Source organism: Haliotis cracherodii, unplaced genomic scaffold (genome assembly GCF_022045235.1).
Source record: "Haliotis cracherodii isolate W230 unplaced genomic scaffold, xgHalCrac1.p SCAF_9, whole genome shotgun sequence".
Lineage (NCBI taxonomy): Eukaryota > Metazoa > Mollusca > Gastropoda > Lepetellida > Haliotidae > Haliotis > Haliotis cracherodii.
The window spans coordinates 57,056,230-57,110,585 of NW_027266343.1; the positions used below are offsets into that span (position 1 = coordinate 57,056,230).

The window sequence follows — 54,356 nt, forward strand, 5'->3', positions numbered from 1 at the left end:
ACTATTATTAGCTGATATAACAACACTAAACAGTATTGAAAAATGTTCAATACATTGTATATTTATATACTTATCCTATCTCACTCTATGCATTTCTTCTTTCTTCTTTTGATCCCATGGAGAAACGTGCAGGAACAAAGTTTCCAGCTTCTAAAACCAATTCACCCGAACACACCCAGCATCACCATAGTCACTACCCAAACAAATGGGTCATGCATGTACGCCTTGTATAGCCACCTCCATGACCTCATCACGTGCTTATTCCCGCTACATCATTTTTTTCCTAATCGCCACTGGGAGGTGACATGCTTTTCAGTGAGAGTAATTAGTTGTTATTTTTTTTGCATCCAACACTCTTCCGAAGCAGGTTTCCTAATAGAACCAAAAGAAGTAATGCATAGTGTGAGATAGGATAAGCATACATTTTTTTACTAGACTAGGGCTTAATACCAGTGGCCAAAGACAGTCTGTTAGTGAGTGAGTTGAGCTTTACTCCTATTCAAACCATATTTCAGTTATATGATGGCGTGTCATCTTAATGTGGGAGAAAGGCTGAATATATCAGAATCCGAAATGCAAATATGAGGCGGAATTGGGGTAAATCCATTATCAGCAAATATGTGCACAGCCAAGACTTCTTCACCGGGAATTACGTCACCTGAACAACAAGGTCGAGCCACCAAGCTCAAGGATTGGTCACAATAAGGTTTCTCTAATTTCTAGTTTATAATAAGACCCTGAAGGTTTACACACCAAAGATAAGAGCACCTGCAGGAATCGTGATACATATCGGATCCTGAGTAAGGTATCGTGATACGTATCTGATCCTGAGTAAGGTATCGTGATACGTATCTGATCGCACAGTTGGCGTATCGTCCCAGCCCTAGTAGTGGTTCTGCAGAACCTGCTTACATTTAGACCAAGCTAGTCATAATTAATATTTACCGTATTCGACGTAATAAGCGCCCCGCTCTAATAAGCGCCCACAGCGATATTTGCTAATATATTGGCTAGAGAACAAACCCAATCAGCACCCCTTCCGATTGATCAATGTCCACAAGACTTTTTTATTCGTGTATAATACGCACTCGTGTGTTATATCACCCTTAATTATGGGCAATTAAATTCTTGAAAAATATATCCGTCGCATGTAAACATTTCAGGCTGTTAGCATAAACCACGAAATTTACGATCTTTCAACTCAAAATAATATTCTAATAAGCGCCCCCTATTTCTAATTTTGAGAACGCCCTGGGCGCTTATTACGTTGAATACGGTATTGCATGATCATAGAGAGACATATAGCAAAGAAGAGTCAATGTTAGTTAATGTAATCAGACTCTTGGAAACAAATTTGTATTACTAGGGGGATTATAGACAGACAATGTAATAGTCAAGGTGTGGGTGGATGCATGGATTATTGGCAGAGCATGTCTAAAGTACACAATTTATGGATAACAAGTTTTTTAACTACTTTAAAGGCTTTACAGTAATCAAAGAAGATGTTATCCCTAAATTGTGTCCACTGTGTCATCCTTCTAAGAAATGCCTATCAAACAATTCATTTTTAATGTCCCTGATCCAAGACGAACAACATTTTCGGGTAAAAGAATCAATCTTTAGATTTATGCTTTTTCAGGACAACCAGTGAACATATCTTTATTTTAGCACAATGAAAGGCAAACAATTCCCAGAATATCAATTATTAAGTTGCCAGTCAAAAGACAATAATCTCTATAACTACCCGTACACATGGATGTGCATATACTCTCTCCTACAATTTGTCCTTCTTATTCTATCACACTCAAGGCACAAGCAGTACTGCCTTTATTCAGATGCCATGTTATTAACTTTAACTGGCTTCAGTCGTCATAATAATTATAGAACAATGGTTATTGTAACTCTCATATGTCCTCATAGATTTACTACAACTGGAGTGAGTGAGTGAGTATGGTTTTACGCCACTTTTAGCAATATTCCAGCAATATCACAGCGGGGGGATACCAGAAATGGGCTTTACACATTGTACCCATGTTGGGAATAGAACCCAGGTCTTTGGCATGATGAATGAACGCTTTAACCACTAGGCTACCCGACTGCCCCTATAACTGGAGTGCAACGGTTACTCTGTGAAAATGGCCCCTTGTACTAGCGACATGATGAAGACACTCACCTAGAGATTGTTGATATTGATTTCTAAAATTCAGCTACTCTTGCTTCTCAAAGTCTCAATCTGCAGAATGGCATCCACTATCTGATTCTAAATCCAACCTAGCAACACGAACATTATCCAAATCACTTTTCCAGGCCACACCAACCACTTCTCGAGTTACGGATTAGCCTCAATTAGTTTGAAAAAGGAAATTGACTTCAACTCCAATTTTCTTCTGCCTCTCCGGCTTTACATTTTGGACAAAAAAAACTGATAAAACAGGAACTTATCTTGTCAGGCATTTGCAAGAAATATGGACAGATTTACAATCTGACAGATGTAACATCTTAAGGTACTGTTAATTGAAGGCAGTCGTGGTACTTTGATTGTCCATCATGTTCCCTGATTCAAACTGTAAAGGTATAGTAAAATACATGGACTCACAGTAGTTCATCAGTCAGTGGATTTACAAACGACAACACACGGGGCAAGGACACAGACTAATGTTTTCAAGAGACGTTTAATGTTTTTTGATCAATTGAAAACTGTTATGGCAAAACTATGATTTGCTTTAAACAAGGGAAGCTGTAATGCATGCAGCATACCTTGTTACCAAGCAAACATGAATATCACAACCATCCTTGAAGGAGCACCTGCCAGTTATGTTATTAAACAAATATACTACTCAACAGTTGCTAAGGGCCACATCCTAGACTAACATATAGTCTCTGAAATGAACATATCATACATAAAAAAAGTTGTTCAGTTATCTTAATAAAAATATAATAAAAAGGAGCCCAGTGACTCTCTTCATTTTCAGATACTGCAGTGATCTAGACTTGCCAAACATTATAGACTTGCATGGGCTGTATTTGATATATATTTGTATCAGGGTCTGTAAGACAGACAAGGCAATATCCCTGACTATAGACAATTATGGTCCTAGCAAGTGTTGAGTAGTATGAGAACATTTCTAAAGAAATACTAAGTTATCAAAGAGATTTAAATTTAATTGAGAGAACTAAATCATTCTTCTTTTTTTTACGTTGAAAACAAGTAGACGGAAGATTGCCTATTGATTTGTTCATGTGATAGAAGCCTTTCTATCCTCCATTACTTATGACAAGAGTCTGTAACTTAAAGAGTGAGTGAGTGAGTGAGTGAGTGAGTGAGTGAGTGAGTTGGGTTTAACGCTGTCCAGTACTCCAGTTATATCACGGCGTGTCAGTATCCTGAGGGAGGAAAGCACGACATGATGCATACCTTAGACAACAGGGCCGCCCGTGCCCCTCAGTAACTTAACGCACATGAAAACAGTATTTTTATAGCATATATATGGTCATATACACTTGTCATAACAGCTTGAGCAACTTGTGTAAACAAACTGAATCCCTTAGACATAGAAATTGGCGAGGAGCACTGTCTAAATCTAACGGTCAGTGTCATTGTTTATTGTGAGATTTGTTATATGTCCTGTTTCCGACCATGTACAGTGAAACTGGTATGACAACATACTCCAATATGTCCAGATAAAAATGCAGCACATATATAATGCGCGCAAGGGCTCTGACATTTTTCGCATTACTCTTATCATGCTTATGCCAGTATTAATTTCACGATTTACAGAATTCATGTTACATGTAGCGCACACCCTGAAAACATGCATTTAAAGTGAGTGAGTAAGTTGGGTTTAAAGCCAATAACAAACATTATTCCAGTTATATCATGGCGTGTCAGCTAACTGTGGGAGCCTGAAGTGATGTCTGTCTAGATTATGTTGACATGTTGACAGTGTCGGGCCTTTTCTGTGATTGGTATGCTGATTCTGTAAACCATAACAAACAAATGGGGGACAAGAATAAAACATGAAAAACTATGAATGAAATGAAACATAAAAATCACTATCTTATTTTAATCTGCCAAATGCAAAATTCCGTGTGTGCTTTTGGGGGGGACTACAGGAAGTCTTACAGTAAGTTACACCAACGAGACAACCTCAACTTTCACTGTTCACATGGCAAAATGGTCACAGAACTATTAATCTTTTTTATTTTTATCTAAATCTGAAAAATTTTGTTCCCACCTAATGCAAGTACTGATATGTATATCTGATATAAAGATTCATAAAAAAAAAGAAAAAAAAAGTCTAGCCGAGACAAACAGCACCCTGGTGACAACCATGAGGTCTCAGATAATCAGCTCCCTCTGTTGTTTGAGACAAAATATTTTATACCCCAAACATATCATTTATCAGAACATCCTGTGAATGGACCTGAGAAAAAAGTATGTTTTTCTTGCACTTTTTGTGAGGCTGTTTTTCAAAGCAATCCAGGCCCACATGATATCAACACATGGTAAGTACTAGGGCTGGGACGGGTAATCTGGTACCCGGGTAGGGTGGGTACTGAGGAGGACCTGGGTACCCACAGGACTACCCGGACCCGTGGTTAGTCACATGATATATTGTTTAAGACAAAAAATATATTTAAAACTCTATCGTTACCCTACAAGTCACTAATGTTCCGATTTCTTTCTGACTATGCACCCATTCCTTCTGACACAAATGTTTGAATAAAGATGAAATTTCAGTCAACTTCAGTGTATGCATGACCAAATCCTTTTATATGTGTACCTAAATACATTTTAATAGGGTTATGGTCAAACTTTTCCCATTCGGACAGTTCGTACCTGTCTCTTGAGACCTACAACGGGTACCTGGGTAGGGTTGGAAAATGGGGGGTAGGTACCAGGGTAGTAAATTTGGACTTGTCCCAGCCCTAGTAAGTACCTTAGTCAGGTAGGGGCAGATAGGAGACTAGATATTCTTAGCCTTAAATAAATCAGAGCTCAATAATCAGCAGTTTTTAACCTGTGGCTGAGTGTGGGTGGCATCACAATGCCTTTAGCAATATTGGAGTAAAATCAAGGGACATCAAAACTGTGTTTTACACACTGTACCCAGTGTAGAATTGAAAGGAGCTTTCAGCTACAAATCCACAAGAAAATCAAATCTACAATTAAGATTTGACAATGATTCTTGTGACATAAATTACTCAAATGAAGTTAAATAACACCTGATTCTTACATATTACTACAGTTAAACGGCCAAAAGTGTTCTTTAATTTCTTTTGAGTAGTATATCATTTGCTTCTTACCACAGAGCAACAAAGACCATTGAGAGTCAACATTCACACAGAAACAACAAAACAAGACTAAGATTAAATAATAACAGCCCCTGGTGAGGATTAAGGCACCTCTCTTCATCACAGATCCACAACAAGTTTCGCCTGTCATACTTCAACTACCGTACTTCTTCAGCCATGACCATCTGACTGCAAAAATATTCTCTCGTAAAACACAAAATCCAACAATGTCAGTACATCAACATGCAGTGATCACACGTCAAGAGTTCAAACACTGATTATAAACAACTGACATATGACCGCGGTGTGTGATTCTCATCATGAAAGTATCAAAAGTCTGTAACTCCATAAAATGTCCATAATATCTTCCAAAAGAAATTTGCACTGATTATTCTCCTGCAAAAGTCAGGGTGAACATCCAAAAATCCTCAAGTTATTCAGAACTAATCTGCGTGATGTATTAACAACTCTGTCTTCTGGTGAGTTTCAACACATTCCAAGATGATTATAACCTTGACACAGCTGATGCTCACTTCTGATGCTCACAGATCATATACACATTCGTCACCACTCGCCCCTTTCCGTAACCTGCAAGAAGACTCGTCCCCCTATCGATGAGTGTAATTTGTGGAAATACGACAAACCAATCAGAATGCGCGTATGACTTATTTCCGCCAAAGAATACCTCAGGAATAATGTTTGATTTTACATGCCTTGCATTTAAAAATATACCCAAGCTACATTTAAATGTGTTCAACCAATCTGTATGAGTATGTAAGTCCCGATGTGTCTTCAATGGCATCTGGAATATATATGATACATGGGGGAACTATACGGGAATCATTACGCGACGAGTTGACAATTCTTTTACATATGCCCGTTTGCGCTTAGACGGAACCCAGTCGCAAAGATGGCTACGTGAGGGGCACGAGTCGCTATTCGGCTTGTCCCGGAATAACACGAGTTGGTCACGAATGATCATATACACAGCTGACAGTCACAACTGACGACACAGGGTATGCACAGTTCATCAACATCTGGTTAACCACAATTCCATCGTCACTCACTTCAGGAAGAATCTGTGTTTGTGAATTGTAAATCCTGTGGCACATATGACAAGAGGTTCCCCCGAGAGTGAACCTCAACTGAGTCAGGTTCAAGAGTATTTCCATGGATTAGGGTCTGGTTTACAACAACACTGATGACTCCATAACCTTATTCCTTGAAGGATGAAATGAACAGATCCCACCCTGGTGCATCTAGACAGTTGACGCCGAATCTTGGCAAGATTGCTCTATTCGTCCTTCCGCTCACTTAAGGTTGAGCACCTCCAACATAAGTGGTTCTATTTCCAGAGGATTCACCTGCAGGAGGACTTTGGCATGCCCATCACTTATTCCCTTGAGCTCATTCAGTTTCTGGGTAATAGCCACGAGGTACTCTTTAGCGTATGTGAACGAAAACACAGACTCCAGATAGTGCTTCAGCAGCACCAGATACTTGTCCTGAATATCGGAAAGAAGCTGATGATCTTTTACATTCGGACCATCAGGATTGAAAATAACGATAATTAGCGCCAGTCCAAACAAAGAAAAGTCATTCTTCATGATCGTTTTAAGAGCACGACAGTATTTTATGTGAGAGTCATGCAATTCGACAAAGCCTGTCGCTTTTTTCAGTATCACTGTAGACACTTCTCCTTTTGTAGTCAGCCATGAATCCCTTTCAACAATGTAAAATGATGCTGATCGCAGAAGGAGGGTACTGAGTACTGCACCTTTTAACGAGGATATTTGGTCCTCCTGGCTAAGGCGTCGAAAATCTTCCAAACGTTTTACGAACTTGATAAGACGTCGAACTGCGACTTCTGAATGGTTGATGAGGTCATTGACAGAGTGATAATTATCTTCCTGCAATGCTGCATTGCTGTTGTGCATGCTCCCAACAGTGGTCTGGTAGGCAATTCCCACCTCAGTCACAAGGGTCTGTTCATTCTCACTGAGCTGCCTATACATAGTTTCATCGGAAGGAAGATCGGAACTGTCCACGGGAACATTAATTTTATCAAAGGTAATGTATTCACTCTTTGAGCATGGAATGTCTGAACTTGAAGGACCCTCCATAGAAGGTGTGGGTGGGGAGTAGATGTTTGAAGACCCAACAGCGCTGGCTTCAAAGTCTGGATCAATTGGCTCGTCCTTTACTATTGTGTGTTGTTGCGTTACCTGCCGTTTTATTCTGTTTTCTGCCACTTTCTCCATCCGAGCCTTCCGCTCTTTGTCATCTGTTAAACACAACAAACTTAACATTAGAGGTGTTTGCATTTACTTACAAAAGGACAAGGAGCCCTATCACCACCTTTACCTGAGCTGAGGTGAGATGAAAGGTTTTACGTTGAATCAAAGGCCATGACATACCGTATTCGACGTAATTAGCGCCCAGGGCGCTCTCAAAATAAGAAATAGGGGGCTCTTATTAGAATATTATTTTGGTAAAAAAAAAAAAGAGTTAAGAGGTAAATTTCGTTGTTAATGCTGTCAGCCTGAAATGTTTATGTAGGACAGATAAATTTTTCAAAATTAAATGCCCATAATTAAGGGTGCATATAACACACAAGTGCGTATCATACGCGAATAAATAAGTCTTGTGTATATTCATCAATCGGAAGGGGTGCTAATTGGGATTGTTCAGTAGCCTATATCTTAGCAAATGTCGCCATGGGCGCTTATTAGAGCGGGACGCTTATTACGTCGAATACGGTATATAGCGGCGTGTGTGCGTGCTCTTGTACTAGTCTGGACTGATACCGATTTATAGTGCTACCCCACTGGGATGCTATGCCGCAGTTTAACATGAATACCCTACTCAGACACAGTATACTGACTCCGAGCTGACCAGTCCTTGTTTTAGCCCCTTAATGCCGAGTGCCGACAGGGTAAGAACAAGTACCATCTTTTTACATCTTTTGGTATGATCGAATCCCGGACCTTCCGCTCTCCGGGCAGACGCTCTACCACTAGACCACAGAGGCGCTGTCCTTTACCACCAGATACTCACAGTCCAAATACATTACTTCCAGACCTTGACCTTAATCAAGACAACTTAAGATCCTACAATTACCCAAGTCTCAGGATAAGATGTGGTAGGTTTTGTACAGATACATGAAAACATAAAGTGTAACGCCTGTAGAGACTTTACCATGTCTCAGAAACTGACAATGATACAAGTATGTCTTACAATAAGCTGAATGTTGATCTTGACCTTGGTCTTATTGTGCCCCAAACCTCTAAACAGTGTCCCATCCTTGAGAAGGTAAATACCAAGTTTAATGACATGCACAAATATGTTTTGAGAATTTTTGATTGGGATTTTTCTATTTCATGACCTTGACCTTGACCATCTCTCTGCACATGCCACAAATTCTTCAGGTCTGTGTGGAATAAGACCAGTGTACGATATATTCTAAAGTATATAATCTTTGCACAATGTTCACAAGAAAATATGACACTACTCTTGACAATCTTTCTCAAAGGTGACCTTGATCTTTGACATAAATGCATTTGACATTTGTTGTGATAGGATGTTTGAAGAAACATATAAAAATAAAGTTCCATGCCTGTAGATGCTACCATGAATACGAGCGAGCGAGTGAGTGAGTTAGTGAATGAGTGAGGGAGGGAGTTGTGTTTAACGCCGCTTTTAACAGTATTCCAGTTACAACACAGCGTGTAAGCTTAATGTGGGAGGAAAACCCGAAGTGATGCAGGTATAAGACGTTTACCACTTCGGTGAAACCCACGAGCACAGGTATGGTGCTGACAAACCGGATTCGAACCAACAATCATAGGTTTAAGGGACGCAATTCAGCATATCGAATTGCGGCGCCTTAAACAACTGGGCCACCCATGCCTTCGAAACTGGCAATGCAAATGGATGATTACTGACCTTTGACTAATCTTCACCAAAACCTTTTCAAAGCAGGGAGGCCCATGAAGATCTGGGGTAGAATAGGTCTTCAGAAAGCTGTGCTTGCCATAAAAGGCTCGCTGACTTGGTTGATGCATGTCATCGATTCCAATTGAGTGGATCGATGGTCATGTTGTCAATCACTAGATTGTCTGGTCCAGACTCGATTACTACCAGACCGCCTTCATACAGCTGGAATATTGCTGAGTGCGGAGTTGATTGAGTGAGTGAGTGAGTGGGTATGATTTTATGCTGTTTTCAGCAGGGGCACCAGAAATGGGTTTGTTGTCCCCATGTGGGGAACTGAATCTGGCATGATGAGCGTGACAGCCAACTTCAGGCTGGTAGTGAACTGTTTTGGCATTGACTGCATGTCTAATTGATATACACCATTATGACATAAATAATTGGCCAATATGAACATTGTCATGACACATGTATGACCATTATTTACTGAAATGACACACAGGAATGACTGATACACCTTGTAATTACACACACAAGTATCATCAGTTATATTGATGTAACCTGATGGTATACTCTAAGCACAGTAATTGCAGGTCACAACGACCTTCTTGGTATACTCAGGCAGGCAGGCAGACGTGGAGAGAGACAGTCAGAGGGACGGACGGACAGGCAGGCAGTCAGAGAGACAAATGTGCGTGCAGGCGGACAGGCAGGGAGGCAGGAGACAGACAGGTGGGTGGACAGACGGAAGGGCGTGCGGGCAGGCAGGCAGGCAGACGTGGAGGGAGACAGTCAGAGGGACAAACGTGCGTGCAGGCGGGCAGGCAGGGAGGCAGGAGACAGACAGGTGGGTGGACAGACAGGCAGACGGAAGGGTGTGCGGGCAGGCAGGCAAGCAGGTGTGCGGACATACAGACAGACAGGAAGGGAGAGAGGCAGACAGATGGAAGGGTGGGCGGACGGACGAAAGGGCGTGCAGATAGACAGACATGCGGGCAGACAGTCAGACAGACAGACACATATTCTAACAAATGACAATATATTCATTATGACAACTGGGACATGATAACAGTAATGTTGGCCACTTCGGCTATAGTCAGCCAGGTCACGTGATCACCCTAGGTTCTTATCATGTGCACATACTGTCACAGTCTTCCTAAACATGACAAGTAGGTCAGTCCGATACTGTGCTGTTATATCTTTCTAAATGTAAGCCAGCAATAGCTGTGTCAACTTGACCTTCTTCCCCGTGTTGCTGTAATTGTTTCACAATCTTCTCACCAGGCATTTTGTTCTCCATGCTAGAATCAATAGCCTCACGTTTCTCAACATCGTTGGCAACATTGTAACAATCAACAAAACTTTAATGAAGTTGCCTCATATTATCATGTTTATATCCTACATGGAACCTTTGAACTTAAAAGAATGTACAGGAAATTGATCTTTCGTGGTTTTTATGCGAAATGGTTTCTGTGTTTATGATGCCATAAACATGATAAAGAATATCGCCCGCAGTTTAACCATGATGCAACACGAGATGTAGGCTTGGAATACTTCAATGTTTCTTGTCTGTTTCTTGTGCAGATATTGGTCTTTGATGTGTTTGTTTGTTTAACGCCGCACTCAGCAATATTCTAGCCATATGACGGCAGTCTGTAAATAATCGAGTCTGGACCAGACAATCCAGTGATTGAAATCATGAGCAACGATCCATGCAATTGGGATACGATGACATGCTTCAACCAATTTAGTGAACCTGACCACCCGATCCCGTTAGTTGCCTTTTACGACAAGCACAGTCGCCTTTTACAGCAAGCATGGGTTGCTGAAGACCTTGTCTACCCCGGACCTTCACAGGTGTGAACATTTAATGATGTGTCCAGTGTTTTCACAGTCTATTCCTAAGAATCTGTTTTTGTGATAACTCTGCCAGGGATTGATATTTTCTTTGACTTTTATTTCTCCAATTTCTTTGTCGGGTCATTTCTTTCCATAATCATACCAGTCCCACCAAGTGTCTTCCTTACCTAATATCATGTCACTCTTCATTCCTATGTCAAAGCACTTTTTTAATCGACAGTATGGACAGAACCGTCTTGTCCTCACATCAATGGCACAGTCTCCTTGAAAAAGGCACTTCACTTTCTGAAACGATAAAAAATAAGATGTGACTGAAAGCACTGTGAATATTTCCTAACATGAAAGGCACGATTAGTTTTCTGTGAATGTACTTTTATCACTGCAGTCTGTCTGTAGAAGTACAAAACGGAGTGGCCTTGGCATTATCAGCAAAGAGGATATTCACAGTTTCCAGCTGACTCTCTTGTTGACCTGATTGAGCGAAAAAGAAAACTGGAAAGTTTATATTAATCAGAAGTAATACGCCTGTTTGCCAGCAATGTATGGGTACCGGGTAGGATGAGATGGTCATGTGACTGTTCACCTTCTTGAACCTCACAGGCAGCTTGGGTGGTACTCCTATTCAACTGAAAACATTCATCTCTGAATTTGAGTGAGTGAGTGTCTGTTTGTTTGTTTAACGCCACACTCAGCAATATTCCAGCTATATGACGGCGGGTCTGTAAAAAATCGACCGGACAATCCAGTGAGTGACATCATGAGCATCAATCCACACAATTGGGATACGAAGACATGCATCAACCAAGTCACCTAGCCTGACCACCTGATCCCGTTAGTCGCCTCCTGCGACAAGCATAGTCTCCTTTTACGGCCTTTTAAGACCTATTCTAGCCCGAGTGAGTGAGGTTTTATGCCCCTTTTATCAATATTCCAACGTCAGGGTGGAGGAAACCAGAAATGAGCTTCACACATTGTACACAATTGAACCTGGGCCTTCAGCAAGACGAGCAAACACTTTAACCACTATCCTATAACACATAAAGAATACACAGAATAACCTACTCATAACCCACAATTACGGATTAATATAAATGCTGTAATTCTCTTGCCAAAGGCTCATGATTTAACACCATTCATTCTCTTGGGTCTGAGAATTCATAATTCCTCATGGCTCTTTGATCCCTGTGTAGCAGTACTTCCTGTATGGGATAACAATAAGAAGCTGTCTCATCAGCATCTGCTTACATAATCAGTAACATCACACCATGCTTGTGTGGTCCACACCTGCACCTTGTCTACAGGCTGCTGTGATAATTCTGGAAAACATTGGCCTACTTCATCAAATAGCAATTGTGTATCATTGTTACGTGGGAGCTTCTGTCACATGCAGTGATGATAAGGGCTGTTACCATGGTTAAGATTCACTTTCATATTCGGTGAATCAAACTGTATCCCTTAATGAATTAAATTCATTATTCGTGGTCACTTGAATCAAATATTTACTAAAAAATATTTAAAATTGCAACCATGAATATGCAGTCATGTGCAATTACATATGCTGTACTTAAAGATATCCATAAAAATCGAACAATAGTTTTTCATTGTTAATAATTCTAAGAATACTACCGCTATTACATATCTGCCATAAATCCTGTATTCACACAATCACACAATTAGTTAACGCCAAGTAGTCTCGTAACTACCCAAGCCAAGACGTCATAATGGCAGTAACCTCACTTTTTTCCCTCATCTACTACTAGAGGTAGATGAATTGGGGAGATGGGAGGGAGTAATTCGTATGTAATAGAGGTAGTATTCTTAGAATTATTCACAATGATAAACTATTGTTTGATAATTCCGTTATATTTGCTGATCTTGATCGTAATAACCTGAATTTGTGACTTCTAATACCGATGATTATGTAACTTCTGGTCACTTCCAGAATGTCACTTCCACTTTTTGGTAATGACGTCTCTCTAGGTCTATTTTTACCCCAAAGACGTCATTTCCTGGACCCTGTTCTGCTATTTCCGGTGCTGATGTCACATCCAGTTATTCCGGTAATGACATCACTTCCGGTCTAAAGGTGAAAGTTGATTTTTAAGGTGCTGGTCGGCTGGCTGGCCGGCTGGCTGGCCGGCTGGCTGGTGGTCGCTTGTAGAATTGTCTACAGACGTGGAGAAAATCGGATAGTCTTTGCCAGAGCTACCTCCTTGATCTTCCTATCTCAGTTTCCATTGCTGAGAGCTTCATCTCAAGCATGCCCTTAACCATCTCCTGCTGTTGTTGGAACAGTTTGTGGATCAGACATCATGGAGATGGTAGGTTGGCTGAAGAGGGAGGCGCTGCGGTGGAAACTGGCCTCGGACATCATGGAGAAGATCTTCTCGGATGTGTTACTGCATTGCACACATTTCTTCTCCTTGCTGCAGATCATGTCTCTGCACTTGGTGCAGTTTTCATGAGAACTCCCGTGACCATGAATCAGCCACACTTCTTGCACCAGGGGGTAGAGGGAGACAACATGACGACCTCACAAAATCACCAAACACCAGCTATACTTACGTGCTTGTGTTTGTCACTCCAGCAGCACTATAAACTTATACTTATGAGTCTGTTATTATAGAAAACTTATCAGAATAATCTTAGGTCAATGTGACTTACTTCGAAGTGCTAGATTGTTACTACTATTATAGTAGGCGTTAACTCTACCACACAGAAAATGTGTAATGACCGTCATTATTACATCATTGCTTGGGTAGTTACGAGACTACTTGGCGACAACAAATTGTGTGATTGACAGTAAAGAGGACGTCTGTTGAAAATCTAAAAAAAATTAGTAAGCGTGATTGAAGCCAAAATAGAAAAATTATGGGAGATTTTTAACAGAGGTAGAGGTTTCGTAAGAATTACTTATTATATGCATAGATTTCTTAATTTGACAATAATGTGGTCACTGGTCATTGTTAGCTGGATAAGTGCAGTATATGAATGAATGTAATTAACACTGTCAACATGATCAAACTATGTACAAAATAATTATTTTGTTATTGTTTCAATGAATATAACAAACAATATATCAACTGCTGTCTTGTTATTGTATTCGTGAATTAATACTGACACAGCTATGAAATTAAGCATAAAAATAACAGCATGAATTGTGTACTGGATTTCATGAACTGAATGGGCTTGTATATCATGAGACCGGGCAATGTCATTAAAATCAGATATTAGTTCTCCCTACAGCTAAACAAAGATCTGAGGACATCCCATTGCTGGTCATGTCAGAACGACATGAGAAACTCAAGACATGTGTTAAAAGATGCATTGCTATTTGGTCACGTAATACTATACAACCGGTACTCAATAATCACTGGGTAATCTGAATTTCAAGATGGGAACTGAATTCACTGTGACTTTGTCGTGCAAATAGTATCTAAAATTAGCATGAAATTTATGCACAGTATCTCAAGTTGCTTTTATTTGAGAAATGTTTGTTTGTGTGTTGTTTAACACCACACTCAGAAGTATTCCAGCAACATGATGATAGGCCTGTAAATAACCTAGTCTGTGCCAGACAATCTAGTGATCAATATTGTGAGCAACGATCCACACCAGTGCGGCACAATGCAATCAACTAAGTCGCCGAATCAGATCACCCAATCCATTAAGTCGTCTCTTACAACCAACATAGGTTGCAGGGGACCCAAAGGGGGGTTTGAGAATTGTAACATCCTATACCGTATTTGACGTAATAAGCGCCCACGGTGATATTTGCTAATATATTGGCACGTGAACAATCCCAATTAGCGCCCCTTCTGATTGATCAATGTAAACAAGATTTATTCATTCGTGTATAATATGCACTCCTGTGTTATATGCACCATTAATTATGGGCAATTAAAATCTGGAAAAATATATCTGCCGTACATAAACATTTCAGGCTGTCAGCATAAACCACAAAATTTATCTTTCAACTCTGTTTTTTTTTCACTAAAATAATATTCAAATAAGAGCCCCCTATTTCTAATTTTGAGAGCGCCCTGGGCGCTTATTACGTCAAATACGGTATGTGTGTATTCCTAACTACAGTTGAATACAATACAACCCCTCTGCTGTGTCTCATTCTCGCCTGAGTGACCACATACAAGGAAGAGGACCAAGGGTCAGGTGCTTCAAAAATGGGGAGGGATGATGTGTCATCCGAGTTTAAAACTGGATCCTGGAGGACGCAGCTCACCAGATGTTCACATATTTGAGTAAGATAAACATTGTGTTTCAGCATAATCAAACACAGACAAAAGGAGTGGTTTAATACTTTATAAAGGGTAAATTTCATAAAACATTATACATTTATAAACTTTTCCTATCTCACACTATGCATTTCTTCTTCACAGCCCGATCCTTCAGTGGAAACGATGCTTGAACCCGTTTCCAAGGTTCAAAAACACCTCATCCAAATCCATCCTATCCGTAACCATGGTTACTAATATCATCACTAGCTGTTGCAACGCATGGACCTTCTGCTGCTTGACTTGCTCTTCGAAACTCATTCTCTTGCGAAAAGCATTAACAAGCTTGCGTAACTGATGAGGGGATGGTTGGATGATTAGTTTTCAGTGCAAGATCGTATATAAATATTCAATTGATGACTAAATTTACAAACTTTCAAACATATGCATATACAATTTATTATCCCACGGGTTTAAGGTTGGGTGCACATACCCAAGCCTGAAACAGACCTGAACCATCACACGCACACAAGGAAGCTTGTCCTAGAACTCAGATCCAATCAAAGATCATCACGTCACCTAGGCCCACACAAGACAAACCACTGGCCCACCCTTGTCCTTCTGTAACTGAGCATGAATCAATGTTAGAGAGAGAGGACTCATATTCAACTCAAGGTCCAGAAGATGAAACCAAAACAGCCAGGACACACGCTGCTAACACCTGTCCATGAATATCCCACAAAAAAGTAATTTTTTATTATTCCAAATGTTGTCCCAGTGCACTTTTCTTCAAACAAATGAACATAAACTCAGTTCGTCTTCCTCAGGTGTCTGAACCCACTACTGAACCCATCATTGAGTCCACCTGGTCTACTTCCTGACCAGCCTAACCTTGTTCCCTGTCCATAAAACATAGCCAAGTAGTTTATTTGTTTCTGAAAGCTTTGTTATCTACTAGGGCACATGAAATGTCCAACATTAAACGTTAAACCACCACAAAGACTTCATATCTTTTAATGCCATAGTAATAGAATGGCATCGATGTTACACACACAGCTTGCTGGGCCTATGGAAGAAACCTACATGGGGTATGTAGCTATGGACACACAGGTTACCCCCCGGTATATATTTTTCTTCATTTTTTCAAAATTAATTTTAGGATCCGTCATCAAATAATAAAAAGAGACCACACTCACATGAATTGGATTGGATAAAAACGTGTTGCCATTTTAACTGTTCTTTAGTTATATGTGCCTGACATTGTTGTACCGATTTTAAGTGTGTTGGATCAAGCCATATTTTCATTCAATTTACAAGAATATACAATGGTTGTTGTTTTTTTTGTCAATATGCCAGTTTATTTCATTCAAAGTTTTAAACACACAAAGATAAGTCCAGTAATAAAAATAATGTTATTTTTATTTTCCCAGTTGCATATCCATAGACTTAAAACAATTAAAATTCCTTAATGTATTGGGTGGTACTTATGTAACGACATGGATTTATTCTTAATAAATGTTTCACCAAACACTAATTACAAGTGAACATGAGTAATGAAAACGTAAATATTTTCATCCATTGTGCCAGGTATTTGGCCATCCTGTCTATGAAAAAGATGGCGTATGCACCAGAGATAAGAGCACATGCAAGTAACGTGATATGTATTGGATTTTATAACAACGCCTAGCATGACAGGAGTACAATTAAAATAGTAAATCATCATATCCAGTGACACGATTGAAGTCACAAATTTCTCACAAGCTTGTTATCTCTTGTTTGTTCACCTGAAGCGACATGACTTAGTTCTTGCCCCGGCACAATACACGAAATGGCAATTCTACTCAAGTGCACACTATGCACAAGAAAACAGATATTACCCAACCTACATTCCATATTAAGAGTAATGCAGGTGTCTGATAACGAGCAGGTGTCTGATAATGCTGGTGTGTCATCCATGGACCCCCGACCCACCTTATAGTGAGGGATGACTATATGAGGTCAACTAATATCGTCTAATACATGCTCGACGAATATTACATAATAAAGACAAACAGATAGCTTATTTGCACAGACGCCATCCAATCTAAAGTACAAATACATTTCAAACATAATGTAATTTAGAGTTACAATGTTTAAAGGGGTATCTGCGGTAGGAACTACCGCACTCTGAGTGGGTGGAGCTTTAACGAGTGATCTGACAGGTCATTATGACATCATGATAACACTTCATTGCTTAATCCGTAAACGGACGATGTCATGTGAATACCCACCCAGGTGGGCCGTTTGACAACAAGGATGCATGTTTTAATGGTAATAAATATCCATCAAACGATTCCAAGACTTTACAACAAATGTGTAGGTCTTTGGTTTCAAAACATACCTGCCATGTCTCTACATCTTTATGAAATGATACTGCGGAATGTCTGCGATTTATCCAACACAGTCCAACACACAGACTATAGTTCTGCGCTATTCTCTGGACGAGAACAAAATACATTTGTCATGATGAATAAGAGCAGTGCAATCGAATAAATAGAGAATCTCAACCGAGTGTCTTTTGATATCATATATATCAATACAAGTTGATGAAAGTGGAAAAGTTCCAAGGCTTGCCGAGGATTTTTGCCACTTTTATCAATGAGTGTTGATATATTTGATATAAAAACACACTCGGGTGAGTTTTTATTTATCATCCAACATCATTCTATCATGGTTAACATTTATACTAAGTTATCTTATAATAATTAGATCTACATCAAGTGCTTTTATGAGTTATCATGGTGTAATATTTATACACCATTTCATATAATTATTACTTGCTAAACTATAATTATATGAATTTCACGTCGGAATGGAGATAAAACACGGACAGCCTCACATACTTCGAAATGATGTTCAGATAAATATTTGTTTACATTAATTCTGTCATGTGTGTGAAGATGGATTTCAACAATATTTTCATCAAGATTATTCCGGTCACTGGCCACACAGATCATCCTCTATTGTCAACTTTGTCATGAACATGTTTGGTCTCGAAGCTCAAAGCAACAATGTTTCTCTCAGATGCATTTTTCCTCCAACCATGTATAGCATCTGTCATAATGTCAATGCCTCCACAATCTTCCTGGTCATTTGATTTCAACAATGTAATACACACAGCCTCATTCATGGCTTCATCATACGATTCCTTCCAAATACCCACCCACGTGATCAGGGTTACAACCTTGGTATGAATTAATAATTTGCAAGTTTTTTAAAAGAAATGTTTTTGTGAATACTATTATCAAAAAACATCCTGTTCATGGTACTTTGGGATTGCACTGCAGAGTGAGTGAGTGAGTGAGTGAGTGAGTGTTGTTGGTTTGTTGTTTTACACCGCTCTCAGCAATATTCAAGCTATATGATGGCGGCCTGTAAATAATCAAGTCTGGACCAGACAATCCAGTGATTGACATCATGAACATCGATCCACGCAATTGGGATCGATGACATGCATCAACCAAGTCAGCGAGCCTGACGACCCGATCCAGTTAGTCGCCTTTTACGACAAGCATAGTCGCCTTTTACGGCAAGCATGGGTTGCTGATGACCTATTCTACCCCGGATCTTCATAGGTCGAGAGAGTGAGTGAGTGAGTGAGTGAGTGAGTGAGAGAGATAATGAATTTCAAACATTTTGATTCATAATTTCATCACCCAGTTACCGAAAATGTTGGATTAAAAAAAGTCAAAGTACATTTCTATATATTTTGGCTCCTAATCCTAGCATTATTAGTCTAATGTATGGTCAATATAAATACCTGCACACCACAGTGTATGGTCAATATAAATACCTGCACACCACAGTGTATGGTCAATATAAATACCTGCACACCACAGTGTATGGTCAATATAAATACCTGCACACTACAGTGTATGGTCAATATAAATACCTGCACACCACAGTGTATGGTCAATATAAATACCTGCACACCACAGTGTATGGTCAATATATACACCTGCACACCACAGTGTATGGTCACAATTGCACAATTAACCATTGCTACCTCACGTCCCATTATAATAAGAGCGAAATACGGCAGTCATAAGTATCTTTTTCTATGGTCAGATGGTAATCTGTCATTTTGTGTCTCCATCAGGGATCAAATCTCAAATCTTTTCGTTATCTGATCGACCAGGTCATCTGCTATGGTAGTTATCTTTGGGAAGCCATTCGAAATAAGAACAGCTTTCTGATTTGACATCCTGTTTTCATCACAAGGGACACAGCTCGTGTTCTACAAGGGGCGGCACCATGATCGAGCCAAGAAAAGTAGGCATGAAATGTGGATACTATAGTTCTCCTTGAATACGAAAATGCCCTTTATGCTTTCGGAATGACTTTATGGCAACCATCTTGGTTTGCTTCAGGCTGGCAGTTGGATGCAGGTTTACTCCGCACTCAGCAATATTCCAGCTATATGATGGGGGTCTGTAAATAATCAAGTCTGGAGCAAACAATCCAGTGATTGACATCATGAGTCCACAAAGTTCGGATCAGACGAGATGCATGAACCAAGTCAGCGAGTCTGATCACCCGATCCCATTAGTCGCCTCTTACGACAAGCATAGTCGCCTTTTACAGCAAGAATGGGTTTTTCTAACCCGGATCTTCACAGGTTGAATCTTTGGAGTAATCAGTGGGTTAAGAAAAGAGACATTTCATTTGAAAAAGAGTAATTTCTCAGTTCTCTGATGCTGGTGTTTGCTTCAATATTTTCGTTAGGACCAGACGTGAGTGAAACATGGCCAAAGCTCCACGCATGAATAAGAATCATCATGTGACACTAAGTAAATGTTTTTCAGAAAGGTGAGGTGAAATGGGGTTAAACGTCGCGTCCAAGATTATTGCACTTATATAGCGACGTGCATGAGCGTGTGTGTGTGTGTGTGGCTGCTTGTACCAGTCCGACTGATGCAGATTTATAGTGCAGCACACGGAGATACCATGCCGCAGTTTAACATGAATACCCCACTCAGACACAGTATACTGACTCCGAGCCGACCAGTCCTTGTTTTAGCCCCTTAATGCCGAGCGCCAGAAAGGGTAACAAGTACCATCTTTTAACGTCTTTTGGTATGACGCGGCCTTTTTTCAGAAAGACGATATGAGGCTTTGGTTGTTCCGAAATAATATTGGTGTACATGCAGTTAGCTCCGGGTTTGCACCCACAAAGATGGATCGATACATGATTTGAGTGTATGTTAACAAACAATCAGGGATCTTGCATCACTGCATAATTGATACATTAACACTATAGCCTTGTGAATTGAAACGTGTCGCAGGTGCATTAACAAATTCCTCTGGATGACTTTTTAGGCATGTATATAATATAATAATTGAAAATAAGGACAAATACAGTAATTTCAAAGAGGACAAGTAGAATTGCAAAACTTAATAAAAATAGCAAGCGTACTATCGGCACATCATACACGACATTAAAAACACCTGTTTCAGTCAACGCAAACTAGATAGATAAAGATGGGTTGGTGGGTAGTGATTGGTTTGGGCTCTATTCATCCATTCAATAATACTTTTACCCAATCGCAAAGGACATGGTGATATGGGTTGGGTGGGGGTGGGGTGGGGTGGGTGGTGGGGGGGGGGGGGGGGGGGTAGTGTGTGTGTGTGTGTGTGTGTGTGTGTGTGTGTGTGTGTGTGTATTCATACACATTTAACAATATCCTACTCAGGGTTAGAAACTAACAGTTTTTGTCCACTAGTCCTTATAATGATAACATATAGCAAAACCCTTAAAATGGGCCAATTTCTACTAGTCCTTAGGATACCTTTACTATTGGGCAGTTTCGTAAGGACTACAAGACTAGTGCCAATTTCTAACGCTGCTACTCAAAAGAAGTCAAGGATCACACGATTATCTCATGACAGGTAAAGTAATATGAAAGAATTTGGGGGTCCTTCACTTCTTCTGAAAGAAAAAACATCCACGTACATGAAAATCAAAATTAAACCTGCAAAATCTTTTTAGTCATTCGAAGCTATTTGTCAGTGACATACATATTGGATTGCCCAAAGCTTCTTTTACTGTGGCCGTTGATACAAACTATGATCTGCTTTTCCTGCTATTGCAACGATTGATCAGATATTGAAGTGATTCCTGAAAGCATCATTAACCAATATCCTCAGCCAGGCTATACTTAATCAACTTGCTGTAGGCCTTCCTGATCACCGTAATATCATCAGAGGAAGTGTTGCTTTCACATGACCACAGGAACTCATGTATGGCTTCTCATGATCTTATCATTCACCATCTTCCCAAGGCAAAAGAGTTAACTGACTTTAAAAGTCCAGTTTCCACTCTTGCCGAACTAGGCGGGAATTACTGGGCTCGATCGTAGTGCCACCAGTGGCTATTACCAGTTATGTCCCTTCTAAGCCTCTCCTATGGACTATAATATTCCACCTCTCGTATCACATGCGTTTGCTTCACACAAAATGGTGGCGCCCAGTCAGGACGATCTGATCGATAATCAAGATCTATATTGTGATAAAACGGATCTTACATCGCGCAATGCATCAAATCACGTGAGCACCTTGATTGAAAACATGAAAAGATTTGGAATAATATCTGTTGACAACGAGTTCGCGGTGCACATGCTTTGCAAATATAGCAGTCGATCGAAATCTGCACGACAAAATGTAACTCCATAATACCGGCCTAGCTCGGCAAGGGTGGAAACTGGACTTCTACAGTCAGTTAACTCCTTTGCCTCGGGAAGATGATCATTCACTGGAAAATTGTATGTTATTTTTAGTTTACATGTGTATACTGTATGAACCAGTGAATTTAGATGTACTTTGGATAAAAACCAATATAACCATCCTAAACATTAATTTGAAGTTAGTTGAAGACGATTAAGGGCAATGTAAAATATCAATCTGTAGGCAGTTCCTTGTTTCGATACACTAGCAGTGATAGATGTACTCGTTTCAAGAGTACCACAGAGCACTCATGGATTTAAGTGTGCCAACAAGAATTCTTTTAATAAAACAATTAATAAAGCCAATGTCCATGTGTCAGCGTTAGAAATTGGCACTAGTCCTGTTGTCCTTGCCAAACTGCCCAATAGTTAAGGTAACATAAGGACTAGTAGAAATTTGCCATTTTAAAGGGTTTTGCTATATGTTGTGATTACAAGAACTAGTGGACTACCTGGTACTCCTGTTAGTTTCTACTGCTGTGTGTGAGTTAAACTGGTCCAGGTCACTTGACAAAGGGGCAGTCGGGTAGTCTAGTGGTTAAAGTGTTCGCTCATCACGCCGAAGACCTGAGTTCAATAACCCACATGGGCACAATGTGTGAAGCCCATTTCTGGTGTCCCCGGCCGTGATATTGCTTGAATATTGCTAAAAGCGCCGTAAAAACATACTCGCTCACTCACCCACTTGACAAATGTACACTCATAATAGTAATGGCTTCATATAATCAACATAATCACAAGCTACTCTTATCAAACAAAGTTATTTCTAAGTTGCCCTTAGTCGACCTTTTTTTAATTACTTACTGGCTAAATACAATGTTTATTCCTAATGCAGGACATTTATCCTTCCCCATACACACTCGCATGATAACCTCTATTTATTGGGAAATACGTGATGACAGATATTATTTGTAATTACATAAACAATGAAACTAAAAAAGAAATAGGTAAGTCGATTTTATAAAATCTTATATTTGCCGAAAATCAATAAATTTTCACTTCCTCTGTCCTTAATCATGTTAATCTTGACATTATGAATGTTTTAGCTTACAATATTTTAATTTAAAACGAACTTAATTAAGTTGTAAATGAATTATTTAAATAATGTGATAATCATAACTTTCACATTTATAATAGGATTAATTATACCTTTTAAAGGGTGTTTTGTGCAGTGACAACAAAAACAATTGAGTACGATGAAATGTTTAATATATACAATACTTGGCATAAGATTCGGGAGCTGACTCGGTGTTGGAAAGGTAACTTACGCTGCGGGTAAGTAGTATAAAAAGGCAGCCCTGCGGGTTGCATAAGTAAATTTGAAATATATATGAAAATGACTTAGAACCATGCGGATAGATCTAAAAAGATAAAATAAAAATATGTAGAAAGGGTGATACCCTACGGGTATGAGTGAAAATGAAAATACTTTGTGGGCTGCAAGCCATATAATGATAGTTTACAGAATGATTGGCTTGCAAAGCTCAAAACAAGGTAAAAAACCGAGAGCCCCCAAAGTGATAAGAAAGTATAAATTGAGTGATGAGTGATGAGTGATGATAATGTTAAATATATACATACATGTATGAGAATTAAAAACTGAATTCAATGAGTTATATCATCCAAGTAATGTCACAGAACTAGATTGAACAGTGTCAGGAAGCACTAATGAGTGTTATTAGCACCGATAGGAATAACAGTTCAGTCATGTGGGTTGAGGCATTTTGATTAGAAGCAGAATAATGTTAGTCACAACACACACGTTGGTCAAGCCTCTAATGGAGTGAGTGAGTGAGTGAGTTGGGTTTAACGCTGCTTTTAACTAAGGGTGAAACGTTACACCGATATTCCGATGCATCGCGATACTTGACCCACGAAATGATATACGATAAACGTAGGTCCATTTATCATGTTTATCGATACGCCACGATACGGAACGCAAATCTCAAGTACAGCATTTCCTCGCTATTGTACATAAGCCTTTCAATAAATCACTAACTTGGTTATAGCGCGCGGTAACGCATAGCTCCCAAAAACGTACTTACATTTTAAATAAGCTCAGGTTTTACACCGACAGATGTTTTTCCCCATCTCAAAAAATATTATCAGCTGATCCCCGCAAGCACATAACAATGGAAATACCTGTCAGCAAATCCGAACTGAAGTAGGCAATTCAATACCATTATCATACTATCTTGTTATTAAAACGTGTTTATTGTATATCTGGACTTGTGTTTGTAATATCATGAATATATTTTAATAGATTTTTTCAAAATTTCATTTTATATTGTTTTCATTAAGTTATGTGAAATCGTGTGAGAAGAGATACAGCAACCACGGTCAGATTACCGCTTTTGACGCATTGAAGCGAACTTTAGTTGCTAGAGAAAGGATACATATATTAAAAATGCCATACTTTGACTCGTTAAAAGTCATATTTATGGCAATTTGGCTAATATATGTCAACATAACGTTTTCCCAATCGAAATACATGTAGCACGGGAAGTCCCTAGGGTGACTGGTCAAATTGTACCATGCGTAAAAATATCCTGCAACAGCAATCACCAGTACCAAAATGCTACACTTGTGGTCCTTATAATTTTAAATACATATATAGTAAAAGCTGCAACTAAGGTAACACAATATTGGAATATATTATTCCTGATAAAAGAATAATTTCAGATACAATTTCTTCGACCATTGCATCAAAATCCTTTGACGTTGTATCACTGGTGGAGCACATTAATTATTTTCTGGTGTTTGAACTTTGAATTGTTTTTAAGGAAAGATAGAGAAAGTTCCACTTTGAAGTTGAACAACTTCAGTAGTATTGTTATTATAAAATAATTATGACTGTTCCAAAATCATGAAAGGTTCAATCTTGACATGCTTTAAGTCTTGTTTTTTTATCATTGCGTATCGAGATACGTATCGTATTGTGACCAGAATATCGAGATGCGTATCGTATCGTGACCTTCCTGTATCGTTGCAGCCCTACTTTTAACAGTATTACAGTTATATCGCGGCCCTCTAATGGAAGAAAGAGTCACTCATAGAATAATGCTTGTTGGGCTCCCTTAATGTCTCTTCTGGTGTTCTGATGTATCTGGTGAAACAGTCTGACTTCCACCTGCCCAATGTTAATCCATTGATCTCCCACACTGGTGCTACCAGCTGTAGTTGCTGCACCAATGTGGAATGAATGTCCAGAATAAGCACTGGATTCTAACCTGCCCTAGTGAGCGCAATGTTCAGCCGGGACAAGAAGACAGTTCTAAAGTACTCACGGAAATGAAAAAAAACTGTTTTTTCGACCTCAGATCTTTAATCATTGCAGTTAATATACGAAATATGTAAATATTCAAACAACTAAATTAGTACTAATTGGGCCGTGGCACAAATACAGCGTATCAAATGTTTTTATGCCTTTTTACACGTAAAAGTGTGTAAAAATGTGAATAAAACAGACTATTGTGAAACAGGGCATAACCTGGTGTAAGTAGATCAAGGTGACCTGACACCATGACGACAGGTGAGAACAGGTACATAATGCCTATAGTCTGTTTCTGCTATGTCAATTTGGACTTTATTTTTGAATGTTGAAAGTGCCGACAAATTACCTCCTGTAAAGTACTTTTTGTATTGTTCACTGAGATTAAACTAGCAAATCCAGACTAGTACTTTTCGAGTTGTTTTGTTATTTCGTATTTACAGCTACGTAACACTTTGTGTTGATTTTTAAATTGAGAAAAACAGGTTTTTTTCATTTCCGTGAGTACTTTAGTAGCAGCTCTAGAGTTGATTCCACGAAAGAGGATCACTGGAGTCTTGCTTGGTTCAACTTCCTAACTTGAAGCCATGTCATAAGGGTCATGTAAGGACACACAGTCTTAGATGTAGCAAACAACGCTAGTTGCACACCCTTTGAAGGGATCTGTTTGGAAGCTTTTAAGGTTAGGATGCACTTATCATGCTTATGTTGTGTCTGTTCAAATTACACAGCGCTCACTGTTAGATGTACATCTGGATCAAACGATGAGGCACAAGTAAATTCTCCACGACGGAGAAATCCAAAATGGGCAGTTATGCACATACATTGCATAGACAGATGGTTGAAATATCCAAACACATCTGCTCGTAACTGAGCCACAAGTTTACATAAACGTTGTAAGGAATATGCAAGCGCTGCTTTGTAGATGTTGACTGAATTTTCTTGTAACCTCTTAATAAAGTCTGTTGCCTGTGTACAGCTCCTGAAGATACATCATCAAAAAGGGTCTTGATACCAGCTTGGAGGTACATGAACTCGACACCGGCCAGATAAATCCACTGTGTGCACCACTCTGCGGAATTCACCATGTGGAACGGAGATAGAGAATCAGCAAGTTCATTGTGTATTCCAGGCACATGTTGAGCTAACAGAACAAAATTATTCTAGCTGCCATCCAAGTCAGTGTTTCATCAAAGCCATAATCTTCCTGTATTGTTGATCGACCTTCTTAATAATAAACACAGTGGCCTGGTTGTAGCAATGAAATAGCGCTCATCTCTGTGCCAACTAATGTCCACAAAGTTTAGCAGCAACCATGATAGGATACAGCTCCATAAATGCCCTGGATTCGTACTCCAGGAATTGTAACGTCTGATGGCCATTTCTCTGCAAACCAGGCCCCATTGAATATGTTGAAGTATCCACCATGGCCAACCGTCAGTATATCGGTTCAAGTATGAGGCGGATGTCACTTCAACGTCATGAAATACTGCTATGCCATTCCACTGTGAGAGGAAAGTGTTCCACATGCACAAGTCGATTCGACGGTCTTGAGACAGCTGAATATGATGATGCAGTTGGCTACTTTGGTTGATAAGTCAGTAAGGTAGGACACAAAAGATCTCGGGGGGATCACACGACAAGCAAATTTTAGGTGTACCCTGCGGGTATGGAATTGGAAACTGGTGCGTTGCGCCGGACCTGGGCCGTGCCGACCTGCAAGAATAGGGATACCCTGCGTGTAGAGAGACAGATTATATTAAATTGAGGATAGGTGTACCCTGTGGGTATGGAATTGGAAACTGGTGGCTGCGCCGGACCAGGGCCATGCAGGCCTGCGAGAATAGGGATACCCTGCGGGTATGGGGGTGTAAAGGGAGCAGATTATATTAAATTTAAGGATAGGTGTACCCTGCGGGTATGGAATTGGAAACTGGTGGCTGCGCCGGACCAGGGCTGTGCCGGCCTGCGAGAACAGGGATACCCTGCGGGTATAGGGGTGTACAGGGATCAGATTATTATGGAAGTACCCTGCAGGTATGGAATTTGAAACTGGTGCCTGCGCCAGACCAGGGCCGTGTCGGCCTACGAGAATAAGGATACCCTGCGGGTACAGGGGTGAAAAGGGGACAGATTATTACGGAATTGAAGGATAGGTGTACCCTGTGGGTATGGAATTGGAAATTGGTGGCTGCGCCAGACTAGGGCCTTGCCAGCCTGCAAGAATGTGGATACCCTGCGGGTATAGGTTGAAAAGGGGACAGATTATTACGGAGTTTAAGGATAGGTGTACCCTGCGGGTATCGAATTGGAAACTGGTGGCTGCGCCGGACCAGGGCCGTGTCGGCCTACGAGAAGGGCATACCCTGCGGGTACAGAGGTGTAAAGGGATCAGATTAATACGGCGTTGAAGGATAGGTGTACCCTGCGGGTATGGAATTGGAGACTGGTGGCTGCGTCATTGGAGACTGGTAGCTGCGCCGGCCTGCGAGAATAGGGATACCCTGCAGGTATGGAATTGGAAACTGTTGGCTGAGCTGTACCAGATAAGTAAGGAAGGGACTGACTCGCTGTCATGAGGTGCTGATTGAATATTCCCTTCAGCGACACCTAGAGGACTGACTCTATACATGCTGTATGGTGGCATCCCGACGGGTCCAATCACTAACCCTTGTGACATATGTTTTACTGCTTAGTGACGACACCTGGGGCCTTGCACGCTGACAGGTTGTTCCTAAATTCAACAGTGTCTTGGGAAGAGAATGTAGCATGGGGGAAATCATCCCTTGTCCATAGTCTCTGATCAGGTATATCCCACCTAATGCCTTCCTCAGAAAAGGCTGTTCATCCATAAGTTGAAAGTCTGTCCATCAAATCTGACACTGTGTCTAAATTTCCTGATTTGGCAGAAGAAGCAAGGCTAGATTGACATATTACCTTGTATCTCTTTTAAGAGTTGATGAAATTTGTGTATGTGTGGCCGTGAATCCCATGGCACATCCCTGTTTAGCTGTCTGGGAAATCTCTACTTGCTCTGTGGCTTGTCTTGACTCCTCTGTCACTGGTGGTGGTAAATGTACTTGTATGAGGTTGTAATTGTTGTCCCAAGTTGATGACGATAGACTGCAATCGGAGATCTCCCTTTGTAATGAAAACACTGTCACTGTGTTTTCTGTAACACCAGCAGAATTAACAGAGCAAAATCCTGTGAATTGTCTCTCTGTAGCGGCACGTCACTGCCTTGATCTTGACTGACTGAGCGGGTTGAGAGATCATAGTGGTGGCGACCGTGCTGTTGGTGCCTGTCATCACCCTTATATTTCAATGTAGAGCTGCATTAATGTCCGTCTGGACCAGAAGGTAGGCACACTGACACCCATGTCTGGCAGCCGTTGTCGAATATCAGCAGCTGTAAAAATGAGAGCTTCTGTTAACATTCCTGTGAGAGGACAACCACGACCACGACCGTTGCCATTGTTGTTTTCATGCAGGTCAGAGGTCGTATCCTGGTTAACCCTTCGTGTTGATTGCGATCTGGCTTTAAATGTTGTCTGTCAGCCATTGTTACGATAGCAACGAACAGTTGTACTGCATAACACAACAGGATGGCAAAGGATTGTGTAGATTTCCTTGAATGACCGTGATTCGTAATGACAGCTGAGAAAACAATGGAGACAAGCTGAACGACATTCAGGCTCTTGTTGTTAATATAGAAAAACAAAATGACGTCACATCCGTAGTACTGCGCATGCCCGGAGAAAAATATATTGCATTCTGGGATAGAAAATAGTAACTTGTTACAGAGAAGAAATGTGATTGTTCACAGACGATTCTGAATGATAAATGACAACTGGAAATAAATGGAAAAGCCTTACGTAGGTGACAAATATATACATCTGTTGTGTAGACATCAATGTTAATAATAGGTGAAAGGCTATGTTGATCACTGTACATACAAAAATATAAAATTAACATATAGCCAAAAATGTAATAGCAAAGATTTTTTACAAGCAGATAATTTCCTTAATAAATGTTGGCTTCATCTATCACACAAGAGTCTCAGTGTCACAGCAGTAATCTTCTGGTTGGCTGGTGTTGAAAGAGTTAATCGTTGCCCATGATGCCAAAAAAGCAGCGTCTTTCATGCATTTCCATCCATGACATGAATATTGTTATATTGCTATTTGTGCACAAGCTGAGTGCCAGGGATAATTCAAATGTTCTTGAAAGATTTAGTTGTTTTACTTTTGTTACTCCAGAATAGTTTTTTTTATACCTACCTAACTTTTTGGACAAAATTCAATTAAAAAATTCTAAGAGGCTTTTTTTTCTTTCTTTTATTTGAATTGGCCTACCTCACTTTTGAAATGAGTTTGAAATCCATAAACCAAGAAATAAGAACGTGTCGCCTTATGGGACCTGTACATATTTAAATAATGGAGTTATGACAGAGCTACAGACCACCAAGCAAACCCGAGAAAAATTCCTGGAAGTGGTAGACATTAATCCTTGTGAAGAAACCAACATGCAAATGTAGAGTGAGTGAGTGTGGTATTACCCATCTACCACGATATGAAATACTAACGAATACGTATCACAAATGCTTGGAAAATACTGGTGTATTGCATTTTTCAAAATCATCCACATTTTCATCTTTTCTGCAAAGTTTACAAGTCGAATCCAAATTATTATAGACAGAAATTAGCACCTGATAATTGCAAAATGAAAATCAGGCCATAACCTATCAGGTCACTAAAACAAAACAGACATTTTCGGCACAGTCGACACCAGGAGTTACATCCAACTAGCCCACATCTCACTGAACAGGAATTCTGGGCGAACAGCCTTTGAAATTCACACTAGTCTCTGATAACTAAATCGTCACGATATGGCTGAAATATCGCCAATGTGACATAGAGCATTAACTCACTCACTCTGATAACTAAATTGTGTTGAGGACAAGTAAAAATCTGGTCATGGTAGTTCACAGACTAGTAGCATTTGAGGGCAATAATTCTGAACCAGTTCTCAATGCTTCAATTGTGCTACAAATTGGAACTGAATAAAACTGACACAAAATGTAAACATAGTAAACATATTTGTCTTGATTAAGAAGAACTTGCTACAAACTCTGAGGACAAGTGAAATAAAGTATCCACATGTCCTGTGGACGAGTCTTAAAGAAAATAAAATCCTAAGGCTGGGACAACACAACACGTCCATCCTTATTTGTCTGGCACAAGCTGACTTGTAACGCTGTTTGATTCAAGTCTACTCCTGCTTCAGTGACCTTACCTTGTCTTTCAGAGCATTTCTCCTGAAAAATGCTTTACAAGACTCGCAGGTGATGGCATTGAAGTTGTAGCCAAGCGCCTTGTCCCCACAAACTCCACACAGCTTGTCGTCTTTCAGTTTCATTCGCTTCCTGCAAGACGGACCGTCATCTTGGTAGGCCAACTCATAGCTGCTTCCATTTGGGTTGTCCATGGAACTCTCACTTGGAGTCTGTAATGTGAATTAGAAAGACACTGCTATTAAAAAATAGGAAGAAAAAGACACTGCCAGCGTTCCCGCTGTCCTTGTGGACTGGCAACGCTAAATATTACCAGTCCCCACTAATTTTTGTCAGTCACAACTGGCCCAGTCAACAAATAAAAAAATGTATGAAAATTATTTGGTTTTAATTCTTTCAACACCATTTTGAGTGCAAAGATGTCATCTCTGAAGTAACTTTGTTAGATCTATACATCATTCACACAAACTTCAGTCACAAAAGACGAAGTCGCTACAAATGGACAAGCTGACTTTGTTGAAAAAATGTACAATATGAATATCACTGATGTTTTGTTCAACAACAACGATTTATAAGGTACTTTATTTGCCAGTCCACATGGACTGGAAGTCACATGATTACCGGCCCAAGCCTAGTTTTACCGGTAAAAAACTGGTAATTACCAGTAAACGGGAACGCTGACTGCTGTCATCATGATTATAACCTGTCACCATTGGGGATGCCCCGATTCACCAATACATTGGTGCATAGGTAATATTCTCAGACGATACGATACGATACGATACGCGGTACACACTTTATCTATTGAATCAAATGCATCGATTCATATTTGAATCCTGTAACAATTCATTTTTAATCCTGTTTCGTTTCACACATGGACCCACTCATTCATATTTAATTCATTTCATTTTATGGGCACATCTAACGTATTTCGCGAACAGGGAAGTTGCTATTTTTGGCATCTTAAAGTTAAATGTTTGATTTTGCATGTGTTTGTGACGGGTGCCACCGGTGGAGCAGGATATGCTCACCTATTCGTGAACACCTGGTATCATTACTTTTTGATAGTGATTCATTAACACATGCTCATGATATAGTTGGAATTGTACAATAGACTCGGCTTTAGACAGAGATTTCTATTGGATATGGAAAGGGTTTTGTCGCTTTAATTAGATCGGTGGATGATATAATACATATAAAATCTTGGCCTTGTTTGGGTCCTTATAAATATTATGATTCTAAAATCTGACAGCAGCATTTCAATGCCATTTTTATTCTCAAAGCAATCTTCCTGTCAGCAGTATAACAAACAGCCTGTCATTTTGATAAAAAAAAATCTGAATTTTATGGGCTTTTTAAGGTCAGCGAATCTGTAAACAGACCCCCAAGATTGAAAGGCCTTATCTTTGACTGACCCTGGCTGTTAGAAACACCAAATGAACAAGACATTTCGCACCATATATTGTCGACAGGATAAAAGCAAACAATATAACCGTATCTGTTGGGGTTATTTACAGATATATATGCAAATATGAAATGTCAGGTAGGTACTGTTTTCAGTGGGTACAAACATGGTGTCATCCTTGTCTATCGACGACCTAGTGAAAATTGACTATAGGGTATCGAGACAAATTACTTGGATAATTGTTTTCATTTTCAAAATAATAGTCTAAGATGACGAAAATCAGTATCTAACAGGGGCATAGCTGAGGCCCTTTACATGAGTAGGCAAACACATATAAACTGCAAAGCAATTTTCAAGAGGACGCTAGCCGAGTCAGGGCCCAGGAATAAACAAACATGACGTCCGATAGACTGGAGTAGCTTTACTTTAATAAAGGGCAACTACTCTTGGAGGCAGACCAATAGGTGGGGTGAGGTGAAATGGGGTTTAACGTTGCGTCCAAGATTATTGCACTTATCATGCTTATATAGCGACGTGCATGCACGTGTGTGTGTGGCTGCCTGTACTAGTCCGGAATGATGCCGATTAATAGTGCTAGCCCACTCAGACACAGTATACTGACGCTGAGTCAACCAGTCCTTGTTTTAGCCCCTAAATGCCGAGCGCCAGACAGGGTAACAACAAGTAACATCTTTTGGTATGACCTCCCCGGGGATCGAAGCCCGATAGTATACCACAAAATGTGAACACTGACACAGTTGAAGAAGTGTATGTGGGCAACTGATGTTTTCTTCTATATGGTCTTAACACCACTGTCAAACAAACAGTTTCAATGGGAACACTGTTGACTGTTGTAAGTGTCAAACTGACCTTGAGACATAACATATTAATGCACACATTCCAGGAACACGCGCTGTGTGAATGCACAGATGAATACAAGTCTATGATATAATTTAAATTAAGAATGAAGCAAGGCCACTTTATAAAAAAAAAAGGTTTGACGTCAGTGGAGAGCTAGTAACACAGCTGTTGCTTTAATGCAATGCAAACCTGTCGGCAGAGCTGATGGATGCAGTGGGAATACAGCTGGGCTTTTATATAAAACAACCGACTGAATTGGCTTTTTGGTTTTTTGAACATTAATGCAAAATTATTAAACTGGTTCTTGTTTAGAAAGCATATATTTTACTTGCTTTACGGATCTGCCGACTTCATTTTGTTAAATGGAAAAAAAAAACAAGATTGAAAGGAAGGCAAATTCAGATATCTTGGGTTTTTTTCCATTTAACAAAATGAAGTCTGCAGATCCGTCAAGCAAGTAAAATATACTTGAAGTGTGCCCTACCATGCTGAAGAGGCGATCACGATTATGTGTTTGGATGTTTAATATCTTGTATTAGGAATAAATACTATGTATCTAGCTTGCCAGGGCTTGCTAATGTTAATTCGTAATTCAGGATATATATTTACCATCCCAAACCACACTCGTCTGATGATCTCCATTGATGTTCACGAAGGTCGAGTCGTAGGTGGTAGATGACCAACAACCCAGTATACATGCTCTGCCTACCTAACAAGATCTACGTTGCATGTTTCAGAGTTTCAAGAAAGATTAGAATAGAAGTTATTTATGATTCATAGTGTAAAAATTGTAATGTAGTGTAATGTAGATTTATCGAGTATTTATATGCGCTTTAAAAAACCCAACACATCGTATCTCTTCAGGTGAATAAACAGGTATAACAAACTTGGTCAATAAAAGTATGAAATTTGATATAAAACATCACTAAACATGATTATTTACCATTTAAAATGCATTTCCTGCTCTCAAAGGCATTGTTTTTATATGCAGAGATTAAGATTACCATGTGTATTTTCTCGTAAAATAAGCCAGAAATAGCAATCAGCTGTGCACACGTTTCCTCCCAATCTACCGGTGATTCAGTTAAAACATACCCAGCGATACCATTTTTAAGAAATTTGATGCAATGGTCTGAAGAAATTGTATCTGAAATTATTATTTTATCAGGAATAATATATTCCAAAATCAAAATATATTGCAAACATTGGTCCTGATAAACAACAATTATTTTTTTTTATTACCAGATATTATACATATAGGATTAAATTGCATACTTCAGTTCGGATTTGTTGACAGGTATTTCCGGTGTTACGTGATTGCGGTGATCAGCTGATAATGTTCTCTGAGATGGGAGAAAACATTGTGTCATTTGAAAACTTGAGTTTATTGAAAATGTTCGTAAATTTTGGGAGCCATGCTTTACCGCAAGCTATAACCGAGTTAGCGCTATAGTGAAGAGCGCAATAACGAGGGAACACTGTAATACAAATACAGAACTTATCATGTTCACCCTAGCATGTTGAGAGCTACAAGAATATATTGTTCACAAAATGGAGTCATCTTCCCTGAAATTAGAATAGGGCATAACTGTATATAGTCTTTGACTAGCATGAGGTCAGTCTGTTCTGATCTCAGAATAACGTATTTGTTTACAAACAAGAAAAAGTCCGGACAAATGATATGCAAATTAGCCTGTGACAGCAGTGAAATACAAAGTCATCACTGCGCCAGAGTGTGCAACCACTCGTCTGTTGGGGCACGATGACACACTATCAGTCAGTCAGTCAGGTCAAAACTTGTACATACCCAGTCTTTATCAGTCAAAAAATCTGACAAACTCTAAAAAAAACACTCAAAACCTATCTCTTCGAGAGAGTCTTTGACTAGATCAATCATGGTCTAAGCGTATTTAAGCAGTTGCTAATTGAAAAAAGCACTTTACAGCGTTAGAAATTTGCACTAGTCCTGTAGTCCTTGCCAAACTGCCCAATAGTTAAGGTATCATAAGGACTAGTAGAAATTGGCCCTTTTTAAGGGTTTTGCTATATGTTATAATTATAAGGATTAGTGGACGAAAACTGTTAGTTTCTACCGCTGCTTTATAATTCTTAATTTAATTAATTTAATTTCAAATTGACATCGTGAGGAACTATACACCATCAGTGTGTGATGACACACTGTTAAGCAAGTCACCGAATGTGACCACATTTTGTCGCCTCTTACACCCAGCTCAGGTGAATCATATTACCAGGATGACATACATGTAATACTACCATTACAACTACTGTACACTTAAAGATTAGTGAACTTCACTCGGCATCCATCGCCTTCAGCAATGAATCATCATTCACACCAATAGGTGGCATATGTCAACAACCGTCTTCCAGCGTTAGAAATTGGCACTAGTCCTGTAGTCCTTGCCAAACTGCCCACTGGTAAAGGTATCACAAAGACTAGTAGAAATTTGCCCTTTTTAAGGGTTTGGCTTTGTGTTATCATTATAAGAACTCGTGGCCGAAAACTGTTAGTTTCTAACCTTATCTTCACACCTCCGCATGTTTATTGAAAGAAACATCCAAAGGATCTCGTTTAGTAAGGCCATCAATATTATTTTATGCGTTTCTCATTTCCAACTTCTACAAGCAAGGTGGGCGAAATAAAATATAAAAAATTGTAAATCTTACATTAGATGGTATATTCATATATTTATCCTATCTCACACTACATGTATTTCTTCCTGCTTTTGATCCTGATGTGCTCACATGGAAATGTGCTTAAACAAAGTTTCCAGCTTGTAAAAAAATATTTCACCCGAACACATCCCACATCAAGACAGTGACCATACACACAAATGGGTAACCAAATGGAGCCCAGCCAAAACATAACTCTGGAATTCCAGCCTAAACTTTTATTGTCAGTTAACTCCCTTGCCTCAGGGAGATGACTGGTTATCAGAATGCAGAAGACTAATTAACCTAGAGAAGTAACTCTATATGAGAGGTGCACGTGTACAATTTTGTGAAAAATAAGTCACAACACAACACAACAAGAAGAGATAAAAGCATTTGATTAATGAAGGCAAATAACCTAAAGAATAATTAAGCATCATTTGTACAAAGACGGTTGCGAAGTTGTAAACCATAATTAATGTATAGGATAGTATTCTTTTGTTGCTCGTTAGATATTTCATCAGAACGGAGGAGCTTGATTAGTGTATTGATGCCTTGGGTTAAACCTTGGAAATATTTTATTCTGAGCGATTCATAACATGGACAGATAAGCATAAAATGGTATTCGTTTTCAATAAATGTGGAGCAAAAAGGACAAAAACGCATACTTTTTGAAACTGAGGAAAAACGACCCGTATTACATACTAAATTGTTCAAACCTCATCTAAAAAGTGTAAAAAACACTCTAAGTTTTCTGTCTGTTATTTCTGTTAAGTACTGTTCTGGAGATAAGCAGGATTTAAATGTTTTATAAAGGTCGTATCTTGAACTATTTTCCAATGTAGCACTCCATTCTTGGATAAACATATCAGATGCAACTTGTTTAAATACACTGAGAAATGCTGTCTTATCTCTAACACCTTGGTAAATCCAAACATATCCAAATCCATGAAGAAATAAAAGTTGTCTGATTTTAGTGACCCATGATATATATAACCAACATTGTCGCGGTATTTCAGCATTTCATAACATTTACGTGGAATACGATCAGGTGACATTTCTATAATCTTTAACCAATATTTTAGACCGCGTACATAAGAACAGATATATAAGGGATGTCTTCCACATTAACCTTACACCATACAATTAGGGGTAGATTTGCCAACATTTAAGAATCCTTTACAAGCAGTTAAGTGAATTTTTTCCAAGATGTGATATTTTTCGAGACCCCAAATCTCTGAACCATATAACAGAGTTGGAAAAATGACACCAAGGTATTTATAAGTTTTTTCAATATTAATTTGTTGCCCATTTATATACCATTTTTCCCTGGATGCAAGAGGACCCCCCTTTCTAAAAACAACAAGTTTCGTTTTATCTGTATTAACAGTCAGTTTCCAGGAGATGGTATACTGAAACAATATGTCTATTTGTGTTTGAAGCCCATTTACAGTATCAGAAATTAGTATAACATCGTCTGCGAAAAGTAATATTAGCAATTCATACATATCTGGATAAAGTTGGACACCGTGTTTTCCGTTTTGTTGGATTTCAAAGGACAATTCGTAGATAAAGAAAGAGAAAAGGAGAGGGCTTAAAATGCAGCCTTGTTTCACACCGATAGTGCAATCAAAGTAATCAGTGACACCATTTTTGTGACGAACACATGATTTGACATTTGCATATATCATGTATATAGATTTTAACATTTATACATTTTACCCCCAACGCCCGTTTTTCTCAAAGAATCCCAAAGTTTACAACGATTAACGCTATCAAAAGCTTTTTTTTAAGTCCACAAATACAACATACAGTTTTCGTTTCCGGCATCCAAGATATTTTTGTACAATAGAATAAAGTGTAAAAATATGGTCGATAGGTGAATATGATCGTCTTAAGCCTGCCTGATTTTCTGGAATTTTATCATAAACATTAGACCAGAGCGTTAAATGCTTGGTTAAAACTATAGCAAAAACTTTACCTAAAAAACTTGTCAATGAAATTGCTCTATAATTATCAGGATCGCTTGTATCACCCTTCTTAAATAGAGGAACAATGATAGATTTTGACCAAATTGACGGAAATATACCTTTGTTGAATATGTCGTTAAAGACAGAATGCAAAAATGGAACAGTTATGTGTTTGGAACTCCTCAGCATATCCGCTAAGATATTGTCAGGGCCTGGAGATTTTCCAGGTTTAAGTGAGTCAATAGCATCGAGAATTTCCTTTCTTGTTATTTCGGACTCAAGAATGTCAAACTCAACATCTGATGGGTTATAAACAGCAATATCGTCATGCTCATTTTCAATAACATCATGGAACATAAGATCATTACCAAACACATGCTTAAAATGAGTCAGCCACTCTGTGCCTGTGATATTATTCTGAACAGATGATGGACTGCGTAGAGAATTAATTTCTCTCCAGAACCGTTTTGTGTTTGATAATGAGGCATTTAGACGATTTAATTTGGTAAGTTTAAGGGATTTTAAATAGCTTTTACATTTTGTTTTATATTTGTTGCGTAACTGACAATAAGTTTTCCTATCAGATTCAGATCTATTTTTACGGAACTTTCTTAGCGCTCGTCTTGCTAATCTCCTATGTTCTCTACACTCGCTGATTAAATTGAAAATATATTTACGTGGTTTATTTCCAAGAACTGTTTTTTTCATACACTGCCCTGACTCAAGTAGTAGATTTATAAAAAGATCAACTGCATCGTTTATGTTAGTGTTGAGCGTAGTCAGAAGAGTCTGTGAAGTTTCAGCCAAACGATCACTAAGACAGTGTACAAATTCATCTTTATGCAATTCATTCCATACAAACCTATCTGCCGAGTTAGTGCTATTACATTGTGCAAATCTATTGTGTTTTCTCGTGGAAATGAACGACTCAGCTCAAGAGGGCAGTGGTCCGAGTCAAGACTCTCGCCAACTGTAAGGTTATAAACAAACTCGTAGAAATCAGATGAGGCAATAAAATAATCAATAATACTACTACCATTACCACTAATGAATGTATATTCACCATTCATGTCGCCATTAACTCTGCCATTTAGTATGAATAAGTTGAAAACATAGCAGAAATTAATTAGAAATCGTCCAAACTTATTAATAACAATGTCAAGCGAAGACTGTCGTGATATACATGCATCTACAATGTCAACTTCAGGGAAAATATCGGGATCATTTGTGGTCGATTCTTGATCAACTAAATTATTTTCACAACCTGTTCTAGAGATCAAATCTCCGCAAAGAAGCACAGTGTAATCAGAGAGACGGTCTGCTCTATCAAGAAAGAATTCATCGAATTTATCATATATGTTAATATTTTGATGTTGGTCATAGTATGTAGAATTTCTGGTGGTATGTACAAGGTGCAAAACAAAACATCTTCTGGCGTTCCAAAGAGGTTTTTCTTCAATATAATTGACAAGAAATTATCAATACCCGAATTACTATTAAATACATTACAAAACTGAGCAAACTCATTTCTAATGGCAAAACAAACACCACCACATTTTCTCCCACGACCGGACAGCTTTACCGCCGGGGAGTAGAAGACTTTAAAACCAGGTAACCAATCGAAGTCGACTGAGTCAAGAAACGTTTCAAATAAACAAATAATGTCAAATGTTTCCAATTACGAATTAAACTTGTCATTTGACAGCTTGCTAAACAACCCATGAACATTCCAGCATAAAAAACGAGAAAAACGATTGTCAATTTCATTTTGGCTATTGACATCGGTGTACAGTGAATCTGTATCCTCTGAGAAAGTGGCCGTGGCCCGGCCAACATCTCAGGCAGTCTGATTCCGAGCATTTGACCTGGTATTACGACGTCGAGTCGCCGTGTCGGACATAGTCACTCGATCTGGTATGGGCTCGGTTACAAGCCGCCCATTTTTAAAGTAGCCTCGCATACCGGTGCCCTTTAAGTCCTTGATTTGCTGTCGCTGCCGGTTAGTCAAATCATTTGCAACGCCATAACCAGCATATCTCAGTTTGGGTCTCGCACTCAAGATCAGGATTTTATCGTCACTCTCGCGTACTTTCGCGATCATTGGACGGGGTTTATCAGCGGCTTGGGGCGTCTTGCCGAGTCGATGGGCTCTGATCAGGTCCTTGGGTGACCAAGTTTTATCGGTGACACACTGGTTGAAAATATTCACCATCCTTTTTTTACACTGTACGGTATTCTCGTCTCCCTCAGAAATCCCATGGATACTCACATTGTCTCGTCTACTGAAGGCATCGAGCTTATCAATTTCGTTATCCGTAGAAGTGACTTTATTTTCGATTTGCTCAAGTTTCTCATTTGTGCGTCGATATCAGAGACAATTACATCTTGATAAACTTTAATGTCACTCACAATAGTTTGAAGCTTTAAGAACTTACTTTCAAGGTTGCTGCACTTGCTGTTCACGTTTTGGATCTCATCCCTAAGTGCTTTGATATCACTCGACAAGTCTTTTTTTACACTTGATTTAGAATCCAAAAGATCCTGATTGCTTGGGGGTCCAGGATTTAGCTCGACGTCACCAGACATGATCAGCAAAAGGGGGACAAATAGCCTATACACCGGTCCTTCTTTTTGTAAACCGAAGTTGTCAATTACAGTTGTCAGTATCACGGGGCTCGTGCACTTCGTGGCCAAGTGGTGCATGGACAATACAGGTATGTCAACAAGCTGACACGTTTGATTAAATGTTGTGACGTCACACAAGTAACGAATATCGATTCCATCGAAAATATATTGATATAATGAGAGTTCAAATGCAAAAACTGCACAGATCCCACTCGCGTTTGGTCCCCGTCCACAAATTGTTGCACCTTTGATGACTGGAGTGAATCTATGTGCTTCATGATTAAAATGTGCTATTTGTTTGGTCATTAATGTACTCCATACATTATTACCTCCATACAGCTTGCTTCTATGTTTGGGTTGATCCATTTAATTTAGGTCGCAATATGGCTGAAATAATGTTGCATTTTAACTCACTCACCCATTTAATTAAAGACAACAGGCAGGGGATTAGATGTGCACTGAACTGTGAACTATCCTGTTAGTGAGAGGAAGCCTGTCCTAACCACTAAGGCTGTTACAATTCACTCGCGTATTCGATAAGAAATGTATCCATTCAAGAATTGAATTCGTTATTCGTGGCCACTGTAATCGAATTGTTATGAATATGTAATCATGTGCATTTACATACCCTGTACCTAAAAATACATAAGAACATATTATATGCATAGATTTCATCAAAGTCAACACTCTTATAATATTTAATTTCACACTATTGTGGTCATTGGTCATTGTCTCAACCTCAAGTATTCCCAGTGAAAAAAAGGGGGCACGGGTGGCCCAGTCGCCGTGCAGAATTGCGTCCCTTGGGCACGCCAGAAACCTATGATTGTGGGTTCGAATCCCGGTTCGCCCTGATTATGTTTCTAGGTTTGTCAGCACCATACCTGTGCTCATGGGTTTCACCAAAGTAGTAAACCTCTGAGACCTGCATCACTTCAGGCTTTCCTCCCAGATTAAGCTGTCAGACACGCTGCGATATAACTGGAATACTGTTAAAAGCAGCGTTAAACCCAACTCACTCATCCAGTGAAAAGAATGATCGTATGACCAGCAGGAAACCTCCGAATGAGGATGCCGATGTTGCATCCCATTTCGTAGGCCTGTAAACGTGTTTAAAGATGGTTGTACATGATAATCCTGAAACACGTTCTTCATACACTACAAACCATTTCACAATATTGATTTACAGATTGTATGTTTTAAAATATGTATAGAACAATGTTTAAAGATGAACGTAGATGTGAACCATTAAATATGTTAATTAAATCAATAACCAAATTCATATAACTGATTTTAAATGAATATGTTTCATAATGTGTCTTGCAATGTATTTTATTGTGTATCATATTTGTATATGTATAATGTGTATATATGCATAAATGAATAAATGCATACCGTATTTGACGTAATAAGCGCCCCGCTCTAGTAAGCGCCCACGGCAATAATAACATATTGGCTAGTGAACTATCCCTATTAGCACCCCTTCCGATTGATCAATGTACACAAGACTTATTTATTCGTGTATAATACGCACTAGTGTGTTATATGCACCATTAATTATGGGCAATTAGATTCTGGAGAAATATATCTGTCGTATATAAACATTTCAGGCTGTCAGCATAAACCACGAAATTTATCTTTCAACTCCAAAAGTCCACCAAAATAATATTCTAATAAGAGCCCATTTCTAATTTTGAGAGCGCCCTGGGCGCTTATTACGTCGAATACGGTACCTAATCACTCTGCCATCAAGCCAATTAGCTGCTCTTTCACGCTCAAGACACTGGCTATTTATTTATTATATTAAAAAGTTAATTAATTCTATATGATAAATAGAATCCCACCCTCATGTCTTTTTATATCAAATATATCAACACAAGTTGATCAAAATGTTTCTAATTCTTAATTAACATTCAAATCTTTAATGCAACATGAACGAAACAACATTAATGACAATTTGCAATATTTCTGAGTAGACACCGTAAATCTGGAAAGTTTAGCACCATGAAATTACCAGTAATGGAATTTGTTAACAATAGCCTTAGTTGCAGCTGGAAAGTTTTGCAACACCCTGTTAAGATTATCAAAGACAAAAGGTACTTTTACACATGTTGCAATTAAGGAAACAGAATGTTGGGGATTAAGTATTTAAATCATGTACTGACTGGTTCTAAACCTATAAAAACACACAGCCACACAACCTCACAAAATCTCCATTTAGCCACCCCCACCTCCACCACACACACCTTCTGCATGGCATATTTCAAAATTTCTAATTTGTTCTCCAAAATGAGGTAAGCAGCCCTAAAAGCCCCTCTAGGTTGACTCACCTTTTCAGAGTTCACTTTTCGACCAATCACTAAATGGCCCTACAAGATTCTACAAGATATTGCCTTTTCTCAAATCTACCCTGCACACAAAATTAGTCCGGTAATTAAAGGTTTATTTTTCATGAAGGTTCAACAAAATTGACGGAAAAGGTTTTTTAACACATTTCACTGCCTTGATAGGTCTACTTTAAAAAAAAAAATAGTTTACCAAAATTTGACATGGGGAAACACCCAAAATAGGTCAAATCCAAGATGGCCGCCATCAGTACAAACGAAAATCGAAAAATTTAAAAAAAAAAGAATCAATCAAAATCTAAACATGGCTGATGACTCTATTTAAAATCAACTTCATAGGATCCAGACAGGGGAATATATATATAACAATTTTGAAGTGAAATCTTACACAGAAATAAATTACGGCTGCCCGAAATGTGAAAAAAATGCAATTGTTCCATATCAGACTACAAAATACTTAACACGGGCTTATAAAGAGGATATAACCCTGCAATACTACAGTTTACAAGTCAAACTTACTATCAATTTAAATGTCTAAAGTTCAAGACAGTCTTTATAATCATACTCATATACCATGTATACTGGACATGAAGAGACGATTATTCAGTAATGTCAGAAAAGTCATGACTTGGTCCATTTGAACATGTCATCTCTTTGCATTGTCCACATGCTGAGGTACATTGTAGACAAAAATATTCTGCATGAGCATGTGTTTTCATCACACTTTCCAGTGCAATTGTATCTGATTATTTTCAACAGAAATTTAGGAGTGACAGCTTGGTGCCTTGTGATTGGTTTCAATATAGTGCCCTTGTTGCTCTTTTGAAGCGTCCAGCCCCATTCTGTCAGAACAGAACAGAACTTTATTACGCTCAGGCCGAGATCCTCGGCATATGAGATACAAAATGACAGCAAAATACACATTATAATAGCGGATATGTGGTTAGCCGGAAGATTTTACAATTTGCATTACATATTTACAGAATTTACTAAGGTTTTTTAATACAGATATCTCTTTACAAGTGAAAAGTCTTTGAAATTTAATCATATTAGGTCTTTTAGAATGTGTAGGTGGGATATACAAAATTCTTTCTTTCGTAAAATATGGACATTTAAAAATATAGTGAAATTCATCTCCAATATCATCAATAAAACACGGTTTACATTTTCTTTCACAAATAGGTATCCCATTCCATCTTCCTTTTTCAATTGGTAAGTGGTGGCATGAAGTACGAAATAAAAGTAGAGGGATAGCTTTATTTAGGGGTAGGGACGTCAGATAATTTTCTAATTCAAATTGTGGTTTCAAGAGAGAATAGACTACACTTTTTTTTGAATTTTCCACCTCAGAGCTCAGGGTTTGTTTAGCATGATCAGTTAAAATAGAGTGAGCTGTTGCTTTGAGCCAGGAAGATGAAACAGGAGACTGTGACAACCATACATAACTTAAACCAATATTGTTTAGAACATTTTGAATACATGAAATCCAGTCATAGTTGTAAACACCTGTATTATGGATGTTATATACAATAGAGTAAATGATTGAAGATATTTTGCTGGATTTATCTGTAAGTAATTTCGACCAAAAGGTTAACATACGGGTTTTAACATCAACAGATAACGGAACTCTACCTAGTTCACCGTAAAGCATGCATAAAGGGGTACTCTTTTTAACAGGTAATAATTTTCTCATAAAACAAATATGTACATTTTCAATTTGTTTTACCATTGTGTCAAAAAGATATAATTGGCATTGAATTGATAAATTAAGGTTTCGGCTTTTACGTAGTACGAAATACATGGATTCTGTAGCCTGTTGACATAGATTAGCAATGGATGCTTTAATATTGTCGCATCCATATTGTTGCCTAGCCAGGTCTGCACTTGGAGTCAGACTCGTTGGCTGGGCAATCTGGCAGCATCTGATGTCGGTGGAAGGTGTCGAAGGGGTAGGTAATTCGAGCTTGATACATACCTTCTCAGTGAATTTTGTCACACGTTCAGAATTCAAATCCAAGCCAGGCATACAGCTGTAGAGGATTGCAAGTGCCTGATTACCAGCCTGCTCGATTTCTGCATGGTTTCCACCTGTCACCATGAAAACCTTTGAATATTCCTGAGACCATCCGTATGCTATATGGCCTCGATGCTGTGTCGGTCCCTGACAATGCATATACAAAGAGCAAAGAATGGCTGAGATTAGGATCAAGGATCATCTGTAGGATGAAGATTTCAATGATCTTTGTACTTGTCTGAAGAAAGATGGCCTCATGGTATCGAGTGTGAAGTGATATTGCAACAGGATGAGAAGGTCGGTGTCATTCCCTACCACTAGTTTTTGAGCCAATGTACAGGCAGACATTGCAATGTCATAGTCAGCATCTCCGGATGAGTGTTTAATCTGAAAACCCACCTTTTTCGATTTCTGACCCCAACAGAGTGATGAATTTCTGTTTGTTTCTTTCATTTGCCAAAAGGGCATTTTCTTCATTTTCAGAATCATGTCCGGTGTGAAATCCACATCCACTCCAATCTCACTTCCAGTTCTTCTCTGATGGGTCTCATCCATGGTCGAAAAACACCACAATAACCATCAAACACGATAAGAGCATTGCAGAAGTGGTTCCTCAAGAAATGAGCCAGCACAGCTTGTGACACTGATTTGCCGGACAACATCTGATCTGCACTACCCTCTGAATATACTTGAGTGATGATCTCCTTTAACCCAGATCCAGCCATTAGATTCCTAACTGTACCCACAAAACTCATCTAAGGATGGAATCCCCCCCCCCCCCCCCCCCCCCCCCAAGACCAGGGCTATTTGATGCAAGGGGCTCTCAGCTGGCCGTATGCAATTCACCAAATTTGCTGGTCGATTGTAATAACCGGTGTGATTCCATGTCGTCTGGCATGTTTGGAAATATACTCCAGCATTGATCTGACACAGGATTTGTCACTTGGTGTCATGCTGATAATCAACAAGAATATCTCAGAGCTCTTCCTGGGGTATGGAATGTCAGAATGGAGCAACTGCATGCAACCAGAACACAGTGGTCAACACACACACAAGTGGCGCAGTCCACAAAATATCTAGTTTGCTATTCTTTTCATCAGGACAGAAGTCACCAATTGGTGGATAGATAATGTTCGCCTGCACTGCCTTTGGATTTCTTTGTGAGAATAGTTTGACACTGTTGATTTTTTTAACATCATCCAAGTCCACCTTAAGTCTTGGTACCCTCCGTTTCACCATCTCGCCCATGGCATGGATTGAGCCAGTCCCATCAGTGCCTGGTATTGCACGAATGTATCTGCAATGTCTCTGATTAGGTGAACACCATGAGTAGTCACCGAGAATTTTCTAAATTTACGAGGAGCTGAAACCGAGTTGGCTTATCATATCCACTAAATTACAATGACCATATTTGTGTTATAGTGTGATACTTTGTCAAACTTGTCGAGGAGGCAGAAATGATGGGGACATGTCGAATGCATTATTGCCTGACCCTATGACGCAGTATGGGGTTTACTGTTTCAGCTCTTGATGATGCTTGAAGGAGGATGCGTAATGCATGTGGGAGGTAATCAAGATTGGTGTCAATCAATGCCATCTGCTCATTGTCGAGATACACATCAACATGTTTCGACATGGTCTCTACCTGCGTATGAATGTATTCTCACCCAACTTTAATCAAACTGTCCATGTCGGATTTGTCCACCTTTGCAACATTTTCATATGCCGTAAGAGATGCAATGTTAGGTTGTTGCCTGATTGAAGTTATGAATACCTTGTTCCCATAGTGATTCATGAACTCCCTTTTCAGTTGTGATGTAGTGTGTAGTTGATCATGGTTGATGGATAGCTTCTTCAGCTGGTAGATCGTATATGGGCACGATACTTGACTGTACCATCTTGGCCCAATCATCTTGCCTGTTGACACAGTATGTTGCAGACATATGTTGAGTAACTCAAGAGCCATCGCACGGCTGAAGTACACTTCTATATGGATGTTTGTATGCAACATCCTGGTCAATACAAGTACCACATAGAAAACAGTGAGTTTTAAAATTTAAGGCTTAAACATATGATCGAAAAGTTTTCAGCTACTTTGATTGCCTTTGGATTTATATGCATACTTCGACACGTCTGTGTACCAACAGGCTACAGTTGTATATGATGTCTGGTGCATCTCATTTGTGCAGTCTGTTTGCATAATTAATGCTACAGCAGCATTTTGCTGTCAACTTCACATAATGCTGGGGTTTGTCCAGGTTAACTGGTTCCATACATAGCAAACAAGTCGCCATCTGTGATCTACATAGGACACCTTCAGTTGAGAATAGTCCCCTGCGAATAGTAACAGTTGATAGAAATATGGTTGACATGTGTCCAGATACAAATGTTGCTTTTCCGATTATAGCAAATGATTTTTGTGCTAAATGTCTTGATTATATCTTCTGAATTAACTTTTAATAAAGTTTCTGAGAAGCTAATACCATTTGAGAAAAATAACTGCTTCCTGGAGTTTGGATTATCTCCCTTGATTTTCCTTGAAACAAATGTTGATGTTAATTTTAGGGCTCTGTTTCGAATTTTATATTTATATTTGTTCATATTTTCATCAGTTATTCCTCTCTAGAGCCAATCAACTATATCTTATACAAGTTTTCATTTTAGCTATAAAAGAAAAATAGCTTATACATACCTTTATGTTCTTGAGGTCTATCTTAAAAACATTGTATGCATGGCCGCCATTTTGAAGAAGGGAATACTTTGGGTTTTTTCAATTATATTTGTTTCTAACTTGATTATTTATGTGAAGACAATAAACTGTATGATTTTATATGTAAAAAATCAACATTATAATAAATCGGTACTGATATTAACAAATATATGTACTTTTTCGTCATTTTGAAGCATTATTTTAAATTTCTATGTGAACTTTCCTTTCAAAATTGTTAAATATACATTTCTTTGCATTTATCCTGGCAAGCTAATATAGATAGACTCATCATAAATGTTTTTATTGTTATTGGTTCCACGTTTATGACTATTATTACTTTTGTTGGCGGCCATCTTGGATTTGACCTATTTTCGGATGGTTCCCCATGTCCGATTTTGGTAAACTATTTTTTATTTTAATGTATATGTGTCAAGGCACCAAAATCCAGCAATAAACCTTTTCCGTCAATTTTGTTGAACCTGGACCTTTTAATTACTGGACTAAATCTGTAACCTTACAATCCTCAATTTAGTGGGAAACTTTCCCTCATGAGTTCCAGGATTTGATATGTCATATTCAACACCAGCAATTCAGCATGTGACACATTACCCCAGTGATTTGGTTGATTGGTTGGTTTGTTGTTTAACGCCGCTCTCAGGAATATTCCAGCTATATGACGGCGGTCTGTAAAAAAATCGATTCTGGACCAGATAATCCAGTGATTAATATCATGAGCATCAATCCACGCAATTGGGATCGATCACATGCATCAACCAAGTCAGCGAGTCTGACCACCCAATCCCGTTAGTCGCCTTTTACAACATAGTCGCCTCTTACGGCAAGCTGGGGTTGTGGAAGACCTATTCTTGTGAACGCATAGAAACAACATGATAGCTTTATTTCAACACTGTTCATGTAATATGAGTTAAATTACAAGTGTCAACATCATTTCACGAGCTGAACATACTTATAAAACCCTGTACCCACTGCTAGTGACTGCAATGAGACATGCTGGACTGCAGGGATTGTAAACGTTTCATTTTCCAGGACACTGAATAATTGTATTTTAAAATGCCCAATAGATTATTTTTATAATTGGTAAGGATAGAAAAGAATGGCCTATCAAACGGTGAACAAATTCATACAAATGTCCTCCAACAAAATCAATAGACTCTCAGAATACGAACTCAAGGTGTGAACAGGGTAAAGTGTGGTGTCACCAGCTGGCAGCAGTATGAGGTCACATCAAACATGATGTCATGATAACAATAAAGGCTAGATTCCTTAATACGCTCTTCAAAAAAAGAAACGCACAGGTAGTATGTAGTTCATTGACGCTGATTTCACAAAAAATCGGGAATATAAATTGGATATATGATATCGAAAATGTTGGTGGCCTGATATTTGACAAATGGTGCGTCAAAACGGAGCCATTGTCGATTTGCAATGTCTTAAACGGCATTGTTTTCACACTTGTTCAAAAATGTCATGGAGGAAAACAGTAAAGCAAAATGCATGTGCAAGTTATGGCATTCGTAACTCGCGGTAGTGGCTATAAAAAGGCAAGCATAAGCCGATAATTTTTCCTTAAATTGTCAAGTTCGAAAATGCTCAGACTCAACGCTGTCTATAAGAACATCACCATAGGACGTATCCAAAGAGGGGAATCGCCACTTCAACATCCACCACAGCACCATTTGCTGCCTTTGGGACCGATACACACAACGTGTTTATCGTCGTCAAAATGAGCGTTTTGCCAATAACATGACTTTGACAATTTCGGTGGTGGTAGTGTCATGTTGTGAGGGGCCATATCCAACACTACGAGATCTGACTTGGTTGTGGTTCAGGGAAATTTGACAGCAAATCGCTACATGAATCAAATTCTTCAACATCACCTTCTTCCAATCATTGACCGCCAGAGGGACCTGTTTCAACAGGACAACGCTCAACCATACACAGCTCGTGTCACGGTAGACTACCTTCATAATTCAAACATCAACGCCTTGCCCTGGCCACAGAGATCTCCAGATCTCAACCCAATCGAACACCTCTGGGATGAACTCGATCTACGAGTACGTCAACATCAGAACATGCCACAGTAAATTCCCACAACTGGCCAACGCGTTACAAGCAGAATGGAGCAGAATTCTGCAGGACAGAATTTGTACACTTATCCAGTTAGTGCCGAGGAGAAGCAGAGCCATGATTGCTGCCTGGGGCAATCACGCGAGAGTTCAGCGCTACCTTGTGGACTTATGTGACATGACAATGAACAATCAATACCTTTGTACAACGACAACATGTGACTATCAAGTTCCAAAATTTCAAATTTGTATCTATTATATTATATCAAATAAATTGACTTTATTAGGTACAATACATTTACTAAAAATCTACCTGTGCATTTCTTTTTTTGAAGAGTGTAAGTAATAAAAACATTTTTTTTTTACTAAAGTACACCTACCATTGTATGAGTTATGGTATTTCATAACATATCAATACACCACTGTAATATTAAATTAATAACAGTGTAATTAGCACAAAAGTTCATAAAAAGGGGTCTTTGTCTTTAACTAATGTTAAAGTCTGATATTAGAGGTGTCCCCAGATTCAAATACCACGTCAGTAAAATCCAAAGTACCCATGATAGGATTATTCACCACATTATTATACAGCCATGTTTGTACTTCACTTGTTAAATCTGGCCTACCTTTAGAATACAGAACCACAAACTTTTCAAACAGGTGACAATACCCTATGACGTAATTTGTAGTATTTTGGTGCCAGTCACACCGATGATACAATGCCCAGTGACATCAGGGGTCATCGAGTGTGCATAAGCTCCTCCCAGTGATCTATCATCCCTACGCACAATGTCATGGAAAATGCCCAGCAATGTTAAAGAGTTTTGAATATTTGTTTACTTAATATAGCCTGCAGCAGCGCATTTAATAGCAAACGCTAGTTTGCGAAAGCACGTTTATTTTTATTATATTTTTGTTTTTTTTCATAATTCAAGTGGCTAAAATGATGATAAATGGGAACTAATATACATATATTATTTTTTTATTCATTATTTTTTATTATTATGCAGTGGGATGCAGTTTATTAGGTAATATCATATTGGCGCTGAACACATATCAAATGTCGCCAGTGTTACGGTATGTTACCCCCAAACTCTATCTTTAGCCCTTGGATCCTCTTAACGATCAATCACCTTTTACGATCATAAGGGTTAGGTACCATTCAATGGCTGTTAGACAGAGGTCCAGACAACTTTTTTTTTGTTTTTATTCAAAGGTTTCTATTTGAATCGGGTCATTTCATTTTTCACTGGGTAATCAATATTTTTTCACTCATCTATAAATCACTCGGTTTGTTTTTTCCCAAAATGAGTAAGCCTTTTGAGATCTTAAAAAAAATGAAATAATGTATATAACGGTTCTCGGTTGACTCGGAAAGTAATTAGTTCATTGTGTTTCCGAAATTAGCTCTGTTGTACACATGCTGAAAAAGCTTCATTGGGTTTTTAAGTGTGCTGTTTTCAAACAATTAAGTTTTTCATTTATTGCATGCATTTCTGTATGCAAGTTAATTGAAAGTACATGTAATTGGGTTTTGAATATTTTTCTGGGTTTTTTTTCATTTTTATATTTTATTTTTTTTTAATTTATTTTATTTTATTTTTTGGGGTGTGTGTGGGTATTTTACGCAAAAACGCTAATCTGCAGCTCTGAAGTATGCTAATAAATGTCAATATCCAGTCAGTAATTACCAATTCAATATACTGCCTTCAACCACAGAATGAGAATGCTTATTGTCCAATAATAGATGGTGAAAGATTGAGGTTTGCCCTACATGTCCATACAGCATATTTGTATGCATACACGATACACAGTCCACATAATTAACAGCACTAATAGCCCACCCAACCCATGTTAGGGATTTTTAAGTGAAATCACGTGGGTAAAATGTGCAGTACATGAGAATTCAATAATTACTGTTTGGTGAACACAGACAATAGGTAAGTATGGATATCATATCACATCACACTCTATATCATATCGTGATTATTAGAATTACTGTATTTATATATTAATTCAACAATGTTTGCAGGGAGAGGGGCATGTAAGTGAGACACTTTTTTCCCAGTCCTACTGTATTTTTGGAGATAATACAACATGTTGAACTCTCACTAATTATACATGAAGATGTAAAAACACGAAAATTGCACTTTCTGACCCAAACTGCACCTCCTCGAACCAACATAGGGATGACATTTTTCAATTTGATGTTTGTTTATTCTAGAATTTTTTTTTTTTAAAATGTCATATACATAAAGTGATTATTACATCGCAAACATGGCATGATGATGTACCAGACCCACTGTAATCAGTCATGTGCATCGCGACTAAAAATAGTACAATTAGTCGGTCGAGTGGTAACTTACTTTTTTCGGTTAGATCTACACACAAAATCGTTTATATTCCACTGGTTTTTTATGGAAACTCTCTTTTTGTGGTAAATGGTGGTGTATACAAAACACAACTTAACTGCCGGGGGCCGAGATTTGTCAATTGTGTTGTTATCGACGACTGTAGATACTAGATGTTTCGTTGATCGCCGATCGTCGCTTATCAACAACTGATTGTCGCACGAATCAGCACAATCAAGGCATGTCATCTTGAAATAATGTATGTTTAGCTTGTAAGACGAGTGAAAATACACACAAACACCCTGTCGCTCAGAAACATGTAAAATCACGAGAACCTAACTGCACAATATATCCAATATCTTACCTCGACCTCCGAGTCGTCCGCCATCTTGCTTAGCGAGACTTCGACCCATTCGTGACGAACTCGTGTTATTCCGGGACAGGTTACGGAAAGGGGCGAGGGATAACGAATAACTTTGACCCGGAATGTACTTATCTGATTCAATGTCGGAATATAGAAAGGTCAAGGAGACATTGCATATCTGGGTCAAGTTTCTTGCGCATCGATTAAGTGCTATGCAAATAGACATACAACAGTACAAGTATTAGTCCTACTGAATGGCATATAATTCCTACAGAAATATTTATAGTCTCCAATCGTTGTTACCTGCTAGGCGCAACCATAGGATCGTTTAGAACAGGCGGCTCTGTTGCCGATAGTATCAGTAATCGTTCTAATATCAATATCTGATGCTCCGTGCACCAGTGAGACTTTTTAAAGATAGGAGCCCTGATTCAAGGAACTTAGTGAACAGATTCAAGTTCGAGGGATTACATAAGTAACTACAATTGTTAAACAAATGCAATTTAAAGGTTGTTGAAGATGAATGCCATTCTATAATTGTCTTTTTCTGCAAAATTTCTCAATTTGAACCGCTGTTTCTATCTTTGGAACCTATTGTTGATTAAATTATGTTATGTAATGATGAATGATCATTTTTGACAATCCGTAGTTGCAACTCTCAACACCATGTACAAACGCATAACTCATTCTTCCCAAGTGCTACTCTCTTTTCTATTAGGCGCGGTCGGGTATCCAAGTGGTAAAGGGTTCGCTCATCACGCCGAAGACCCGGGTTTTATTCCCAACATGGGTACAATCATGAATGTGTGAAGCCCATTCCTGGTGTCCCCCGCCGTGATATTGCTGGAAGATTGCCAAAAGCGGCATAAAACCATACTCACTCACTCACCCACTTGACAAATGTACACTCATAATACTAATGGCTTCATATAATCAACATAATCACAAGCTACTCTTATCAAACAATGTTATTTCTAAGTTGCCCTTAGGCGACATTTTTTTTATTACTTGGTTTACGGATACACCGCTTTTTCAAAGTCCAAATGTTGAAAAAAAAATAAAAATAAAAATTACTCCTTTTTTATTACCGCCGATCTTTACTTTAAAAAATGCATAAAAAGCTCAACAAAACAAAATTCATTTGCTCGGCGAGTGTAAAGCAAAGGGAAGTCACTCTGATATTTCTCGCTGGGATCCATCGAAGCTTGTCAATGCAAAGCGCAGTGGTGACCAGTTTAACTCTTTCAACAGTGTTGCCCAGTACACCGGCCAAGAAGCAATGAGTCACCAGACACCGCAGGCAGGTAGACCGGCCGAGTCACGTCAAAGTAGTATATAACTTTATTAACTCACCTGTCATATCATTCATTCATTCATTATCACATTTTGCAATGTCTGAAATACATACTCCATTTCAATTTATCATTTTTTATCAACAGATTAAAAGATTATTCACTATTTCCCGAAAATAAAATTCTCCGACACACACTTTGACAATGGGTCCTCCTCGAACATGTCAAACAGAAAAATAAAGACGTTTCAAGCAAATCTTTGAATATATTATACAAAGTAATAAATAAATCAACTAAAATATATCTAAAAGTTGCCAAACTGACATCTAATGTAATGTTAGTTAAATGACATCTCGGCATCGTGCACGATGTTTAATGCCAAAATATATACATAAGGAATCTTTGTCACAGCTCGTATAACCTAGCACTATACATCCATGATGTTCAGTATTTTTAATAAAGATCGCGATTTCCTGCTTAAAACGTTCAGAATAACATGATTTAATCAAAACATTTCGTCAAAATCTTAAAATTATCATACACGAGGACAGTACTGGTGCTGTAATTAGATTAGCTGCCTTAGGTGACATGCTTAACATGCTTAATTTTGACCATTCACGAACCTTGTAGCAGAAACCAATTTTTACATGTTACAGCTACGAAAAGACTCCAGTGGATGTTACTTCCGTATTTCATTATGTTGGTAAAACAATATATGTTTTTTTTCACAGATACTGACATGGCAGCCTTAGGAAAACGATAATTCATACGAAGCTCAGAAACCGGAGGTATTCCGTCACGATAGTGAGCACGTGTATTGCCTGAGAAAGCAATGTTCATGAATCAGGAATGAGACTAGAGTGAGTAAGTATGGTTTTACGCCGCTTTTAGCAATATTCCAGCAATAACACGACAGGGGACACCAGAAATGGGCTTCACACGTTGTACCCATGTCGTGAATCAAAGCCGGATCTTCGGCGTGATGAGCGAAGGCTTCAACCACTAGACTACCCGACC

General features: G+C 38.8%; 1 protein-coding gene across 1 annotated transcript; it reads right to left on the bottom strand.

Moving 5' to 3' along the window:
• Positions 1-3,753: 3,753 nt before the first annotated feature.
• On the bottom strand, positions 3,754-52,108 carry LOC139453286 (vitamin D3 receptor B-like). Its single transcript, XM_071234928.1, has 4 exons — positions 52,048-52,108; positions 30,648-30,857; positions 11,256-11,373; positions 3,754-7,579 (listed from the first exon to the last, which is right to left on the bottom strand). The coding sequence occupies exons 1-4, from the start codon at positions 52,069-52,071 to the stop codon at positions 6,606-6,608; spliced, it is 1,326 nt and encodes a 441-aa protein (XP_071091029.1). The 5' UTR covers positions 52,072-52,108; the 3' UTR covers positions 3,754-6,605.
• Between the last annotated feature and the right edge of the window lie 2,248 nt (positions 52,109-54,356).

Coding starts and splice junctions, on each gene's coding strand:
- LOC139453286 (XM_071234928.1), bottom strand. CDS start 52,071: ATGGCGGACGACTCGGAGGTCGAG. Junction 11,374..30,647: donor GAAATGCTCTGAAAGACAAG/GTAAGGTCACTG, acceptor TTATCGTTTCAG/AAAGTGAAGTGCCTTTTTCA. Junction 7,580..11,255: donor GAAGAGTGACATGATATTAG/GTAAGGAAGACA, acceptor TGTGTTTAACAG/ATGACAAAGAGCGGAAGGCT.